Below are 72,089 nucleotides of genomic sequence, written 5' to 3'. Positions count from 1 at the left end.
TATAGTTCAAGGAAGTTTTTTTTAATTTGGTGGAAATGATAAACCTAGCCGCTCTGTCCTGTACATGGTGGTGGGTAATGATACCCATTCAGTTTATGAGTAATTTGGTCTCTTTGTGGAAGCTGCCACAGAGCTACTAAAACTTGACAGCAAGCATGAAAAGAAAGCTCAAAATATAACATTTAAATAGAAAGCAAATTCGCTGCATCAGCAGTGCATTCCCAAGACATGCTTGCTACATATATGGGGAGAGTCACAGATATATCTACAACATTTTTCCTCAACTCTTCACCCTTCAACCAACCAGTGAGCAGCTGTTCTCGGACTGTTGACTTCCTGAACTTGTCTCTGTTGAAATTACTAAAGCAGCTTCCCTGTAGTTGTAGAGTTTAATTTATTTTCACCAATGCAAAAAACATTTCCTGATTAAGTGCTTGTAAAATGTTAATTAAGCAGAATTTTGTTTATTGCTTTTTTATTGTAAAACAGACATTGAAGTTGGATTTTTGTTGGATGGTGGTAAGTAACAAATAAAGTATTGGGATTTTGATAGCCTTTTAAAGAGCACAGAACATCCTAAACTGTTTCACAGCCTGTAAAATACTTTTGAACTGTAATTACTTTTTCTGATGTATTCTGCAAATCGACAAAGTTCTGGCTCCACTTCCCACTAGGAGCTAACAGACCATCTAAACTTCCAACCCTCACCAGAAAAGCCTGTGAACTTTTGCCCCTTGCCCAAACAATTAAAGGGTCTTGGCTCAAAATGCCAGCCTTCCTGCTCCTCTGTTGCTGCTTGGGCTGCTGTGTTCATCCAGCTCTACACCCTGTTATCTCTCGTCTCCATCTGTCACCACTATTCTCTACCTATTTGTGTTTGTTTTTGCTTAACATAACTTTCATTTAATTCTATTTACCACCTCCAGATAAAAAATGTTGTTATGTCAACCCATATGAATCCTAAGTATTTTGTGAAATATTTTAATTACTCCATTTTGTACCAGTCTTGCACAGAAACCCTCCTAATGCTGTGCCCATCACATCAACGACATCAAAGAATGGTGTGGTATACAGAAGTTTCAGTGGCAAGGCTACTGGCTAGAAAAGGAGCAATTTTGTTGGGAAAACTGCAATGAAACTGAGCTGGGACTATGGTATGAGTGAGTCAAATAGTTAGGTTTGTAGTTGGAGTTTCTAACTTTAAAAAAAGGTGGTGGGGGAAGTTTCAGGTGACAGGTGAATTCTAAATCTGAAAAGCAAAGTTAAAATCATAGAGCAGTATAATGACTTGAGTAAAAGATCAGCAGTGTGACAGAAAGGAACAGGGAGTTTAGTGATAATAGTGCAATGGTGAATAAGGTAATATGAAGAAAAAGGGGTAAGACATTCAAATTAAAAGGTATGTCACCTGAATGCAAAAAATCAGATTTGTATCAATATAGATGAATTCATGGAGAAATAGATAGCCATTTGTGAAATGGGCCACCAGTCACTACAGAGAAAAGGGTCTGGATTTTCACCCTTAAGGCAGGTGACATGACTCAGGAAAATTTGTGGCTTTGCAATCCGCCTTAGGATAAAGTTTCTACAGAGATGAGATCTTCATTGCACGAGTATAGGAAGTTAATTATGCAATCTTGGTTGAGAGTTTGGACATCTGTTAAATTGTTGAAACAGCTGAGACCCAAGGAAAGTATTGTTTGATTAGAAGCTCTGGCCCCTGGTCCATTCTGTCAGATGCATAATGTATATTTACATGATATAGAGATGTTCAGGTTCTTGAAGTTACTGCTATTGATGGTTTGAAGGGGCTGAATGATCCACGTTTCAAATCCCTGAATTAAAAGGATTTTTTAAGGAAAGTGTAAAATTATCAATGACTTTTTAAAGTATTTTTTCCTGTATTAAATCATCATTAAAGACTTCATTAGTTCTATAGGGTCTATGGTGGACAAATAAGCATGAAAGGAGGAAAGGAGGAATTGGCATGGAGGAAATGAGGAGACATGGCAGGGTGAATGGGGTATACAATTTGGCATGGGTACATGTGGCCATGGCGGGGGGGGGGGGGGTGCACAGGTGTGGGCTATAGCCTACGATTGGCCTTGAGGGAACACGAGGAAGGTAGGAGTGGGGGGAAATTGCTTAGCATTTAGAACATGAGGAGCACCTCTTAACCCTATCTTTCAAAAATGCCCCTCATGCAGACTATGGTTCAAGGTGGGAAGCAGTGATGTTGTGGTAATATCACAGGTCTAGCAATCCAGAATCCCAGGTTGACATTCTGGTGGCATGAGTTCAAATCCTAACATTGCAGGTGCTAACGTTTGAATTCAATACTAAAAGAATCTTAAATAAATAAGCTCGCCTAATGGCAACTATAATCCACTATTGATTGTCATAAAAACCCATCTAGTAAACTAATGTCTTTTAAGGAAGGAAATATGCTATGCTTATCAGGTGACTCTTGACCCACAGTAATACAGTTAAAGCATAACTGCCCTTGGGTCAATAACTGCTAGCTGTGCCAATGATGTCCACATCCTGTGAATAGTTTTTTTTTAAGAAATGAAAGTCATGAATAATAATACTTTGTGAAGGTGGTCTGGCTGAGAGATTGGCTCTTATTTGAAAACATCTCAACCAATTAGATGTGCTCACCCTGCTGGGTCTACATCCTTTAGACGTGTGTAGATTCAGGAGATGTTTGTTTGTGGTTTATAAATTATTATGCTGAAAGGAGAACTTTATGTCTTAGTAAAGTAGAAAGATGGCACACATGTTCTATGCACGCAGGACCTTTATTTTGCGGGTTTCGTAAACAACTGCAACAGCCAAGAACCTGAAATTTTGTAAAGACTGAGAGTCTCTCCAACATTACAAAGATGATTCTGGTGGACTGAATCTGGAAGCCCTGCGCCCAAACCCCAGACACAGATGTTAAAGAGCAGCTGCTGCAGGCTTATCTGACTTTCACTGATGGAATATCTAATACACGACCTTGGCAATTTAGTCCTGTTTAAGTGAAGGTCTAAAGCTGCCGGATTCCAATGGAGAGGTATGACAAACCTGTTTTAGGACACCTTTGGGGGAGGAAAGTTGATCTGTCAGAGATGGAAGCTACTGTTTAGAAGTAAAGTGTTCTTTGGGATTTTTAAATGTGGTATAAATGTGCGTTAGCATTGCATAATCTCATTGGAATAGTCAAGCTCTTTGGAATAGAACAATTAAAAGGAGCTGTCCACAAAGATGTCATAAGAGTCTTTCAACAGAGCTGATATGCTGACAAGGCAAATCAACTGCCCTTCAAAAAAACTATACTACAAAAAAAAATTGCTTGCTATTTCAATCCATCTGTTGACACATACCTGAATATTACCATTATAGGATTAGTGCTGCATGTCTGGTTACGCAATTATCGCAGTGGGGTGCCTGTCATTTCTCATTTTGTTTATCAGCACAATTACTGATAAGCTCTGAGTTATATGGGATGAAAGCAAATTAATTGTAGTCAATGGATTTTAATCAGTAAGAACAGTTTTCTTAACAGTGACTTCTACAAGACAAACAATAACTTTACCTCATCTTTGAATGGATTCTGATATTTTCCCATGGTGCCATTGTGCATTTTTAGCAGTAAACTGGCATTGGATCTATTAAGTTTTATGGGTTTGTTGGAAGGATTAGATCAGCACAAAGGGTATGAGGGTCAAAGGGCATGGTTGGATAGCATGGAGGATATGGGAGGATTGTATAGTAGAATGAGGTGGCATGAACGAGGCATGGGGAGTAAGTGGGGATGAGAGGAGTGAAGACAGGAATTCTTTTTTTAAAATTTTTATTTCTTTGACAAAAAAGCTGGTGCACTAAGGCAACCCTTTCAGCCAGGCCATCTCAACATCTCGCAGCATCTGTATTTTTCCATCGTGGAAATAATACCAGAACAAAACTCACAAACATCTGCAGCACTTATCCCAGATTGGGTTTGCAGAACCAGAATTTTTTTCAATTCTGCACTTCCAATCTGGGAGCAAAAATCAGGCCTTACTGTTTGCTTTTAGTTGCTCTTTTCTCAGAATGACACACAAAATACAGTTCACTCACACAGACACACCAAGAGCAAAGAACTAGGCAATAAAATGCTACACTAATGTGCACTAGTTACTGCTATACGCATTCCTCATGTGCAACCTGGACTTGTTTCTTTTCTTTTCTTCACTTGTTGTATGTGAACATCACTGGCTGGCCAGCATTTACCGCCCGTCCTGAGTTGTCTTTGAAAAGGTGATGGTGAGGTGCCTTCTTAAACAGCTGCAGTCTACATGCTGTGGGTTGACCCATAAAGCCCTTACAGAGGGAGTTCCAGAATTTCAGGAAATAATGTTTAAGAAATGAACACTCTTGATGATAGCACTGAGATTTGCAAACTTGAGGGTATGGTTTTACGTGATCAGCTCACTGAGGAGGATGATCAACATCAAAGTCGCTTGTCAGAAGAAGAATTGTATTCCCATAGTCACTGTCCTCCTGGTTTGCTCACTATCAAGCATCTCATGTTCCACTTTGAGTTTTCATCCAACAGATCACCTTGTTACAGGAAGGGCGTTATTAAGCTGGAGAGAGTTCAAAAAAGATTTACTAGGATGTTGCCAGGACTGAAGGGTTTGATTATAGGGAGAGGCTGGGTGGACTGGGACTTTTTTCACTGGAGTGTAGAGGTTGAGGATTGACCTTTTAGAAGTTTATAAAATCATGAGAGGTGTAGATAAAGTGAATTGTGGGTGTCTTTTCCCTAGGCTGGGGATTTCAAGACCAGGGGGCACACTTTTAAGTCGAGAGGAGAAAGGTTGAATGTGATGGGCAATTTTGTTTACACTGAGTGGGTCACGCGTGGAATGAGTTTTGAGAGGAAGTGGTGGATTTGGGTACAGTTACAACCTTTAAAAGACATTTGGATAAGTACATGACTAAGAAATGTTTGGAGAGATATGGGCCAAACACAGGCAGGTAAGACTAGTTTACTTTGAGATTATGATCAGCATGAATTGGTTGGACTGAACGGTCTGTTTCTGTGCTGTATGACTCTATGACTCTATAGCATAGGAGCTGGTGCTAAGCAACAAATTGCTTTCATCTTGATAGAGATGATATGAGTTTGTGTTCATGATTTGGCTCTTTGATATGAACTGAGGGTGGAATTTTCCCAATCCCTGAACATGTGTTCAATGGCTTAACAGTCAGAATCAGGTTTTGAATAGTGAAACAAGAAACTCATCATACTGACCAGCAAGAGGCTTATTTGTATCCATTTGCATGTACCTACATGTCATTAATCTCTAATTTCATCTCATTGAAATGCAGCTTCCAATTCATCAACAAACCAGAAAGAAAGTAGATGATGAGATAATAGGAGCTGCAGATGCTGGAGAATCGGGGAAAACAAGTTATGAAGCTGGATGGACACAGCAGGCCAAGCAGCATCTTAGGAGCAGGAAAGCTGATGATTCGGGCCTAGACCCTTCATCAGAAAAAAAACTTGAGGCTATGGTTCTACGTGATCAGCTCACTGAGGAGGATGATCAACATCAAAGTCACTTCGGAAGAAGAATTCTAATCCCATAATCACTGTCCTCCTGGTTTGCTCACTATCAAGCATCTCATGTTCCACTTTGAGTTTTCATCCAATAGATCACCTTGTTACACGAAGGATGTTATTAAGCTGGAGAGAGTTTTGTTTTTCTGTTGAAGGGTCTAGGCCCGAAACGTCAACCTTCCTGCTCCTATGATGTTGCTTGGCTTGCTGTGTTCATCCAGCTCCACGCCTTGTTATCTAGAAAATAGACGATGACAACTTCTGATCCAAAAGTCAAAATGGTGCCTTTCAACTCCAGGTCACTACTTTCTTATCTGAACTTCCATCTTGCACAGTAGTCCTCAACATCTCAGGTTATACTCCAGAGACAGTAGCCACCTACACCACCAGCCATGGGGATTATCATCTGGCATGGTCCAGGCCCACCAAGTCCTCACAGCTCATCTCCATTCCACTTAGAATGCAGTCCTCCACTTCAGCGCTGCACTTTGGAGCACTCCAACAGCTTTTATTGTAATGCTGCAGCCACTTTGTTTGCAGGAATAGGCACTTGCCTCATGCATCAAACAGGAAGCATCCCAGGGTTTCTTGCTTTCTCTCCTAGTGCTCACTCACTTTGTGCCTTCTTGGATGCTCACACCATCTCTGGCTTGCTTTTTGTACTTTACTGCACCATTCAAAACTGAATGTCCCATAGTACTTCTGCATTGCCTTGTTGCTTAGCATGGACAAAAAGCCAAGAAGCATGTCATGGTATTCAGCAGTGTTCAGTTAAGAGTTGGATATGTTGTTAGAATGATTCTACGTCAATGTTACTCCTATACCATGTGTCACCAGCATAAACATCAAACTAATTGCATCAAGTTCAACTAAACGGCAGAGGCAATAATAATTATGACACATAAAGGAGGGTGTTGTTATAACATGAGGCAGCAAGGGGTACTGTGGAAGGGGCTTTGTCAACATTCAGCACCACCCTGGCCTTAAAGGCTGTAAATGCTGTATGCCTAGGGCTCAAGGGATAAATTGGGTAAGTGAGTAGTTAAGCAAATGCGTTGGGTGAGAACACGGAGAAGATCAAAGCCAATGGGGCTGACAGGGACCATTAGGAAGAAAGGCATATGAAGATTCAGAGGTCATCTGAAATGAATAGCTGAGCCTGTGAATTTCTTTATAAAGCCTGACCTGTGTTGCAAATGTGTAATGGAAATGAACATGGCTGCCGCCACACTTGAAGTAGGCGTATGATTCTAGGGGAGAGAGGATCCACTTTTGCATCATGACAGCCTTCCAATAGGCAGTAGCATTAAACAGATACCCATATGATACACAGTAAAAACAACCAAAATACAAAATTCAGGATGTGACCTCACACATTGACGTGTCATGCCAACTAAAAATCATGAACCAAACATCCCTGAGCCAATCATGACAAATAAATGATTTTAAGGCTGGCAATGTCTTGCGAGCTGGAAAGATTCATCCTAGCTGCCAAACATGTGATCATCCTCCAAAGCCCTATGTGTACTAAAGGGGCAGGACATGCTCACATTTTCCCATGGACCAGAAGACATCCACACCATTATCCTATATGTCAAGCTGTCTTACTCGGATATGGTGTTGGGGACAGAGCAGGAGGTGTAGTGGTGAAAGGTCATCATTATTGCTGCCACATCTACCATCTCAGCTACTGTACATGCGGCAAAAGGCTCAACAAAATCAGGGCAACAATATGCAATCTCCATATAGAGGCATCCTACTGGCCACCTTGTTAGGGGCTGACACATCCCAGTGTATGGAGGACTCTGTTCAAATGTTATTTGTGTATGCTCTGACTGCTAAATAATTGCATTCTAATTTTGTTTTGGATATTGTTCACATTGTCTCATTAGAATTGGCATTGGTGTATCCAAGCGTAGAAATTGCTTCACCCGTGTGCCTACTGCACAATGGGCTGCTACACAAATGGATGAAGATTACATGTATTTGAAGCCCAGTACCAGTGTCAAAATCCAGCTGATGTGAAGACAACCACAATGCAAAGTTTGTGGTACCCTCATTTGAGGCATTTCAGAGAAGGTTCACTAATTAATTGCAGCACTGAGGGGCTTGGCTCATAAGGAGAGATCAAGCAGCTCACAGAGTTTTAAAGGCTGAGAGGTGGTCTAATTCAGGTTTATTAAATGTTAGATAACAAGGTGTGGAGCTGGATGAACACAGCAGGCCAAGCAGCATCTTAGGAGCAGGAAAACTGATGTTTCGGGCCTAGAACCTTTGTCAGAAAATTATTAGATGCTAAATTGGATTGACAAAATAGGCAGAGAGCAGATGTTTTCCCTTGTTGGATAATCCAGAACAAGACGTGGTAGTTTTAGGCTCAAGGATGGCAGATTTAAAAGAGAGATTAGGAGGAATTACTTCTCTCAAAAGGTTGTGAATCTGGGGAATTCACTGCTCCAGACAGTGGCACATTTTGGGACATTGGGTAAATTTAAGGAGGCGAGACAGACTTTGGTTTTGTAATGGGTTGAAAGGTTGTGCACACGGGGTAGGAAAGTAGACTTGAGGTCGTGATGAGATCAACCATGACTATGTTGAATGTTAGAATGGGCTCAAGGAGCTGAGTTGCCTCCTCATGCTCCTAGACCCCATATTCTCATGTTCATGCTGCTGCAAATTTATTTGTCCAGCATGAAATGCCATGCAGATGAGTGAGGGACAATGATGCTATATTCTGTCCCAAAGGTGGCAGTCAGAAAACTATGTCAAACTGCCCAGTATATTTGCATTTCAACACCTTCTCCACAGAAGGCAACAAGGTGTCCCCTCAACATTAGGTTTCCTTGCAGATCATGTCTGAGGCTTTGTGCCATACCATCCAAAAAGATGATAATGCTTGAACCTTGGAACCTCCACTCTAAACAACTGAAGGATTCAATGAAGCTGTGTAATACACAATGGGGATCGACGAGACTTACAGCATTGTGCCAAGTAAGAATATAAGGATATTCTTCAAAAGAACAGTTCCTTTAGTATCCGACAGTGCTGCATTGGGTACAGCAAAGCTGGAAGTATTTCTTTGTGAGCTGAACTGCGGGAAGTCACCTCTCACTGATTCTAAATGTTCCAATGCTGCTGAGCCTAGTATTCCCTGTGTTATCCCAACTGCAAGTACAACCTAACACTTGGATATTTCTAGGCGGCTTAATATAACGTGAGGTTAGAAATGGCTTCATCATTGAATCATGACAAAGTTTCATGTTGGTACGGATGAGTAAAAAGGACAGCTATTGTTCAGACAGGCTTAAAACATCATGTAGTGCTGAGAATGTTTAGCCTCTCTGCTTTCATTCTGCAACTGACAGTCACTCACACATTGTGATGATGAAAGCCAACATATATTTACAAATGTGATAACATATTGACAATGAAGTGTTACCCATGCCACCTATGTGCCTGAGAAGTTTTTCTTCTTTTTCTTCCCATTACATCTAGGTGCAGTCCTGATGTCTGCACCTCGGGTGGATGGAGCTTGTTCTATAGTGGAACCTGTTGACTTTCAGTTTTTGGGTGCTCAGCCCTTTGGGTATTTGTGGTTGGAGAGCCACAGAGATGCTGAGTGTGTCCTGGTGAAATGCAGGCTCATCCTCTTCAACCTGACCACCAGAAGGGTGGAGGTTGGAAGGCAGGGTGGAGTTGGAAAGCCCAGTCACTTCTGGAGTGTTCCGAAAAGTGAATCTGAGAGTCCTGTACATATTTTCTCCTCCCAAGGGTAGCTACTGGCTTCATCCTTCTCCTTGTGAAGAAGGAGCACCTGGAGTGAGAGCAATGTTCCTCATCCCCGGTTGCCTTCCATTTGCTGAACACCGGTGATTACAACAATGGAGTACAGAGTTGTGTGCATACCCAGCAGATAATGAGGGTGCTGGACCTGACTCCCTATTGCATCCATCACACTTACATACCAGAAGGAGTATTGGTGGGCTCTTCCAACCTTCGAATAAGTTTGCCCAGAGCATTTGATTAAACCTGCCTCCTATTCCTGTATCTGCCTGAACATTTGAGTGAAATTATGAATGGCTGACAGCATTCTCCTTCTGCCCTGGGTTGAGTAAGTGCTTTGTCTCTGGTAGTCCCACAGATTCTAGTGACGTGAGTGGGGATTTCTTCCTTGACCACTGGCAGAGATGTGGCAATGATGAGCTCACCAGAATTTGCTCTTGACTGTGTTCCAGTGAACATATCGACCGAGATGCAAGTATCTGAGCCAGTGGAGAGAACAGGACACAAACTTGCGTGTGGTTTCTCCGCAGGATCTGCATCTTCATCTTCAGTAGTAGAAGAAGAGAAGGTATATTAACTGGCCGTTCTCTATAGGGCAGAGAAGGGCAGATGCCATTGGTGCCAGCAGGAGATAAAAGAGAATGAGGCTGCAAAATAAGTCTAGAAGCTTGGGTATGTTAAGAATACATTCACAGTTGTAATGGGAGAACAGTACTTCACTTAGTAATGAATCTTACTTTTCCAGCTGTAAAAGTAATGTTCTGGATGTCTCAGCATCACTACATAAGCAGTCTATATCCTCTCTCCTGGGGGATAATGAGACAGGTGTCAGGTATCCACAACATGTCTTGGCTTGCTCCATACCATTGGATGCTGTTTTCTCCTGGGGTGACACAAAGTGAAGGAGGAGGTTGGAGAATTTAGGCTGTCACAGCTGTTAGTATTGGTGCAAGCGAGAGAAAGGTAGTGAACTGCCGTGAGTGAGTGAGTAGGCAAGACAGAGGCCATCCAGGTTTAATATTGTAGGAGACTTTGGGGTAGTAAGAGTGTGTAAAAAATGATTTTGATGTAAGTAGTAAAAGTGGTCCACCATAAGCCTTGGTGTGAGATGGATGCAGTAGCAGAGATAGAATGAGTGCGAGCTAGCAGAGAGAAAATAATGGCATTTACATTCCATGACTGAAGAAGGCAGATAACTTTCTTCCTGAATTGTCAGGCATTCCTCCAGCCTAATGCAATTTAGGACTAAGCTGGCAGAGTCTGGCATCTTGGAATTCTCTGCCAATCCTGGGGAAAGAGGATGGTCTTCTTCTGCACAAATCCTGCCCACCAGGATCTGCATGCCCCAGTCGGTAAGGTGGGCAGCTAACTTCCCTTTCTTAGCTGTGTCCGGGGTAATTCTTCACAAACAGGAACTGTGAAGGGCAGCTCAAGACTGACAGCGCTTGGCCAGGCACACAGCTGCATTTGAAATATGGTAAAGTGAATCCCGGCATGTCAACTGTGCGCAAGAACACAATAATGGGTGTAGGGTGCCAGAGGTGTGGTGCATACATAATGGTGTGAACTTCAGGGAATTGAATGCCAGAACTCCCCAGAACTCCCAGACAGAAATCCTCTATGAAACTCCCCAAAATTAACGCTGAGTTGATTCTTGGCAAAAAAAAATTCAACCCACAATTTCCAACTTCAATCTATGGCTCCCTTGTGTGCACTCATTTGGCATTGGAATGCCAGGTGGCTTTATGAAAATGGTAGAATCTTAGGGGACTTGACAGAACAGATGCTGAGAACTTCCTTCTCCTTGTGAGAAAGTCTAGGACCAAAGGACATAATCTTAGTGTCAGGAGTCAGCATTTAAGACAGGGATGAGGAGGAATTTCTTCTCTAATGTTAGTAATCTGTGGAATTCTTAATTGCAGAGGGCTGTTGAGGTTGTATTATTAAGTATACTCAAGGTTGAAATAGATTTTTATTTTAAGAAAATCAAGGGTTATGGAGAAAAAGCAGAAAAGTGGCATTGAGAATGATCAGATTAGCATTACCTTATTGAATGCAGGTAAAGACCTAGTGGGCTGAATGGCCTACTTTTTCTCTAATGATGTAAACAATAATGTAGCTTGTAATTGGCGATTAGTACAGAGAATGAACTTTCTCCCATTAACATACATGAGACAATGTTAATATGTGTAGATGAGACGAATATTTCTTGCTCTCCACTTGAATATTTGCCATTCAGTTTCTGCACTGACAGTGCAGCTTTAGTTGCGTTTCTTAATGCATCTGTTCTAACATAATTTCTAGAATGTGCACTCACATCTGCAAGATCTAGAGAAAACTAGAGAACTATCTTCATCTTTGATGTGTTAAATGCAGTTTGCTGTATAATTACACATTCTCACTACGCAGTGTTGTTGTGCCTGACAAACCATCCATAGAAAATTTAAACTAAGACTCAAATTAATATAGTATATCATAATAAAGAGCAGGTGGGAAGAGCTATAAAAGCAGGAACAGGCTTTGAGATTGAACTTTTATATTGTAATTATCTCATTATACTTCTGTCTAATTATCCCCTCCAACATGTTTATCATTGCAAGCAACTTGTAAGTTCCTGCTTTTTTTAACGATGAAATTGCTTGATGGCATAACAGATTAATAATATTAATTTGTCAGGCTTGCCTTGAAGAAACATCTCATTTCATACTTCTTGGATATTCAAGATTTTTAAACATGCATCTGAATTAAAGTGAAGTTCTATGTAAGCACTAACTGTGTCTTCCCTTCCTTAGTCTACCTGAGCATCTTTATTGAGTTCTTGTTTACAAGAAGGTGGTTTGACATGCAATAATCTCATTGATAGCTCGTGACTTGATTTAAAGTTCACTTAAAGCTTGTAAAATAATATAAATTCTCCACATGAAGATGGAGGTGACGTACTAGAAACAGCAATCTCATTATCATGTAAAATGAGCTTTAAATATTAGTTCTTATAATTTCGTAAGTGTGGGAGACTTTTTCTGATGACTTGTGACAGTGACTCACTGTTACATAAATAAAAGTGTTGGAGAGGTGACATATTGATGAATTGAGACACTGTGCCGCCAAATGATAGAATAGAAGCTAACGCCTACTATTTTCCATAGAGCGAATCCCAAATCTCAATTTAGTCATCAGGGTGGAGCTGAAATGAGGAGAGGCACTTTGCCACAGGCTCAGAGAGAAAATTTCAAGGTAAACTAATCTATGTCTTAATTTAATAATCTTAACAGAGCGTCATTGGTAGAACAGGAAGAAAGTTACTTCTCTTTTCATTTCAGTTACACAATTAAGGATAGGATACATGCATTCTACATTGTATAGAATTTATCACAAGGGAACAGGGCATGAGGCAAATATTTATGCCTATCTCACTTCACTGTTCATCATTTTTTTGAGGCAAAATAGATTGAAGGGAGATTTGATAGATGTATACGAGATTATGACAGAATTGTCATAAGGTAGAAAATGAGAGATTGTACTTAGTAGCTGATAGTGTAAGATCTACATAAACAATCTTGGTTTAGGGCAAGAGATGCAGAGACAATGTGTGGAAGAGCCTTCTAGACAGCTAATGATAAAGAGCTGGAATTTGCAATCCATGAGAGTGCTGAAAGGGGAAACAATCAGTGATTTCAGAAGGAAATTAGATGGACATCTCAAAAATCAATGATATTTGCAGGACTACAAGTTTGAAACAATGAACTAGAACTGACTGGATTGTTCCAAGATGTACCTGCATGACCTTAAAGGGCCAAAATTGTATTAAACTCAAATTGGATTAAATTTTACTTCTAAGTTGATTGCAATACCAATGCCATGGCCTATATGCCAGCTTCAGTTGCACTGGATGCTCTGAGCCCTAACTAATAATTTACAAAGGGGAACTAACAATTTACAATGGGATCACTTGCTCTCACCCATTCATCTTACATAATAGAGGCCTAAAAGTTACTTGAGTAAAACCCATCCAAGTATCCAGACAGGTAGGTCAATTAATCACCTCTCGTCAATCTAGTTTCATTGTCAATAAAGTAAAAGTAATTTTGCAATTCTTTTCTAGTTATAATCTTATGTTAAAATGGGAAAAATTCAATGGAACTATTGAAGGCTCTAAATCCCTGAATAAGTTGCAATAAAATCAATGCAGAACAAGTTTAAACTTTATTAACTTGAAAGAAAGTGTACTAAAATTTTTAAAGATATAAGCAAGATAAATGACAACATTAGATTCTTACCACAGTTCAAAAGGTTTTTTTATGGAACTTGACATCAGAACATCACTTAACTCTCTGATGAAGGGTCTAGGCCCGAAACGTCAGCTTTTGTGCTCCTGAGATGCTGCTTGGCCTGCTGTGTTCATCCAGCCTCACATTTTATTATCTTGGAATCTCCAGCATCTGCAGTTCCCATTATCTCTGATCACTTAACTGCTGGACTGATTTTCTTTTCAGTACAGGACAGAAGGGATATTGCTTCAATCTCTTTTGGATAATGGATTACACCAATGCACTATCTGCCCTAAACAGATGACTGCAAAGGATCCTGTGACACTTTATGTAGAAGATCAAGAATGTAATAAAAAAAACTCCAAATTTCTGCTTTTGTAAAATTAAAATCGGAGAACTTTTGCCAACTAGCAAGTCATTTCTGTTAGTGGACATCACAATCGCAGATGGTAGGGTGAGATCAAGCTGGTAATATAGTGTGCTGGAGAGTTTTGGGGACCATTGCAGCTATAACACATGGTGCCTTTATGCAGCATCCAGTGCAACTAGAGATTAGCATATATGGCACAACAGTAATAATGCAGTCAATTTAGAGGCAGAATTTAGCACATTCTTCTACAAATGCTGATACCTGATCATCGATATCGCTTCATTTCTCTCAATCTATTCAATCCAGGGCTAATTTCATGTTAGGAGTTGGAAGTAGTATTCACAAAGAAGCTAAGTCTGGAAAACATAAGAATCCACCGTCCAATATTCCCTTCATGAGTTTAAACTTAAATATGCTAAAAATCAAGCTTTGCAATCCCTCAACTTCCCATCCAGAACTTACTGCACTGGAAGCATTCAATAATGGAATGGTCTCACATTTCATGCTGTGAAATCTTATTCAAACAAATTGAATGGTGCCTAAGCAAACTAATTTTTTGTACTTGGAACATACCAGAACTCCAGGAATATGGAACTGCAGCATATTGTTGAAAACTTGACTAAATGAGAGCGTTACACATAAAGGAGAAATTTGTTTAAATTGATGTTATTGGCAGCACTTTCTCACTTCAATTATAGTGTGTTGAGTATTCTCTGATCAGGGTAATATGGGAAGGCTGATTGGCTTTCTGAGATGGAGTTTAGTCACATTCTATAAACACAAACAAAGGGTGAAGCCATGGGAGTTACCTCATGCAGACAAATACGCTATGAGAGTGTGAAGAAGTGTCTTTATGCAGACATTGTAATCTCCATTTTGGCAGATTCATTTTGTGTTTTGATATGTTTTGCTGCCTCACAGGTATAAGGGATTGATCTTTTTGAATAAATTAAAAAGTGCTTTTCTTTAAAAAGAGTACCTTTCTCTAATTTTTACACATAACCCTTTCTTTCGAAGTTAATGTCAGAGTTAAAGAAGGATGCTTTATTGTGGATGTTGAAATTAAGTTGTACCTGATGTATAATTGTGCAAGGACTTGGAGCAGTCTAAAAGTGAAACAGTCACTATGACAAGTTTACATGTAGTTTTCCATCTCCCTGTGAAAACACAGGATTCACTTTGGACAATTCTGCCTTCTGCCTGTTGTTTTCCCACCAGTATCCAATCGACAGAACAAGCCTGCTCTGAAAGTGTAGAATCACATAAATCAATTCCTCCGGCGTTATAGTTCATCTCGGATAGCGCAGGCACATTGCAGCTGTTGAACAGCCTTGGGGAAGTTCTATTTCTATGTATTTGATTTATCATGGAACAATATGGCAGCTTGCTGTGTAAATAGCCCACGACCTATGATGGAAACTGAACTTGTCCCTTTAGTTCAGACAGACCATCAGAAAAATCGATGGAACATGATCAAAAGAGGAAAAAGAAAGATAAGCTTGCATTCTTTTTTGAGCTGGATGTCTTTTGGAAATACTCCAAAGCAATTCATTGGGAATTTATTGTGTAGGAGTGAAGGTAATTGTTAAGCTATATCCTTTTATTTCCAAAAGTGATAATGGAATTTAATGTAGTCAACAATTTAACCAAATTTCAGTTGGCATAGTCTTGATGCATTACATCGGATGATGGTACTATGCAATGTACAGACATGCTCTGTCATTGTAATGTACTCTGTATTGGTAGTACCCTAAGTCCTCAGAAACTTCCTATCTCCAGCTTTCATGTACTCTGGGGTGAGTGCAATAAATATTTAAACATTGAATATTTAAGCAATGTGGATGGCTAATCCTTACTTGACCCCTACCCTTTGCTAAGGAAGCTGCACTGTGAAAATGTTTTAATCTCCATCGTGCCTTCTGTTTCCTCTGAGTGTTTTGGAGTTCTCCCCCTCATTTTGATTTTTTGAGATTCTGTTTTTGGCAATTTATTTAATCAAACTTCTGTTTTAACAACTGATACGATTGGTTTTATGATCAGTCTGTCTGCCAGATGGATAAGGAGATTCTTCATTTTTCAAACTTTTTGATTCTGAAACAAAAGAATGGAGCATAATGATCATAAACGTAACTCCTTCAATACTCAAATAAGAAGTTTAAGGAATTGAAATTGAAATGTTGCCCGAAGACGAGTAAAATAATACCAAGTTAATAGGAAATAGAGCCTCTTGCCTTCAAGTTTCCTCTACAAAGAAGAAGAGGCAATTAAATATTCAATCATATTGAACTAATTACTATCATAAAAAGTGCTAGTGCACACTGAAACAAAACATATTTCATTATCTCTGAATTGATTGAACGAATAATTCAATCACAAGAGCACTATTAACAACAATAAGGTATATTAGCTGTAGCTATAGAGTTGCAAACTCTTCTTAAGCATTATGTCTTAGAATATTAAAATAATTCCAGTGTAAAGTAATTCAGACTATGTGGCAGAGAAAATGATCTTCAGCAAAAGGAAAGGGAAACGAAACAGAAAACTTGAAGGAAGATTCCAAACTGATAAAGTATTAATTCCAGCAAACTGGAGCTTATTCTTAACTGGATATTCTTTTGACTGTGAATGTTTATTCAGATCAAAAGATAAGATGGTGAACAAGAGTAGTAAAAGATTGATTTTCTCATTGCAGTGCATGTGGTTTAAGAATTAAAAGGCTCTCATAAAATGTGGAAAACTCAAGGAAAGAATGAAAAGTCAGTCCTATCTCCATTTCACTCTCCGGTTCCTTCCAAGGTGGAAATTAAACTGAACACATGTGAAGGTAAAATAAAGCCTTTTAATCCAAAGCACTGCTTTCACAGACCAGGCATAATTTATCCTCTATGGGTTCCATCCCACCTATTTAATCTCACAAGGAAAAATTCTGCCTGGCTGATTTCAAGAGGTAATCAAGCAGAACTCCACAGTATTTTTCCATATAATATTTTCATTTGTTAGGCCATACTTACTATGCTCTTATTCATTAGCTCTGAAGCCCAAAGCTGCTGTCTTCTTCACATATTACTTTTGCTGAAAAAGAAAAAATAATTTGGTTAGCCTCACCTGGTCTGAAGTTACTTTTTATTTCCTCATTAATATTTGCAATGAATTTCAGTTGAAACAGTGCTGTCAACTCTGCTGTACTTGGCAGCACCAGGTAGAATGTTAAGCCCCTCAATCCTTGTGGATTTCTGGCACAGAGATGGGGATCAGGAACTGGGTTTGTTTTTGTGTCTGAAGCCCCCTTTTGTGGGGGCTGGTGTGTTTGCTGATTTAAGATTGTGAAGTGAATGGGTCTTTCACTGGCATTGAGGCAGTTCGGAGCTGTGGGGTCTTGAAGCTACAGGGTTAGTTTTTAGAGAGACCACTGGCTGCAGCACAAGGAAAGTAACTCTTCGCTAAGAGGCTGCTCTTCAGCCAGTGTTTAAAGAAGTTAATTCAATGGCAGAAAAAGCAGTCACGATCGTCAGGAAGTTGGGGGTGAATTTGAGACTTTGGCTGTAATCTCACCTATGGAAGCAAGCAGTTGATCTGTTCACCTATCATTTTGGTAACTGAGCCAAAGTGCCAGTTAGTCTCCTATACTTAAGTTTAACAAGGCCCTTAATGAGCCTAGCTCACATCTCATCTCATGGTGCTAGGTGACCTTCCTCGGCTCCAGGCTGCATTTCACCAAAGAGGCAAGCACCAGGAACAGCACTGTCTGATTGAAGCCAGTTGCACTGGTCTTTTCATGACACTCCCGCCTCTACTTAGACCATTGGGGGTTAAGCTGGATCTCTAAAATTCCTCCCTTTGATTCTGCTTTATGTATAAAATTTTAAAAAGATTCTTTTCAAATGATGTTATAATTCTTAGCTATTCACTGGAGTTTAATTTTTACCTTGACTGGGAGTGTATAGGCTATTTGCACCGGATATTTTACTACTTGTAAAGCCTCTCAGGAGCTTTTATTTTGGGTAGCACTTTGTGGCAATGAGCTGAAATGTGAAATGAGTAAACATCTAATTTAAAGATTAGTATGTATGAAGAAGGTCTACACCCATCATTAGCTTAAAGGTATCAGCACCAGACTACAGAATTGGAGATGACTCATTAGGTTCCATTATTCTAGCCACATTTCCAATGTCAGCCAATCCTTAAAATCTCAGTCATGGTACTTGTTGTGTCTTAGTGTATGTGTAGAGTGAAATCGGTGAACATTTTCATTAGAGTACATTCCTTGGCTCCAGACTAATTGGGGCTATTTACCTGGGGCTTCCCTGATCTTCAACTACAAATTAGACAGAAACCATGCAAAGTTGTGCTTCTCCTTGTGCACAGCCACCACCCACCACCCACACTTCACTGTCTAACCCCACTAACCTTCCAACAGAGTTAGAACAGTAGACTGAGCATCATCCTACAAAAGAATGGTGGAACTTCAGAATTCATGTCCACCTTTCATATCCTTTGAATGTCATGGAACTTTTAAGTTCTTGATTAATGCAATTGCTCCTTGAAGAGTCTCACATCACTCACACAGGGGAACTCATGTTCAGACGGTAAATTGAACCACTTACTCTCTCCACGCCAGGGTGGTCGCAGCCATTTCAAATCCATATAGCACATTTGTGATTCAGATAGGGGTGGAAAGCAATATAAATACTGCCTCCGAGTGTGAGTGGCCAGTTCAGCCTGTCAATCTAAGAGACCCCGCAAAAAATGCCTCAATCCAAATGAGTTTAAGATTCCCAAACTGTCATCCACCCCCTGTATTTTATCTTCCATCTTCTCACTTTACCCCCTAAACCACAGCTTGTAGCTTAATTCTGCCAAATATCTTTATGCACTCTCTGGCCATTGAAGCTGGGGTGGTGATAGGTAAATGTTAGCACCTCCCACAGGAACCCCTGCTTTGTCATACTCTATTGTAACTCCCCATTAGCTGTTGTGTTGTCCCCCTGTCATAATTAATGGCCTCGCAGCATCCCAGCATGTTGCCTCCAATCCCCATAATTGGCCTCCTCCAACATCCTCACCACAGCAAGAGCCCCGATTCTGGACTTGCAAGCTGATATAGCCCATTTTTCAGACTGTCATGGTATGAAACCCTTAACCCTGGTCACCCAAAAGGCCAAATGCCTATGTCCAAGCCTCAGAACCGAGGGCCAGACAAGGCCCCTGACTGGCTCTGTTAGGATCCCTTGATTTATAACAGTTCCATTTGACTTAACTGAGGACCATCCCTGCTGGAGTTTGAAACATGGTCTTTTGGTTGAAGCACATGCTATGTGTCTGCAGGCACCTAGTGCAGCTTTGATATTAATGGAGCAAGATTCCATACAGCAGCATATCTGACCGCTTCACAGATCATTGCTGGTAAATATGGCAAGCTGCCTGGCTTTGTGTCTGCACTAAAAAGCAAGGCAAAACAGTCGTAATGTGAGCCTGTAAGTTCTGAAAAAAGCAGCAATATTCGAAAAGGCAAGGCACGCAAAATGGAGTAGTTGTGGATATCTAAGTAGGTGCAAAGTAATAAATACTCTGAAAGTGTACAAAGATTGCTGAGATGTACATTGTTCTAATGCCTGCCCTTTCATGCAAATGGTCTGACGGCAACCTTACAATATAAGGCGTCAGTGAGCTCGAAAGTACAGCACTGAAATACCAAACAGTGCTATAAGTTAGTCAGATACACGCTACTGTGAGGCTTGTGCTTTGCTGATGCTGTTGCCCATGGAGTGTGCCCCGAAGTGTTGGAGAATGCTGGCTGCAATGGATGCCCAGAAAAGATGCCAGCAAGCTGCCGTTGCCAGGTAAGTGCTCTGAGTTTCATATTGGGAGGTGACATCATCTATTCTCTTTCTACTTTCTGGGAAAATAGCAACCTGCATAAAACTGTAATGAGATTAGATAATAATGAGAGGTTAATGCAAGCAAATAGAACCCTTTCTGCTCAAACATGAGATTGTCATTTATACATGAAACATTATGCAGAAAATGGGACTTTATTTTCATGTTATCAAGAATCTCATGTTTCTATTCTCACTGTATGTTTCCAATTGTATCGCCATTGCCCCCATTGTTCAGGATCTGGGAAAATTCCACACAAAGGAACCAGATAAGAAAATCAACAACCATCTCTGAAATAAGAAATTTGCATTTTGTTAAATTCGCATATGGATGCTAATTTCAAATATTGGGAGAGGAAAGGTTATCTACAGAGTATTTCATTTGGGTGGGAAATCAAACAATCTCAATAACATGCAAATTGCCTAAAATCAGCAGTTGCCTCAAGTAGAAAAGCAGAGTGAAAAAGAAATATGAATTGTACCAAGAAGCTGTAAAACTCTTTCCATTCATCTCTCTCAAACTCAAAGTAAGTTACTGGCGAAAAAGCAGTACAGGACATTCCTTGAGAACTCAAGATCTATAAACTTCACCATTGCTGCAGAGTTTAGGCCTCAGGTTTAAAATCTAACGCCTCGAATCTCTGAGGACTTCTTGTTTCAATTCTTCCTGACGCATTTTTCTTTTTAAATTTATAACCTGCCTTGCCTGCATTTGATCTTGCATTTTTATGTTGTCTCGGAGATTAGTGGGTAATAAAATTTTACTTTCCATCATGCAAGAAAATCTTGTGTTTGGTTCTTCCATTTCCATCCAGTTAATTACACCATAATTGAAATGTGATACATATATCCTCATTAAAAATTTTATTTAAAAGGGTGGCACCATTCCTTTTCCTTAAAAGTTGATAAGTTTTGATCCTTCTACTGACTATAAGCATTGTTTAGAATGGGTATAAATGCCTGGTTGTACTTTGTGCCATTAAGAATCATTAAAATCTAATGCAAAAATAAAACTTGTTTGGATTTTCCTCCTCAATTTACACGTTTTCATACTTTTCTTTAGACTAAAGCTCTAAACATGGAAGTTTTGACTCACCTTCTTCTTTTTTAGATAGTGTTTTTTCCTGGAAACTAAAGGTAAAAATTATGTTTTGGGAGGTTCATGTGAGATAGTTCTGTTTACCCACTCCTTGATATTTACCGTCATAAAATTTCACCTTTGAGCTCATAAATTCTGTTATGTGTAAATCAAGGACTGCAATATGCTTAAGCTGCTATGTTTCTGTAAAGAAATTTGAGGGATGAATTCAGAGATAGCAAGTACTGCAGATGCTGAGTCAGAGATAACACAGTGTGGAGCTATAGGAGTACAGCAGCCCAAGCAGCATAGAGGAGCAGGAAAGTTGACATTTCAGGTCAGGACCCTTCTTCAGAAATGGGGAGGGGGAAGAGTGCTGGGAAATAAATAAAGAGGAGGCATGGGGCTGGTGAAGGTAGGTGGGAAGGTGATAGATGAGTGCAGGAAGGGAGTGGTGGGGATTGATTAGTGAGATGTGTTGGGCAGATAGGTGGGAGAAAAGATGGATAGGTTGTGTCAGATCAAGGAGGCAGGGATGAGAGGGAGGGTTGGACGTGGGATGAGGCCGGGGTTGGGGAGATTTTAAAACTGGTGAATTCCATGTTTAGACCATCGGGCTGTAAGCTCCTGAGGCAGAATATGAGGTGCTGCTCCTCCGGTTGTGGGTGGTGTCATTGTGACACTGGAGGAGGCCCAGGATGGTCATATCATCCAGGAAGTGGGAGGGACGAGTTAAAATGGTTGGTGGACGGAAGGTGTTCTGGTTTTTCCCATACAGAGCAAACGTGCTCTACAAAACCATCTCTGAGTTCTCTGCTTGGTTTCTCTGATGTAGAGGAGACACGTCGGGATCAGTGAATACAGTTGAAAAAGTTGGTGGATATGTAGGTGAACCCCTGTCTAATGTGAACGGTTTGTTTTATGCTTTGAATGAGGTGAGGGGAGTGGTGTCAGGGCAGGTGTAGCACCTCCTGCAGTTGCAGGGAAAGGAGCCGGGTGTGGTGGCGTTTGTGGGGCATGTGGACCGGACGAGGGAGTCGTGGAGTGAGCAGTCCCTACGAATGGCCGATGGGGGGTGGGGAGGGAAATATCTCTTTGGTCGTGGGGTTGGATTGTAGGTGGCGGAAGTGGCGGAGAATGAGATGTTGGATGCGGAGGTTGGTGGAGTGATATGCTAGGACCGGGGTTGGGGGGGGGATTCAGTCTTCATTTTTGTTGAGGGGGGGAAGTGAGGGCAGAAGTGTGGGAAATACAAGAGGCATATTTGAGGGCATTTTTGATTACCGGAGGGAGGACATTATGGTCCTTGAAATAGGAGGGCATCTAGGATGCTTGGGAGTGGAATGCCCCATCTTGGGAGCAGACGTGGTGGAGGTGGAGGAATTGAGAGTAGAGGATTGTATTCTTGCAGGAAGGTGAGTGAGAGCAGGTGTAGCCTAGGTAGCCGTGGGAGTCAATGGGTTTGAAGTAGATGTCTACACTGATAATGTTACCCAGAAGGGTAATGAAATGTCTGTGGAACAACGAACCAGTTTAGCAAGTCAACCAATCACAACATTCATAATCCAAGCTTCAAATCTACTCTAAAACTTTAGAGATATAAATTTCAAGGTAGTTACCAGAGATGGAGATGGAGAGATCCAGGAAGGAGAGGGAGCTATCAGAGATGGTCCAGATGAATTAGAGGTTGGGATGAAAGGTGTTAGTAAAGTTGATGAACTGTTCAAGCTCCTCATGGGAGCAAGAGGCTTCGCTGATATAGTCATCAAAGCAGCAGAGGATGAGGTGAGATATAGTACGAATGTAACAGAAAAATCAGGATTGTTGCACATGTCCTACGAAGAGGCAGGCATAGTTTAGGCCCATGTGGGTGCCCATGGCCACCTGCTTAGTCTGCAGGAAGTGGGAGGAGTTAAAGGAGAAATTGTTAAATGTAGGATGAGTTTAGTTAAGCGGATGAGGATGTTGGTGAAGGGGGACTAGTTGGGCCAATGGGAGATGAAGAAGCAGAGGGCTTTTAGGCCATCCTGGTGGGGAATACGAGTGTACAGGGATTGGACGTTGATAGTGAAGATGAGGTTTTGGTGGCCAGGAAATTGGAATTCTTGGAGAAGGTAGAAGGCATGGGTGGTGTGCCAGATGTAGGTGGGGAGTTCCTGGGCCGGGGGGACAAAACAGAGTCTCGGTAAGTGGAGATGAGTTCAGTGGGGCAGGAGTAGGTGGAGGCAATGTGTCAGCTGGGGCAGTCAGGTTTGTTTTGAACTCCTCACTGAGTAACACTTCTAGAAGCTAAATAATAGAACAAGTCAAACAAAAATGCTGGAAGGACTTGGTAGGTCTGGCAGCTTCTGAGAGGGGTGCAACAGGTCAGAGTCTTCTAGAGGCTTGAGCAATGTGGAATGGTGTGAGATTTGTGGCCGAATCAGACAAGAAGTTCAGTGAGTCCTATCTCAAAGTCAGAAACATCTCACTCCAACGTTTTGCTTTGTTAAGTGGCATGGTGAGTTTCTCACTAGGCAGCGGTGAGTTTCCAATTAATGCAGATTATTGCTTGTAAAAAACCTTATTAATGGAGCAATTCATCTCATTAATATTCAGATTCCCACCTTACCAAATACATCAAAAATGCTAGACTCGAAAAATTTTTCCCGGAAGTCAGAGCAGATACCTGGTGACTTCAAGATAACAAAGTGTGGAGCTGGATGAACACAGCAGGCCAAGCAGCATCTTAGGAGCACAAAAGCTGATGTTTTGAGCCTAGACCCTTCAACGGAAAGGCCTAGGCCCAAAACATCAGCTTTTGTGCTCCTAAGATGCTGCTTGGCCTGCCTTCTTCATCCAGCTCCACACTTTGTTATCTCAGATTCTCCAGCATCTGCAGTTCCCATTATATCTGGTGACTTTAACTTGCTGCTTGACCCAAAGGGCCTCCATGTCACACACAAGGCACCAACATCCCAGAGGCACCAGATGTCCGTTCATCACATTTGCTAACATTGAGATCCAACATAAGCAAGTCTGTACGTAAATCATGGCACATTGTTGATCTACTTACAAGATGCATCTCTCTTTCAAGGCTGCACCTCGGGCTGTGATGTAACTGTCATTGTCACACTGCAGTAAAGACATTGTATGCTCAAGAACGCATACCCAGCTGGTGGACTGAAGCAGGCTGCCTACCCAAGTCTTTAAATGGCTGTCATTGTGCTGACTCAATCTGGTCCATCAGAAATATTATGAAAGATGCTGCCCTAGAACAGCCATCAAGCTTAGGACACAGGGGAAAACCAGACAGTGAGCTAAGGCTGCATCGCCTTTCAATATGTTTATGTCAGACCTTACGCTTAGGGTTGTTAAGCTCAGTTTGCTGGTTGGCTGCCTTGGGATGCAGGATAACGCCAAAGTGAGTGTGAGTTCAATTCCTGCACCGGCTGAGATCACTGTGACAGGCTGTCCTTCTCAACCTCCCCTCACATGAGGGTTGCTGACCCTCAGGATAAACCATCACCAGCTCTCTCTCTCTGATGACAGCGAAGCCCCATGGTGTGGTGAGATTCTGGCAACTTCACCTTTTTTACCTGGGAGTAAGGGATTTAATAAATCTATTCGGTCGGGTATGTGAAGAAATCTCATTGGGTGTCATGGCTGGAATTCCTCCAAAAAATTCATTCCTAGCCAAAAAAAAGCAGATTCAGCCCAGAGATGACATTTTGAGTGAAATGTTTCGCTTCTTCAAAATGATGGAGTGTGGCTACTGATTCATTTTTTTTTAAAAATGGCTTGGGAGGGGTTAATGTTTATACTTTGTTAGCTCCATCCATTCTACTCACGTCACAAACAATGTGTGGGGGAGACAAAGAATTCTATTCATTCTTCCACAAGAACAGATTTATCTGATCCAGTTCCTTAAGGCCGAAATAATTATGCCTTTCCAAATGTAGTTGTACATATTCCTGTTATGCAATAAATCTCTAAGTACCTAAGAATTGTGCCTCTTGCTTCTCAATGATACAATTTAGATCTTTAGGGCTATAGGGATTAAAGGGTATGGGGAGAAATTGGGAACAGAGTACTGGGTTGGATGATCAATCCTGAAAACATTGGGTAATGGAGCAGACTTAAAGACTCAATGGCCTATTCTTGCACCTATGTTCTCTGTTTCTATGTGATGTATTTTCTACAATCAATCACTAGTTAGGCCCAAGAAAAAGTAAGCAAAAAGGAGGTTTGGGTGACAGCGGGCTCCCTCAAACAACCTTTACCCAATGCAGCATACAGGTAACGGTGGCAAATACCTCAACCAGGAGTGGTTATCAGGAAAAATACCACAAAGGTACTGTAAGGAACACAGCAAGGGTAATGCAGTTGATGTTATCCACATGGATTTTAGTAAAGAATTTGACAAGGTACCGTGCGGCGATCTGATCAGAAAAGTAGAAGCCCATGAGATAAAGGGAATATGGCACTGCTGTCTCACAGTGCCAGTGACTCCAGGTTCAATTCCACCCTTCGCTGACTGCCTGTGTGGAGTTTGTACATTATCCCCATTTCTGCATTGGTTTCCACTGAGTGGTCTGGTTTCCTCCCACAGTCCAAAGATGTGCAGGCTAGGTGGATTAGCCATGAGAAAGGCAGGGTTACAGGGATAGGTAAGGGGTGTGAGTCTGGGTGGGATGCTCTGCAGAGGGTTGGTGTGGACTCGATGGGTCAAATGGCTTACTTCCATATTGTAGGGATTCTTTGATTCTAACAGGAAGCAAAGTCTAATGGTCAATGGATGCTTTTGTGAATGGTGGGTGGTTTCCAGTGGTATTATTCCACAGGGCTCAGTATTGGTCCTAGCCTCTTTGTTCTATACATTGATGATTTAGACTTAAATGTAGGACACCCGGCTGAGAAGTTTATAGATAGCACTTAAGCCAGCCATACTGTTGATATTGATAGCTGATAACTTCAGAATAACACAAATGGTTTGATTGTATGGGTGGAAAAGTGGCCAATGGAATTCACTCTGGAGAAGTGTGAGGCCATATACTCGAAGAGGCCAAATAAATTTTGGGAATACACAATAAACAAAAGAATATTGAGACGGTTAAAGTACATCTTGGAGTGTATGTTCTCAGGCACTTGATGATGACAGGACAGATAGATAAGATGATAAAGGAGGGATACGAAATGCTCAGAGATAACAAGGTGTAGATCACAAGCAGGCCAAGCAGCATCATAGGAGCAGGAAGGCTGACATTTCGGACCTAGACCCTTCATCAGAAAAACAGGTCTAGGCCCGAAACGTCAGCCTTCCTGCTCCTCTGATGCTGCTTGGCCTGCTGTGTTCATCCAGCTATACACCTTGTTATCTCGGATTCTCCAGCATCTTCAGTTCCTATTATCTCTCATATGAAATGCTCACCTTTGTTGGCAGTGCATAGAATACAAAAGCAGGGTGTAATATTGGATCTGTATAAAGCACTGGTTAAATGACAGCTGGAATTTAATATACAGTTCAAGTCACCATTTGCAAGAGAGGATTGAGATAGCAGAAATTTAAAAGCAAGTTGCCACAGCTTGAAAATTGCAGTTACGAGCAAAGATTGGATGGAATAGGACTGTTTTCCATGTAAGAGAGGTGGCTGAGGGGTGACTTAATTGAGGTGTACAAAATAATGAGGACTTGGATAAGGTAGAAAGAAAATTTCTATTTCTCCTCACATAGAGGAGTGTGGAATTAAAATGATTGGTAGAATGCTTAAAGGGAACGGAAGAAAAACATTTCACCCAGAGGATGCTAGATGTCTGGCATTTGCTGCCTGGTTTGGCGTTGAGGCAGAAGCACTCCACTTATTTAAAAGGTACCTGGATCTGCACTTGAAGTTCTGTAACCTACAAAACTATGGACCTGGCACTGTAAAGTAGGATTAGAAAGGGTGACCAGTTTTATTTTCTCAGGTCATACAGACATATGACCTAAAAGGCCACTTTCCGTGCCATAACTTCTTTGTTTCTATGGTTCCCATACCCATTTCGCCTGGCTCCTCAAAAATTGAGAAGTTCATGTCTTTGCGCTCCATCTCAGCTTGGTTGCAAGCTAATTCTAGGCAAAACGTACACAGTACATGAGGCACCAACTTCAGTTATAACATGGCATCATTAATCTCAGGGGATCCAGATTGAAATATCTAGACAAGACTTCCGTTCTCTTTGGGCATCCATCAATTCTGAAGGCTCCAGAAAACTGGGGACAACAACAGCACTGGCTACAATGTGCTAATGCTCCATTTCCTAAGGGCCAGAATGAGAACTCAACCACTGGCCTCGACTTCTATATTAAGTTCAAAGCACGATCTACATTAGTCATGCCATAAAAAAATCAACAGATCTCCAATCACAGACAAACTGCAATTAACTTCCTGTGGTTCCATCTCAGTTACTTCTTTAAAATTCAAGTGAAATTTAAAACAGATATTGGTTCTTTCTCATTGTTATTGCAAACTTTGCTGAAATAAAAACAAGAACAAAACAGTGCAGTATTGTCAGCTATAGTACCTGGCTGTCAGTTTGAGATGAGGTGCAGCCTCACAAGTTGTTATAAACGTAAAACTGCAGGTCTGTACAAACATCTTATTAGTGTGCCTAGCCCTAGCCTGATAATAGATTGCTTGCTGATAATTATTCCCACAACTGCATCTGGTTTGTTCTTCATTGGCAGAAGTCAATACTTCCTTCAGTATATATTTGCATGTTTACATTTTGCTTCAAACAGTGAATAGAAGATAGTTTCCTCTATCATTTCTTGTTCACACGGTTTACATTATGAGCCATTTTAGTGTGGTAAATCCCCATAAAGCTATTTGTTCTATTTTGACACCATTATATTTTTTTAAAGCACCAGAGTATACTACTTACATCCCTCATCCATCTAGTTTGACCAGGAAGTGAAATTCTTTAGTCAATGAAATTAGTATGGAGAGATTATTGCCATTTTTTAACTTTTATTTCTTCAGTACATTATTGTGCTGGCTTTGGTTTCCTTTATACTTTTCTTTCTTCTTTCTCTGAATCAATTTTTAAAAACAGAAGATCTACTTATATTTGCGCTTGTTATTTCTTTCACATTAGAACATGCAAGAAATGTTTATGCTCTAGTAAAACATTCCCAATGTTGTCTACAAAACCAGCAGAAGCCTACTGTAACTAATGCAGACTCATCAAACTCACAAATAAACACCTCACTTATCAGTCTTCGAATTATGGGTAGGATCAAAGATATCCAACATGCAAGAAAAGCAAGAAAAACAGAAAGAATAATCCAGTTTTATTCATTCAAGAATAAGGAGTACATGATATTTTTTGAAGTAATACAATAACATTTCAAAAGAGACCTTGAAAAATTCAGGTGTTTGGAGTAAGTGAATAGAAGATAGTTTCCTCTATCATTTCTTGTTCACACCGTTGAAACAAAAACAAAGTTGCTGGAAAGCTCAGCAGGTCTGGCAGCATCTTTGGAGGAGAAAACAGTTAATGTTTCAGGTCTGGTGACCCTTCCTCAGAACTGCTCTATTATACCACCCGCAGTTCTTTTGGTTTTTTCATGGTTTGAAAGTTGTCAAAGTAACAGGAGGTCAGAGTTTGGAGTTAAATGGTAATTACATGTATTGAAGAAGTTTGGACAACGGTGTACCCTCAGTGCTCAGTTTCGAATCTATTTTCAATCTTGAGAGATGTACATGATTGGATTTGAAATTGGGGTGCATATTTTTAACAGTTTGCTGTGACTTCATAACTAAGGAATTAGGAAATAGAGACATAGGCCATGAAAGGTTTATCTGAGGCATGACCAGGATATTGGAGTAGCAGATTCAGTTTGATATAAAGAAGTTTTTGGGACATGGGCATTGCTGGCTTGCATTTATTGTCTGTCCCTACTTGCTCTTAAGAAGGTGGTGATGAGCACCCATCTTGAACTGTTGCAAGCCACATGCTATTGATTGGCCCACAATGCCCTGACTGAGGTAATTCCAGGGTTTTGATTCAACAACTAGATCAGGGGAGCTCGCAGATGGTGGTGTTCCCACGTACGTGCTGCCGTTGTCCTTCTAGATGGAAGTAGTTATGGCTTGGAAGGTGCTATGTGAAGATCTTTGATGAATTTCTGTAATGCATCTTACACATGATAGTACACACTGCTGCTATTGAATGTCATTGGTGGAAGGAGTAGATACGGTACCAATCAAGTGCGATGTTTTGTCCTGGCTGGTGTCATGCTTCTTGAGTGCTGTTGGAGCTGAGCAAATCCAGGCAAGTGGAGAGCACTCCATCAATCACACCCCTTACCTGTGCTTTGTAGACGGTCAATGCCTGGTGGTCTGTCCTGTTTTATTTCTTTGTTGAGACTTTGTAGCAATTGATACAACTGAGAGGCTTGTTTTGCCATTTCAGACAGCAGTTGAGAGTCAACCATGCTACTGTGGGTCTGAAGTCACATGAAGACCAGACCAGGTGAGGATGACAGATTTCCTTCCCTGAAGGACATTAGTGAGCCAAATGGGTTTTTCAAACAATCAGCAATGACTTCATGTTCAACAGCAGGTTCTCAATTCCAGATTTGTTTAATTGAATTCAAATTCCACCATCTGTCAAGGTGCGATTCAAACCCATGCCTCTAGAACATTAGCTGAATTTTGGAATAATAGTCTAATGAGAATACCACGAGCCATCGCCTCCCCCTGAACTGAGAAGTAATGCGTTTCAGGAGACAAAGCAGTAAATGGGAGTATCCTTTAAATGGAATCCTTTTCAAAGATGTAAATGAACAGACAAGTCTAAGGACTCAAAAAATATATATCTTTGGTTAAGAAGATCTAATAACATTTTAATTTTATAACTACGAATGTAGAGTTCAACATCAGAGGTAATAAAAAGCTTATGCAAGGGGTTGACTGGATTACAGCAATAAATAATATTTGCTGCAGCAATAGCACCCCATTAAAGTATAGATTCACGTGTTAAGAAGCACCGCCTGCTGATGGATGAGGCCTGCACCAACCCAGGGTCTTTGATTCCAGGCGAGCCTTGCTGCTGCCTACTTAAGTGCCAAGTAATTCAGCAGCCTTCCCACAAAGATTTGACACATGCCTCTCAGCTAGCAGGCAAGGCCCCTGTTGTCACTATTAAATGCCACTGACAGGGACTAATCCCAGTGAGGAAGAGACAGTTAGGAAGAAATTTGATGTAAATTCTTAAAACTTTGAAGGTTTTTGAGAGAATAAATAGAGATTGTTACTTCTAGCTCAGCAATCAAAGACAAGTGATCATCAGTTTAATCCTGCCATTAAGGGAGTGAGGAGTAGGCTAAGATGGATTCTGTTACTCAATGCCTTGTTAGGACATGGAATACTTTTCCATAATGAACAGTTAAATAAAAAAATCATGGCATGTCTGAAGGAAAAGTTGGATTAAAATATGAAGTACTAGAGAGCACAGGACTGTGGAGAGGCAACGAGCCAATAGGAATTGATCCAGTAAAGAGCTAGCCCAGGCATGATAATTTAATTATCTCTTTAAATTCAATCATAAATAATGATTCTATATATTAGTTTACCTTTGGTGGACCTTTAGGAGTTGCTGGCATACATTATTCATTGACCCTCACAGCCCAACCTGTTTTGTGAGTTCCTGCCTGCAGACTAAAGCCAGGGTGGGAACTAGCTTTGTAAATGTAGCCCTTCCCATTACATGCTATTGAAAAGCTTGCCTTTCTTGAATCTTGAATCTTGCTGCTTTAGTATTGGAATCAGAAAACATCCTCAGGTACAACAAGGAGACATTTTCCCCACAAAGTGTTTTCACTTTTAAAATTGGAAGGAATAATTTGATGAATTGTCCATTCATCATGTTGTGTTTTCAATGAATCAAGTCATCAGGCTGAATTTCATATATTTTCGGCTGGATTTGTGTTGTGTTGAGTTTATTGGCGGGTTTGCTTGCCGAGCTCACCTCGATAATCACCTACTCTACTTCTGTGACATCTCTCATGTCTGATTTCCAATTGCCTTACCATGTACTCTTCCCGGAAAAACTCACTGCTCAGCAGATAGCTGGCAAATCACCAGCATCCTTTGTGCCCACGCTAATTTAAAATGTTGAAGTGCAATTGGATAAATGTCAGCGCCGTGAAGCTTGTTGGAGGATAGAGTCTGAGCACTCCATTGCCCCACCCTTTGATGCTCTTAGACTGATGGTATGATGAGAGGGTGATGGGGAACCTTCATCTTATTCAGTGTCTCCCACCCCCAATCCCCATCACAAGGAGACTATACAGTACCAGGAGATACTCACCAGGAGAAAGAATCCAACATCTCTACAGTGTCCTGAGTAGAAACTGCTGAGACTCCCCTGTCTGGTTCCTACACTTCCAACCTGCCTCCCCCATTCCAACCCTTGGTCATTGAAACTGAAGTGAGTCAATATCTTTGGCAAGAAGACCTTGGCATGTCTGACCTTTCTAAACAAAAGCACTCCTGGGGTCATTCTGCCAAACTCCAGAGCCACGGGCCTCTACATCAGAGCAGGCGCTCTCCAGCCCAGCTACAGAATGAGGGAGCACGCTGAGATGTAGTGGGAGAGAGAGAGAAAAGACTTACTGATGGCACTATAGTGGCATGAGTAAAGAAGGCTATCTTGTTCATTGGACTTTGGACATGAATATTGTTGACTCAACATTCATACATCTGCTTTTGAGATTCCCTATCTAGGTGCACAACACTTTTGTACATAACCTGGCAACGGCTCATGTTCAGGTTTTGTGCATTGAGGCTTACAACAACAGCCTATTACATTAGCTACAAGGATGGGAGATAATGAGTAAACATGGTATGGTTTGCTGCTGAGTCCTTTGTCCCTCAATGACCATGGCCTATTTCCTATACTATCATGGCTAAACCGCTTGCAAAAGATATACTCAGGTCCCTGATTGGTGATTGTACATCTCCCAACTGCATCAGCCCTACCCCCCGATGTGCAACAATGGAGCCAATGCACTGACTGTGACCTCTCCCTGGATTACAGCATCATGAACACCCTGAGCAAGAACATCCCAACCGGACACCTGCCTATGGTCACTCCCTGGACTGTTATAGATGGCAGCCTTTAACTTTCTTCTGGATTCCCCTGATTGATGTCTCTAAGGGCTTCATTGAGGACTACCTCCCTTAAAGCTCCAGACATAACTGCCCTCTTGTTGCACCTTCAGTGTATTTTCCATATTATCTGCTGGCACATGGTGAAGGAGCGACACTGATGCAGCTCACTGCTGTACAACAAGGTGTATGCCCCCTAAACTGAGGATTGTTTAGCAGCAATGCAAGCTGCCTAGTTGTGTCACTGCAGTAATTGGTATGGCAAGCAAGACAAGGAAGGGATGCTGCGTGCCAGCAGGTTGGCATGAATTAAACAATAACTAAAAGAGCAAGCAAACAGCCCAAAGCCACTACCTAGTCCGGTCTGCTGTTAAGCACCTGCCCATGTGGCCACAGCAGCATTTAACTGTATGTTTGTAGTGCAGCTGCCAGTGAACAGTAGAGGTTCCAGGATAGTTGTATAGGACAGGCAGATAGCAGATGCCTTTGTCCATGGAGATGGGGTGAATTTTGTGCTCTGAACTGCAGTATGATTGCAGCATACATAGAAGTGATTTGGATTGAATGGCAAATTGAACCTATTAAGTGTGCGCTCTAGTTTGGTTGTTCATGTTGAGCCTATTTGCCATGTTTGATAAGATGGGAGTGTTAACAGTAATGCAACGAGATGTGGTGTTAACAAAGCAGTTTACAAACAATAATGAGTGTTAATTGGTGTTTCACCATTGCCGAGGAAAAAATCTGCTACTCTTCCCGCTTGTCAGATGGAGAGAGATGATCTGGATATTGAGATTGGCTTTGCTAAACTTGCCACCCAATTCTGCCATACATTTTGCCATAGCTCACATCACTCAGCCCCATATTCACCCATAATCTTTAATTATTGGTTAGATTCACCCTGTGTAAGTATCAATAAGCAGGCAATTATGAAGGTCTAAGGCACCAGCCCTTTGACATAGGTAGACCATTGGAAATTACTCACAACAATTTTTCAGATTAGTTTAATCATTTTTCATAAATGCTAGAAGTATTAGATGTTTTAGTGGGCATAAAGTTATATAATCCTCAGGGCCTAATGTATCCCAGGCTGCTACTGGCAGGCAAGGGAGAAGATTGGTGGGGCCCTGGTAGAGATATTTAATACCTTGCTGGCTGCAGGTGAAGTGCTAGATGGCTGGAGGATAATTAATGTGGCTCCTTTGTTTAAGAAGGATAGCAGCGACAGGCCAGGTAATTACAGGCCAGTTAGCCTGATGTCAGTGGTAGGGAAATTATTAGAAAAAATTTGAATTAACACTTGGAAAGGCAGTGATTAATCAGGGATAGTCAGTGTGGATTTGTTGGAGGGAGATCCTGTCTGATTAATTTAATTGAGTTTTTTGAAAAGATGCCTAAATATGTCGATGAGGGCAATGCTCTCGATATGGTTTACATGGACTTCAGTAAGGCTTTTGACAAGGTCCCACAATGAAGGCTGACCCAAAAGATCCAAAAGCCCATGGGATCCAATGCAAGTTGGCAAATTGGATCCAAAATTGACTTGCAAACAGGAGGCAAAGTGTGATGATGATGGGTAGTTTTTGTGATTGGAAGTGGCGTACCACAGCTTGTTGTTTGTTGCGCACATTAACAGTTTGAATGTGAATGTAAAAGGCATAATTAGTAAGTTTTCAGATGACATGAAAGTCATCGGTGGTGTTGATAGTGAGGAGGATAGTCTCAGACTACAGTCTGATATTGTTCAGCTGTTAAATTGGGCAGAACCATGGCAGATCGAAGTGTGAGATGATGGGTTTTAGAAGGTCCACTAAGGGAAGGATATGCACAATGAATGATAGGTCCCTAGGGAGTGCTGAGGAACAATGAGACCTTGGTGTACAAGTCCATAGATCCCTGAAGGTGTCAGGTCAGGTAACCAGGGTGGTGAAGAAGGCATACAGGACTCTTTCCTTCATTAGCCAGGACATAAAATATAGGAGCAATGAGGATACATTACAACTTTACGAAAGATTGGTTAGACCACAGATTGAGCACTGTGTGCAGCTCTAATCGCCACACTATTGGAAGGATGTGATTGCACTGGAGAGAAGGTACAAGATTTTCACCAGCATGTTACCTGGGATGAAAAGCCTCAGTTCTGTGGTGACACTGGATCATCTAGGTTTGCTTGCCCTGGAGCAGAGGAGTTTGAGGGTGGATCTGATTGGCTCATCACTTTGTGTATCTCATATATAGGGTAGATCATGAGAATCTCTTCTCTACGGTAGAGGTGTCTGAGATCAGAGGGCATAGTTTTCAGGTGAGGAGTAAACGGTTTAGAGGGGATCTGAGGAAATATTTTTTCAGCCAGAGCGTGGTAAAATTATTGACTGAGCTGCCTGAGAGGGTGGTAGTAAGTCCTGTTGCATTATTTAAGATGTACCTGGCTAGCCGCTTAAAATGCCAGGGAGTTGTAGGCTGTGGACCTAGTGTAAGTGAATGGGATTGCTAAAGTTTGGTGTTTGTTGCCTAGCATAGATGTGTTGGGCTGAATGGCCTGTTTCTATTCTGTTTGACCTATTGAGTCTATGAAGCTATGACTGAGAATAATTTTCGATCAGTAGGAAGTTACACAGTAAGGTAGCCATGCTTTTGGTAAACACAGAGACATTGCAATACATTTCTTTCAGCTTTCCATACTTTGCTAGATAAGTAGGAACTCTACGCCATCAAAACACTGATTAAGAGCAAATGTTGCTAGTCACAACACAGGGGTAATGACCTGCAGCCATTACTTGCAGTTAATTGTGGAATTTCTACCATCATAAACATAGTAAAGAAAATTCTCACTTTTTTTTAATCGAATAAACAGTAAAGAAGAAAGAAGCAAGAGAGAACAATTCTAGCCAAGGCACAGATGGAGAGAATGAGGGTAAATGTGAAGCGGAAATTGGTCTTTCCTGAAGAAAGCAGCATGACAATTCTAAAACCAGATTGTATGTTGTGGTTTAGATTAAGTAAGCGGATGATGGTGATAGTCACTGCTTGTGAGATGATAAGGTAAGTGATCTAAATAAAACAAACAGATATAAGCACACATCTCCAATGGAAATGTGAGAGGCAGCAAGAGATTTACGAGTTTAGGAAGGTGAAGCAAAAGCTCTAATGAGTCTCCTTTCTACTAATTCAAATTAATACAAAGCTTTACAAATAATGGCAGAATAAAGAAATGTTACCATCGCCCAGCAGCTAAATTCATGAAATGTTTCAGAGTCATCTTTGCAGAAATCATCAGAATAACTTTATGAACCTTATTCATTGACATAGGTTTTAAAAATGTAGAAACCTTGGGCACTATTTTTTTTGCACAGTATGACCAGTGACTGTTCCATGCGCAGTGCATGCAGTGATCTATGAAGTGAACAGCACACATGGGGGCTTCCCCATCCAATGTTGCAGGCTTTGAATCAACACTATCCTAACGTCACATAATTGAACAGGTTGATGTGACACCAAAATCCCTCATTTCAGCAGCGTTAGACCTGGTAATGAATTTGTGGATCACTCTACAAAGCTGAGCCCTGCAGTAACATCATTTAAAGGGTCAGGTGCCCAAATTGTAGGTAAGGTGATTTTGACTTTGTGTCCTCCTAGCAATGTCCTCACCTGAGTCTTCTGGAGCAGACTGTGACCCCCAGTGAGCTAGCAAATGAGCCATTCCATGCCACTGGCCTGTCTGCGGCCAAACATACTCCGGTGATCCTCTGTATGCTGATCCCAATTCCGAAAAAGCATCAAGTTATGTGCTGTGTCATTACCTGAACTGATGATTGAAGTTTCAGGCCTTACTAAAATTCTCAATATTCCCAGAGGGATGGATGCCATAGTCAACTCAATGTTGTACGATGCCACCTTGTCCGTGGAGATCATGCAACATCCTTAAGCTCACCAGTTCTATGCTACATTGCCCTGAAAGAGAGAGGGCTGAATGTCATTGATTGCTGTGAATATTGCAAATCTGAAACAAATACAGAAAGTGCTGGAGAAACTCAGTATGTCTAGTAATGTCTGTAGAGAGAGAAACTAAGTTAACATTTTAAGTCCAGTATGACTGGTTTTCAGATTTATGACGATGTTGTGTGAAGCTCTAGTCACTGACATTGACAAGATGGATGGGACTTCTTCTGGCACTGCTGCCAAGCCCTTAGGTCCACACTACTGGATTTGATCACCTGGGCCTCCTGCCACATTTCTTTCTGAGGATGACCCTGGAGGACCTCACTGTCCATCAGGGAACTATGGCATATCTCCACATGCACCCCCACCCCACCAATAAGGCCTCCAGTGTCACAATACACACCAAAGAGTTCTGTTGTGACAAGTTGCTCACTTTGCCAACATTTAAATGATGGCATGGTTGTTCAGTGGTTAGCATTGGTGCTTCACAATGCCCAGCACCCTAGTTCAATTGCAGTCTTGGGTGATTGTCATGAGGGCTTCCACCAGATGCTCCAGTTTCCTCCAACAGCATAAAGATGAGGAGGTTAGATGGGTTGGCTAAGCTAAATTGCCACGTACTCTCCAAGGATATGTAGGCTAAATGATAAATGCAGGGTTACAATGATAAGTTCGGGTTTGGGTTGGGTGAGATGTTTTTTGGAGTATAAATGCAGACTTGATTGGCTAAAAGTCTTCTTTCCTGTGATTCTAAATTGCAGAAATATCCTTTAGTGCCATTTCTGTTGAAGATGAACAGTCTGCCTTTAAGAAGAGCTGCAGCACATGGTTTTTAAAGGGCATTACTGGATTCCTTTGTTAAATATAGAACCAATTAACACGATTAATATGTATGGAACATGCTCAGACAGATATTACTGTTGCCCAGATGAGGTGGGTACAGCAGTTTTGCGTGCTGTCCACCTCATTCTGAAAAGGCACAAGCACATCGTAAATCTTGGTCCTTGTTATTAAACATCAATGTAACCCAATTTCTAGTCAAGTTCTATTGTGAACTGGCTACAAATATTTCAGCAGTGCTTTAAGGGTTAATAATATTTCCTTAGTTTATTTGTTGGATAATTAGTAATTTTTTTGAGAGACTACTTGGAATGGAGGAATGGTTACTTTCTAAATGAATATGAGGAAATAAAAATAGAATGAAGTCCTCATTAAGTAGAGGAAATGAACGCAACAGTGAATGTTCAAGATACATTCTTACCTATGTAGGTGAAAGGCAAGTGTTTAACAGGTGTGGTTCAAGCTCTTCCACCGAGTGTACGTGCTTTTCAAAGCATATCTGAGTAATGTTTGTTCCTTTGTGCATTCCCAAGAACAGGTACATTGCTGATGTCAAAAGCTCCATGGCAACACATTATCAATTTGGCAGTAAGACAAGGATGGGTTCATGTTACAGAGTAGATCAACAATGAGTCACTTCAACAAAAAATTTGTGCGCCTTTCAGGTTAAGGTGCGGGTGCATAATTGGTAGCACGTCTTTGAGATTATTTGTAAAATGTTCAGAATTACTAAATTTTAGGACATACCTGTTGAATGACAGTTATTAATCATAAATGATATCTCTAAAAGGTACTACAATATTACACTTTTCACATTAACTGATGAGGCCTGTGAAAATAATACGAAGTGTAATAAAAGCCTATAACGTGCAAGTGCTTCAGTATACCAAACAAAATAAGCTTGCACACCATTTTGTTTGCATATAAACAGAAAATGCATTGTGATATAGTTTATACATAGTAGAATAAATTAAATTACAGAAGTTGCTGGAAAAGCTCAACACGCCTGGCAGCTTCTATAAGAAAAAAATCAGAATTAACATTTCGGGTCCAGTGACCCTTCCTCAGAACTTGGACGCGGAATGTTAACTCTGATATTTTTTCTTCACAGATGCTGCCAGAACTGCTGAGCTTTGCCAGCAGCTTGTTTTTGTTTGTGATTTACAGCATCCACAGTTATTTCGGTTTCTAAATTAAAGTACAGGTTACGTTTTTGGTGAGGTTTGTCTCTGTTACTTGCAACCATTCAACCATCCAGAATCTTTGTTGATAGAAATGGCATCTTCATCGAATAGACACTGATGAAAACATGAAATGTGTTGGCTGGCCTGGTCAATTCCCATCACTTCGAAACAAAGGAGACACATATCTGGAGGCTGTACAGGCAATATTAAAGATTATGGCCCAGATTTTGAGGTCAGCAGCAAAGCAATGTACTCACCACTGAACGCAAGGAAAGCTGACCATAACATCGTTATGACTTGTCGAGTGGAGATTTCCTTTTCTGAACAGTCATTTAAATCAGGCACAATGCTCTGGTGTGCAGAAAGAATAATGTCAAAAAGCTGACACGTAGCCGATCACATCGAAGTATTTCAACACGTCACAAAATTTATAAAACATTTAATGTCCTTCAATTTAAATTTCAGACAGTGCAAGAAATTATCATGATGAAATCAGCATAAAGAGGAAAATAATGATGAGCAACAGTTAAATATACATAAACAAGCGCAATATTGTCATTAAGGAGGAATTTAATGAATGTTTTTTGTGCTGCTGGGGATGTTTAGCAGTTGGTGCCAAGTTTGTCTAGGACTGGCTTTTCAAGGTCAGAGAAACTCTGTGAGCCATTAAAAATGGCAGCAAATAGGATTTATTCCAAGCTTTTTGGTACTATTCCTGACACCTCCAATTTTCATCAAGGCAGGATAACATTCAAACATATGGACTAGAAACAAGAATAGGCCATTTGGCCCTTTGAACCTGTTCCACCACTGAATCAGTTCACAGTTGATCTGGTTTTGACCTCGACTCTAGACTTCTGCATGTCCCTGATAATCATCAGGCAACTTGATACTCGAGAATCTATCCACGTCTGCCCTAAAATTATTTAAACATTTTCCATCCTCTGCCTTTTGAGGAAAGGAATTCCAAAGATTTCCAACTCTTTTGGAGAGAAATAAAATGTCTCCTCATTTCTAAGGTTTAGGATGCTGAATGTGAGCCACATTCCATGCTCCCAAAATGTTTCCCTTTTGTAGGGATAGGGGATTAGTCCACCAAAGGTTTCATTGAGTAGAGACAGATTTTCAAGGAGCTGTGGTTCATGGCTGCTCAGAGGGTGGTTAGAGCCATAGTCTCGATGAAGGAACATTTGGAAATGGAAGTTCAAAATGTTTTACCCATGCTAATCTATTATTTCTACCACAGATTCATGTACCTTCATATTACGCATGCCAAGCTGATGTGCCTGTACCCAATGTCCATGGCCTTTCAAAGCCTCTATGCCAATCCACAGCTTGGCAGTAAAAATGGACTGGGCCCAAAGCAAGTGAGACACTCCCTCATCATGCACTACAATACTATCCAGTCGTAGTGTAGGGTGTAAAATGTAAAATTTAGCATAAAATTTAAACTTTTTTTTCAAATTTAATGATCATGGGCTTTGACCTTTTGGGAATGGCGGAATATACTTCTGTGCCTTACTTTTCAACAGCATTGGATTCTTCCCTCTGCACACAGATAAAATCACATTATATATGTCAGCCATATTTGTTCTGTGAGAAGAGTTGGTAACTGGTCTGAAAAGATCACATTGGATGTAAGATGTTAACTGTTTCGCTCTCCACCAGTATTGCCAGCGCTTCTCAGCACTTCCTGTTTTTATAGTTGTTAACACACCTATTGAGTGGCATGGGTTAGCTTAGTTGGCTGGGCAGCTAGTTTGCAATGTAGAGTGATGCCATTTGCATTGATTCAATTCCCTTTGCCACCTGGGGTTACCAAGAAGGAATCTCCTTCTCAACTTCTTCCCCTTACCTGAGGTGTGGTGACCGTCAGGTTAAAGCATCACCAGTCACCTCAGTCTAATGAGAGAGCAGACCTATGGTCGAGTAGGATTATGATCACTAACCTTTTTTTCAACTCCATTAATGACCAGGGGACTTATTCCCTGCAGGAGATTTGTGTTCTTTGTTGCTTACCTCTATCTGTATTGATTCTATCTTCATCTTTCATGTTTAGTCTGCGACAGCCATTGAATTAATTCTAGACTTACTTATTTATGGATGCATTCTCTTGAAATGGGACAAAGAAAACTTCCTGACTGATAAGCCAAAAACCATTTTGAGCCTGGGGTCAGAAAGATGGATCTTCTAACTTTCTAATTTCAAATAGCATTTGCTAATGATTCAGTGGCCTCACATTTTCTTAGATTGTTAAAAGCATTGTGACCTTTGAAATGGGATCAGAAACATTAGAAAAGAATTTCAACAATATTGTGCCCAAATTGAACAACGGTGTTGAATGAGTTCATGCCATGATCTCTTGTACCTGATCTACCCACAGATGTGTGGCAACTGCAGAATCAAAACTGTAGACATTCACTGTGCAAGCATTACCAAATCATTTAGAAAAGAGAGACAAAATAGAAAGGAAATGAGGACAGATGCTTGACAATACTTGGTACATGCTAAGGTTTCGCTTCGTTGTCTTCCACTGGGGAATTTCATTAGGAGGTACACAGTTGATGCTCGGATTAGTTTAAAAAAAAACTTGCAAGAGATTTTCCTGACATGAGTCCCCTAAAGTGCATAGATATTAACACTTGTCAGTGTTTGGCCCAGTCCTTAATTATTAATAGTAGATGAAGTAATGATGAAAGTGAGGGCAGTAAATAGAATCAATACAGATAAAATGTCAAGAATCACAAAAATCCTGCAAGGAGTAAGTTCCCTACCAAGAACTATCCTATTGGAAAGAGTTTTGAGGAAAGAAGAGGAGGAACGTGGAACAAATGTGACACAATCATTGTGAGGGGCATTAATTTTCATGTATAGTGAATAAACCAACTGGATCAAAATAGTTTGAAGATAACTTCATGCAATTTTAAAAAACAGTTCTCCAGAAAAATATGTCCAGGAACTCTCCATACAGGATGTTATTTTAAGTGTTGTTTTTAGTGAGATTGTATTAATTTGCAATCCTATAGTAAGGGACCCTTTGGGAAAAAATGAACATAACATGATTAATTTGGCAATGAACTGAACTTAACCAGTTTCTGGAGATAAACTGGTAGGGAGGAGACCTTTTCAGATGGCAGGTCGAGAAGGGTGCCCGAAATTTTGCAATAGAAGGGAAGACACAGTCTCACTGCCTAATAACTGGAGTCACTCAGCCAATTTAACCAGTTAATTTGCCAAGTTCCTTCCTAACAAAGGAACCCTCTTTCTCTGCCTTCAGTGGTCACTCCTAGAGTTCTGTAGTGTGTGCGCCTCTGATCATCAGGGTCTGTCTGCTTAACCTCAGCGCTATGAAAAGAATTACCTGACCTTTGCGTGCACCTCAATATAGAAAATCTGCTCCTTCTGCTTGCAGCCTAGGCAAGGGGCTTCTCTAGCACCACTCTGCCTGAATAAATTGTCTTCTACCAGCAAGGTACACATTGGTGATTCCATGTTCCTTGTGGCATGATGGCTCAGCGGTTAGCAATGCTGCCTCACAGCACGAGGGATTTGATCACCAGAGTTTGATTCCACCCTCAGGTGACTGTCTATGTGGAGTTTGCACATTCTCTCTGTGTCTGTGTGGGTTTCCTTTGGGTGCTCGGGTTTCCTCCCACAGTCCAAAGATGTGCAGGCTAGGTTGACTAGCCATGTTAAGGTCCCCCCTAGTGTTCAAGGATACCTAGATTAGGTGAGTTATGGGGGGATGGATCTGGGTGGGATGCTCTGAAGGTCAGTGTGGATATGTTGGGCCAAAGGACCTGATTCCACACTGTAGGGATTTTATGAATTAAATGTTCAAAGGTCCTGTCTGTTCTATTATCTTTTTACCCAGAGAACTAACTCACACCTACATTCTGTTTAGTTGCTAACTCTCTTGGTCACTCTTCATAGCAATTGTAGTGTCTTTCTCTTTTATTGCCTCTATAAGTAAAGAGCAGCTGATTCTTCTCTATCAACACATGAAAAATACCATTTGATTTTTAATGCTTTGTATTTATTTTCTATTATAATGATATCGCACTGGCTTATATCCAGTGGCTTGATATGACCATCATTCACCCTTTCCAGAACATTCTGTTTACCCTTAAGTTAAAGGAGACATTTTGAAACACAAACATCTTGTAAAGTCCCACATTTGTAAGCTAAGGAACTGCCAACAGGACTTTCAGAAAATTGCAAAGTACATGGCTTTATGAAAGGGAAATCATGTTTGACAATTTTACTAGACCTTTTGAGGGCAAAACAAATAAATTTGATCAAAGGGAACCCATAGTTGGAGTATATTTGGGATTTTCAAAAGGCTTTTGATAAGCAACCTCAAGAAGAGCTGTTGCACAAGATAAAGGCTTGTGGAGTTGGGACTAATATCTGAGCATTTATAAAAGATTGACTAATGTTCAGAAAGAAGACTAGGAACAAATGAGGTTAAAATCAATTCAGGGATAGTGAGAACTGCCGATGCTGGAGAATCTGAGATAATAAGGTGTAGAACTGGATGAACACAGCAGGCCAAGCAGCAACGGAGGAGCAGGAAAGGTGACGTTTTGATTTTGGACCCTTCCAGACCCAAAACATCGGCTTTCCTGCTCCTCTGATGCTGCTTGGCCTGCTGTGTTCATCTAGCTCTACACCTTGTTATCTAGGAAGAACTGGGTCATTTTTGGGTTAGCAGTCTGCTCCCAGTGGAGTTCCTGCATCAATCTATGCTGGGACTCAGCTACTTGCAATCTATGGTAAAGCCTCAAATGAAGGGAGCTAGCATACTGTACCCCACATCTGCTGATGGCACCACCTTAGGTGAGAATGTAAGCTATCAAAGGGATGCAAGACAAATGTGAAGGAATTTAGAAAGCTTAAGTGATTGAGGAAGTAGCTGGCAGATTAATTATAAAATGAAGGAATATATTTTTAAAAATATTGAATAGGAGGAATAGATAGATAGGAAGGATTTAAAAAACTGATTTGTTTAAATGGTGGTACATTATTAAATGTTCATATCTGGAAGGATCTTAATGTTCTCATGCAAAAGAAAACAGTACAAGTTAGCATATAGGAACAGGAAGTAATTACGAAGGCAAGGAATATGTTGGCCATTACTGAAAGGTAGTTGGAGATCAAAAGTGAGGAAGTCTTTCTGTAATTGTAAAGGACTTTGGTGAGATCTTACTTGGTCCATCCTGGGCCTCCTCCTGTGTCACAATGACACCACCTGCAAACTGGAGGAGCAACACTTTATCTTCTTGCTTCGGGAGACTACAGCCTAATGGCCTAAACTTGGAATTCGCCTGTTTTAAAATCCCCCCACCCCCGGCCTCATCCCATGTCCTTCTCTTCCTCTTTTCCCAGCCTCCTTGATGTGACACAACCTGTCCATCTTTTCTTCCACTTATCCGCCCCACCCACCTCAATGACCAATCCCCACCACTGCCTACCTGCACTCATCTATCACTATCCCACCTACCTTCCCCAGCCCCACACCTCCTCTCTCTATTTATTTCCCAGCTCCTATCCCGTTGCCCATTTCTGAAGAAGTATCCCAATCCAAAACGTCAACTTTCCTGCCCCTCTGATGCTGCCTGGCCTGCTGTGCTTCTCCAGCTCCACATTGCGTGGTCTCTGACTCCAGCACCTGCAATTCTTGCTTTCTCTGGTATGTAAGTAATATTTGCAAATAGGTCAGATATAACATGCAATGAAATGAACTTCAGGCAATAATCAAAACCACACTTCAAGAGGCCCCAGCTCTACTAAAATGATCACTTTCCTCAGCAAAGGTCAAAAATACAGTGTAAAGGACATAATGAAAATGTCACTTAAAAAGCACATATATTCAGTAAGCAGGGATTTGGACAGAAAGATTAGTTTTTGTTGTCCTGGACGATGATACTTTGTACTTCTCTTTGATGCTAGTAATCTGTATAGCAAAGTCCATTTAACCAAATGAGTCATTGTTACCCATTGAAAGGAATTCTGAAGGTTTATATCAAGAGATTGAGATAGCTCGACTGTATATTCCAGTTTCAGTCTTGACCGCAGAGGTAATATATTCTGCAGGATCTTGTTTTGTGAAGAGGAGGAGGAGCTACCAAACATTGCTGTTGTATCAAATACAAACGCTATGCCACGGACATTCCATTGCCAGCTGCAAGCAAACATCATACTTAAATAATTAAGGATAACATCTTTTCTCATATCAGTCCATTCCATGAACAATGTGAGAGATTGCTTTCCTTTTCAGTTGGCAGTTGTTCTTCATTCTTCTGTGTGCAACTGATTTAAACAGCTGCCAGTCCAGCTAGTTCACCCTAATAATTCCCAAGGTTAATGGCCTATGCTCAAGCAGGCGATATTTCTCACATTAACTAAGTACCACGTTGCTATGTTGCTTCTCTTGCCTGTTGCTGGATTCTCCCACTTTCCATGGGCAGACATATTCCCCAATGCTAGAATATCCTGGCATCCTTGGCAGCTGTGCCATATTTTAAAGGCCATCATACACCCGGCCAAGCATTGGCACTCGCATCTGCCTTGGAAATTGTACCCTGCACATGGTTGTCAAGGGGTAATTGGGGACGCTCTTTGTGGACAGGCACCTAGAGGTGTTAGGGAATGGGATGGCACAGAGGAAGAATGCCCTCATCCCCAGAAGAAATCATAACATCCACAAGGCCCTGCCCACCTGACCCAAGGTTGCCAGCATAATGTCCAGATCACTGCACAGCAGTGTTGAAAGAAGGTCAATGACCTTCTCCGTTCTTCCAGGGAAGTGCCACCTTCTTCCTTCTGCTACGACACAATTATTCCATCTCGAACACAAAACTCACCTTGCGCCAAGGCTCATGCTCTAACACTCTCAGTATCGCATGCAAAATCATCTCTCATTTGCTGTCTATGCACCTCCCGTTACCAACTCTGCGCTGCCCGTTCACTCCCTCATGACACCTCACCAGTACTAATCGCTGTGCCACTGATGGTCACCTTACCCAATTCCTCCCTTTGTCTCATTTCAGGAGAAAATGGACCAAGGTAGAGATGAAAGAGGCAGAACAAGTTATGTTGTGCCTGACATTCAGCTCCTCACCCTCTATGTGGAGAGGATCTGGGCCCTTGTTGATGAGGATGGCAACCAGACTTGTGGAGATGCTGAAATTTACATCTCCCATCAACGAAGTAAGAGAGTTATTATTGTTGTGTCAGTTTCCCGCTAACCACATTATTTATCACAGTTGTAACCCCTTGATTGCAACGCATTCTCTCAAGCGTCTCCTGCAGATGTCAATGGGATTTACAGGATCTCTGTGGTCAAGGGGGGGCAATGGCCTGGTGGTATTATATCTAGACTAATAATCCAGAGACCCAGGTAATGTTCTGGGGACATTGGTTCAAATCCCATCATAGGAGATTGTGAAATTTGATTTCAATGAAGAACCTGGAATTGACTGTCTGAAGAAAACGAGGAAACCATTGTCAATTGTTGGAAAATCTCATCTGATCCACTAATGGCCGTCAGCGATGGAAATATGCTGTCCTTACCTGATTGGGCCTGCATGTGACTCCAGACTGACCGCAATTCCCTTAATTGCCCTTTGGGATGGGCAATAAATGCCTGCCTAGAGTGCACTAAGCAGTCTGGCACAAAGGCTGCAGGACTGTAGCAATGCAGTTGGGACTGTGTTGCCTCAGGCATGCAAGCAAGTGACTGTCTTGATGGACAAGTTGCTGACTGCCATGAAGAGCAAAGTCTAACAGTGTCAGAGAGACATTGTTACTCAGCATCAATGGCAAGACAGCATGCGTTTAGGGAAGAGTGAGCTCACCCAGTTGATTTTTGCTTACAAGGGTACAGGGTAGTGCAGGGAGGCACACTATCAGTGGCTGAACCACACACAGATGCCCCCCACCTCCTGCCCGTGCTCGCCAACCTCCAGGACTCTCCTCTCAGGCAAACCTTATGTACTCAGTACTTCCACCATCATCTTGCCTACCACCCTCAGCCCTGTGGAAGTCCAAACCAAGGAGTGTGCATCTGCCTCTTGACAGTGCACACTGAGCATATATATGTGCTGTCTCGAAGTCACAAACTCCCCCAGAGTCACCCAACCACATCTCCAAGACCAACAGGCTCCACTGTGCTTTCCAACCAGACCGGTACTGAGACATAATGAGAAGGAAAGAAAAAAGACAACTTTCTGGGCCACAGAAGCAGCACAGAGACACATCAGTGCAAATAAGTTGTCACTTATGTTTACTGTCCTCCTACTGTCAGCTCTGTGTGTGAATGTCTGTTTTGGTGCAATGACAACATTGAGGTGACAGAGCTCACTCATCCTTACCAATACACAATGTTCAATAATGCAAGGTATGAAGTAAATAACTCCTGCACCACATGCAGGTTACAGGCAAATTCCAGGCAATTGCTACTTTGGCATCTAGGATTAATGCATAAGATTCACACAGCATGTCATGTTTACAGACATAGTTAAACTTCAGTGTATGGGTGTCAAGGTTGTTATGCTCCCCTTTTAAAAGACTACTCAATTCTCATAATTGAAGCCCCTCTGTCACAGAAGGAAACACGTACACTGCCACCTCCGGGTGTGGTTGTAACCACGTTCATCTCCATTGCACATTAGTTTTGCACAGCACGATAGAGAACTGCAAATGTCATTCCTCCAGCAGTGAGTCTTAAAATCAGCCTCTTCATATTAATGAACCCTCAGTTGTAAACCTTTCCATCTTGATAGCCTACCCAGTCATTCCTGCAGGGTTTGCACAGAAACAAATCCTAAAACAATCTATCTTAAGCTGCTTCTGCCCACAATTTGGGTCTGCCCCACCCCTCCTAGTCCCAGGCATTTCGAGTAAATTGACCAGATCTCATAGTCCATTGTCCGCGATTAAAGCCAGGGTGTTGCTGACTGTTGATGGCCACCCTCCTATATTGCCTCTTTCCCTTCCTTGCTTTATCACCTCCTTCAATTAAATATTGAGTAACCCTCTTCACCATTGTAATGCCCTCTGTACTCCTACATGCTGCCTTCAATTCCATAATTGAGTTCTCCAGCTTCCCTCCAACAGCGGTGGCACCTGATAGTCTCCTTTGACGTTCAGTGGACGGATGTCTGGGACAGACCATGCACCTCCCCCACGAACCGAAATAGCCAGACAGCCCCAACCACCGAGTGACCAGAATTCTGACAGATATCTAGACAGGTCCTATCTGTTTCCATGACTCTCTGTACTGTCTGTGCTGGACGTATAGGGTTGACTATGATCCACTCCTGTACTGTGGAGATACAGGCTCTCAATCCTGACCCAACCAGCGAAATGACTGTGCCCAAAACCTCGGACTGATATGACCAGGAACGCTGCCTGAAGAGTGTCTCCCAGGATTTGAAGACTAATCTTCTTAGACCTTGAAACATAAGAATTTTACTGAAGGACATGCAGAGGCTTTGATATGTATATGGCTGCCACATAATGCAGATGAAACACTGATGTAGCATTGTTCTGTACAGTAACATGTCTACCATTAAGTGATGACAGATAGTGAGCAAGGTAAGCTGCCAAACTTTGCGTCTGTGCTAGAAGGTGAATCACAACAAATGTACTGTGAATCTTCAAGTTTTGGCTAACAGACCAATGTGTTAAAAGGAAGACAACGCAAAGCTGGAATGCTGTGAACATCCAGGTAGAAGTGAATGCTAAGCGAGCAAGCAGTCATCCCCGAGATACAGCCTCATCCAGTCCATAAGGTTAACTGCCTAACCAAGCATGCTCAGTGTCCTATTGACGGCAGTCCAGAGCAGACAGTACATGGAACAGAGATATGCCATGATGACGCACGGAGCTGCTACATGTCAGATATCAATGTCCATGGATGTAGTTGCATAAGATTACTGTCCTGGGGATGTGTCCTGATTGGAAAACGCAACTTTTTGATCTCAATGTTGAGAAGGACCTCACTGCACATCCCATCCGACTGTCCAAATGTTTTTGTCATGGACAAGTCATGCAGAGAAAGGAAAGTTCTTGCCACAGTTTATAATAAGCGCATATGGTAGAGCAGTGCATTCTCGAGAGCTGCAGGTGACCCTTTCTGCATTGTTTACTTTTGTCAAATTCATCAAATTTCCCTTGTCAAGGAGCAACAATCCAAAAGATCATGTAAGTGATGCCTGCATTCAATGCTGACTTACTTCTTTGTACTCAAATAATGCCTATTTCAATGTCTTAAACAGGATGCACCTCCTGCCCCTAATTCTGTGCAGTGTAGCCTAAACATCAGTGAAAAAATCAGATTCTTGCTACCTTCAAGGCGGTTTTTCACAAGTTCTGGATTCTGAATATGATCTTAGGACCAGATATATCCTCAAACAAAGTTTTGTCCAACGTGTCACACTTTCTTTGGCATTGCAACTGGAAAATAGCATGCCTTTAGACCCAATAATCACTCTCCTTTTTGATAGATCTCAATATTACTAGTTATCATATTACTCAATCCTTATCTCTCCTGATCTGTAACTGACTTTGAATCATTCTTTGGTGACTTATTCCAAAATTATATTGTCCTCTGAGCAATAAAATTCTTCCTGTCTTCCTCTCTAAGTCTATATTGTTTAATCTTTAATCTACAATGAAACTTGAACTACATAGTTGATACATCTGACTGATAGTCTTACCTTTTCCAAACAAGTCCAATTTTCTTTACCTTTCCTCATAACTTAAATTTGAAGAATTGTCAGCAGGATCATCACTATTAACTAAAATAGTAAAAGGAATAACCTGATAGAAATTGAATTGTCCCATTTATCTGCTCACTTTTGTTGACAGGAACTGGAAAAAAATCTTAGAATATAGAGTGGATCTGTTTTTTAACATTGTTTTGATAAATATTCTTATTAATCATTTTGCCATTCTCCATTCTCCATTACATTCATTAGATAACAACTCTCTACTTTCATAATTGAGTTTGTTTGTTACTCCTGTAAAAGCATCTTAATATAATCCATCCAGGTTTAGATAACTTTTAAAAACAATGGAGTCTGGACAATCATTACCTGTTGCGTTGTCTAAGTCAATTTAGCTCCAGCTAGTTGTGTCTGATGTTAAAGACCCACAAAAAATGACGTTTTTTCAATAGGTGTTGAAGAAAATGTAAAAGTATGTACATTAAATTAGCCTTTTACCTTTGGGACTCCATGGTCAGGCGTTGAGTATGTGATGTCTGACTACCTGTGAATGACATAAGGTCGAAATGGGATAACATATACCCTGAAAATGTAAATACGTAAATTTATGAGGAAAATAGTTGGATATATAAAATTAAGGTTCCATCAGTTCACCACGCAGATTTGCCTTACTCGATTTTTACGTGGGACTCAAAACATTGTTGCTGGAAATTAATGTCCGAGTAAGTGTGGCCCACTTAACACACCTTGCCTAAAGTCAAGATCCATGACAGTCGGAATGTTTGATTCAAACTCACAAATATTTTAATAAATGAATAGCTTTTTGGGATGGCAGGATCATAATGATATACTTTTTCACAGAGCAGTGGATCTAAATAACACCAATCAGTGGAGAGGGCATGGAATATTCTGGAAGATGCATCCTGACTGTAATTTTGAGGGATTAAGTCTTAATTTTGTTTTAATTATTATTTTGTTTTATATAAGTGGGACTTATATTTATTAGAACAGCATACCATTAGAATTTTGTTTTATTTGGGCATAGTTAGTAATTAAGGGGGAATTGTTTTGGTTTGTTAGTAGATTTGTTAATTTGTTCACTGTTAGAGCTAAATATATTGTTACTTGTTGAGTATAGAGTGAGTATCATTAGTTCATTTCATTTAACCTCCTTTTTATAACAAATTGTGGGGGTGTGGTTGAGAGGCAAGTTTGACAATTTTTCACACTTCTTTAACAATGCAAGCTTCCCTGGGTGTTTCAGTTTAGTTACCAGTGGAGAGTTGACCTAATCTCCTTAACAACTTTAGTTGCGTGGATATTATTATTGTTGTTTTTCTTTACAAATTACAGATTAATCATTTGCAATTGTATACAATTGAACTCATGTGCTATGAAGAATTAGCCTCGTCCTTCGAATTACTAGATGGATAACAGAACTGCCATAATTGTAATGAGGTTAGCCAGGTTGTCCTCAGAGTATGAGTTCACTGATTAGTGCTATTAATTTGGTCAAATTCAGGAGTCCTGGCTGACACATATAAACAGAAGTGTCAGATGTTCTGTTCATTCTGAAGCTGGATCAGTGTCAAGGACTTCTAATGTGTAAATAAAGAGTGAGCTGATGATGGAATACCAGTCTCTGTGGAGTTATTTCAATAACTACTAGGCTACAATACCCTGCTGGACACCAGTACAGGTGCTGCTTTCATTTCAAAATAGCATGCTCATCTCACTTGTATACCACTTGGTCAGAGGTATAGATAGAGAAGACAACCAGAGACTTTTTCCTAGGGTGGAGGTGGAGGTTATTATGAGAGGGCATAGTTTTAAAGTGAGTGGAGATAGATATAGGGGAGACATCAGAGGTAGGTTTTTTTACTCAGAGAGTGTGAGGGGCGTGGAATGCATTGCTGGAGAGTGTAGTGCAGTCGGCCTCATTAGGGGCATTTAAGCAACTATTAGATAGGCATATGGATGATAGTTTAAGGCAGGGTTGTAGGTTAGGTTTAGGGTAAAAGTTCAGCACAACATCATGGGCCAAAGGACCTGTGCTGTGCTGTACTGTTCTGTGTTTTATATTCTATTGACATCTTGGTGAGACCATTCAGGTAGGTGTGGGAGTATGTTCCAGAAGTATAAGAGAGCAGGCAGATTATGATGTTGATGTATATATCTGATTTATGTATCAAATCAGTTCACTCATTTTGAAGCTGAACACACTAGCTAAACAAAAACTGAAAATGCTGGAAAAGGTCAGTACATCTGGCAGCAACTGTGTAGAAAAGCTAAAGGTAATATTTTGGGTCGAGTGACCCTTCGTCAGAACTGATGGTAGCTAGCAAAATATTGGTTTATGTGCAGAAGATAGAGTGTGGGGAAGGGGTAAGGAATAAACAATAAATGGAGATAGAGCCCAAAGAGAGGGAAGAACAGTTCAACAGATGAAGATGTGGATAGCATTCTGGCTAGAAGGATAAATAACTATTAATGGGCGTTCTTCTTGGCTAACAATGGGTTGTGTGTAATAGCAGATAACAATATGATAATAAGGCCTGGTGTGTAGGGGTTGGAGTAAGGACATGGGAGACCTCAAGCCTTAACATTGTTGAACTTTCAGTCTAGAAGGTTGTAGAATTCCCAAGCTGAAAATGAAGTGCTGTTTTTCCAGCCTGCACTGAGCTTCACTGGTGCACTGCAGCAAGCCTGAGGCACAGATATTGGTCAGGAAATAAAGGAGTGTGTTGAAGCTTGAGCTAAACCTTGTACAGCTGAACACGTGTTCAGCAGCAGGAAGGATCTGTAGCCAGTAATCTTTACAGGGATGCTCTGAAGAAAAGTATGTTGGACTTGAAATGTTAACTGCTTCTCTCTCCACAGACACTGCCAGACCCATTGAGTTTCTCCAGCATTTACTGTGCTTGTTTCAAATTTCCAGCATCCGGAGCATTTTGCCTTTACTCTTCAAAGAGAACCTTTCAGCTTCTTAATGGATTGATTTCTATCAGTTGTTGCTGAGTTAATGGAAGTGCTGGGAGGTTTGTGCAGTTTTCTAAAATTTGTTGAAGTCTACAGGGAGGAGTTTGGTAAATTCTGAAGTAGTATGGCCTAGCCACAAGGATTCTGCACAAAACATATGTTCCCAGACAAGAATACAACAGTTTGCATCACCTTGGGATCACAGCGTGAAAATTAGAAAATGGCTAAAGGCAACATAGAGCAGACAAGGGACTGGAAGAGGGAAATGGAGGAGGGAAAATCATCTTTCAGCAAGAGTCCATATCTGTCCAGACTGTAGATGAAAGGATTCATTAATTTAAAAATGAGTATAGTGTATCAAGCCTGTTTGTTTCAGCCCTCCGTGAAAATTGCCATCTGCTGCAGCCTCAGACCAACAAAGAAGTCAATGAAGGTAACCAGGGCCATGATTTTTTTATGCATCTGTCTCCTTCCAGAGTGGAGCAGATGAGATTTACAATATCTTCCAGTCACCCATTTACTATTATGTGAGGGAGGTCATTAACACTATCCACAAAGAGAACTGGACATATTTCATTCTCTCTTGCCTGACAGAAATGAAAGAAAAATTGCTGGATTCCCCATAGACCAAGATGTCATTGACTGCATACCACAATTTTGCAGATATTTCATGTCAACCTGCAGACATACCATAACCGAAAGAGCTTGCACATTCAGTTGGTTTGCAACAATACACAGCAAATCAGAAAAGTCAATACTCTGTATCCTGGCATCAGTCCTATGCCTTCATTGTGTGCCAGTCTACTGAGACATTTGTATTTGAACCTCCACGACAAACCAGAGAACAGATGTTCATTGATAATGGCTATCCTCTGACATTGTGGCTCAGACTATAGTGCAAAACTCACATTTGGTGTGCAATATGCATATAACAAAATAATAACCAATGTTTCCACACAAGCTATGATGCAGAAAGCTGTTGGGGTACTTGAACTCTTCTACTGCCTGGATCACTCTGGATAAGCCCTTGCAATTGCAATGGAATGTTATTGAATAAAGTACCCGCGAACACAATCGCAATCCCTCATTTATCAACAATCCCATGTCATACATTCCCTCTGTTACTAAGATCATAGAAGGCAGCTTGGTGGACAGCTGTGATCCCACCAGATCCTCTGAACATGTATTGACAGATTTTAAGGTAGAATTTTGAGAATTCTTACATGATAGAAAGTTTAGCCTGAATGACTTCAGTCTGAGCTTCCATTGCATTACAGTACTTAGAAATTCCGTAGTAAAAGCTGAAATATCAGATCTGGACAGAGTAGGGTGAATGAGTTCACAAATATTCTCATGGAGCTGCTCACCAATTCCTCTGGCAAGGATCAGCCATAAGCCCTGTAGAAATACATGTGAAAAGTTCATGCTGAATTCCTCCTTGTTCCTTGAAATTGAACACTTCCAATTTCTATCAGACTCAATAGTGGACAACATATTTCAGCATGCAACCACATCAGTCATCTTCTGTAGGTTGTTATTCAAACATGGTCCTTGTCTGGATCCTCTGCAGCGGAATCTGTGTGTGGTGCTACTCTCCAGAAAGAAAACTGCCTACATTCCTGGTATTGGCTCCCCCAAAGATTAGGAATCAGCAATGATTTTTGAAATGGCTGCCCTCTGGTCAATGGCTTCTGACAGGCTGGTACCTCAGTATTGAGGCCTGTGATTCACTGAGTGGCTCTTCAGTCAGCTCTTAATTACTTGACAGGAGCTTAATCTGACAAGCGTCCTCATTGGGACAGACAGTCAGTCACCTCTCTGTGATCAGTGTTTTGAACTTCAAACCTTGGCCACTGACTTTGATCACTTTGAATTTTTGCAGCTGTTGATTCACATTGAATGCAAAGACTATCTTATTCCATTCAGTTTACAATATGTTTGAAAGTTGCCTGCCCCAGGCATGACATCTATCCTAATGCACCACATGACCTGCAGTTTGGCATCTGTGAACTTAGGAGCATGGTTTCCCTACTATGGTGCCATTACATCCCTCTGCTTGAAGGTTAGACTGTTTTCGCCAGCTATTTCCAGCATCGGGTCCGATCACAATGAAGGTATAGGCTGAATTTAAGCATGTTGGTTAAAAATGTGTCAGCTTTGCCAATTTGACCCTCCTCCTGAGATATACAGTCAGTTAAATTAGCACGCAGCACATAATTTCCCCACTGCCAAATTCACAACAAGTAGATATTGGTTAAATATACATTATTTACAGGGATTCTTCAAATTTGTCCCTTATACCTTTCTAGCGGGATGAAATTGCTCAAATTATTTCACATGTAAAACCATGCAAAATTGTATCAGAAACATTAGTCAGTTAGAAATCCTTATAATACTTAAGAACCAAAGGTTCTGGTTAATTGTTCTTACCCACGTCCTGGTAGAGGCCAAATGGATATTATCCATTCTTCCAATGTGTAATGAACTGAGTTAGTAGACATAGTAATACAAGTGTCAAAGTCTTACAGTCCTCAGTGTTTATTACTTAGTAAATTGAAAGGAGAAGAAAATCAATATGGCACTTCTGAACAAGACAAAGCAAACGACACCATGTGATTAACTAAAGAGAAATTCAGGCATCGTCCTGAACCCCTCTGTAAATATTTTTAATCAACCTTTCCAGTTCTGTTTTAGTACACTTCTAGAATAGGCAGGATTCAAACCCAGGCCTTCTGGCCCAGAAGTGGAAATGCTACCATGACACCACAAGAGACCCCTGTGCTCAATTATATGTTGTATGATATTCTAAGGAACTGAATGATACTTCAGAGCTCCACAACAGTAATATTCACGACGACTTACAAACTCTGTGATACTCGACCATTAGACTATTGAAATAAATGATGATTTATTGGAAATTATAACCAATTATCTCATGCTTTGTTATGCCAGGTTTTAAGGAAGACAATATCGCCTGGACTTGCTGCTATATTTGTATTGCTAATGAGATGAGCAGTAATAGGACTTTATTGAGATACATAATGAGAAAAACAGAATACTGTGGAGGCTGGAAATCTAAAATAAAAACAGATAATCTGTGGAGAGAGAAATAACATTCAATGTGACGACTTTCATAGAATTGAGAAAAGTTTGTAATATAATGGGATTTGAGCAAAGCATGGATGGAAACAAAAGACAAAAGAAAGCTGATTTACAGTGGAAGACAGGGGATATTAAATGGCAACAGAGTATAAATATTAGGGGAAGGTTCTGGGAGCTATGGACAGACAATGACTGGACTCCATGCTAATGCAAATTGATGAACATTTATTAACTATCTACACTATGCACGGCACTCTAAGGAAAGGCCTACTCTCCTTTCCTGCTCCAATGAACAAAGCTCAATCAGCCACCATGAAGAACTACACACTGGAATATTTATAACAAATACAGTATTAAAAATGGCTCATCCACAAATTAATTGCATGAATAAAGCAAAGAACGAAAACTATCCTGAAGAAGAAATGATGAGGTTCCTGCTATTCCTGTAGGAGTTTCTCTTCATGCAGGTAGTTGTACTAATCTCACAGTCTCTACAGCTTGAGGCTTTTACTGTGCAGAAAATAATTAAAATAATTAGCTGTTTGTCTCTCAGAGGCAGCCAGCCCTGCTGAGTGTTTCCAGCATTTTCTATCTTTAAAGCACTACACACGAGTGAGATCATAGGCAGAGGCTTTACCAACATCTTTAACTCAGTCTAGTTATTTAGAGTAAGCTGCACTGAGAAGCTGAGGCTGATTGAATTTGAATGACCAGGAATCATGCTTGGTTCTACTTCCAATTGGAATTTCGCCCAGAATGTAATCTTGATTTTCAACTCCATGTTCGAGTCTTCATCAAAAGACAGGCAATGTCAGGAACTGGAACCAACCCAAAGTATCATGTAACAGAGCAAAGTTGAGCCATCCATTTGAAATATTATTTATGAAGCCTACATAAACTATCAAAATCATATTTAACATATGTTTTAACCTCGCAGTTAACAATGGGTACACATGACGCAAGTCATGTTGGTGTGAAATCAGTGTCATAAGATCAGGTTTATACTCAGTTAAGTAAACACTAACCAGTTTTATTAAATGCATGTTACACTAGACAAGGTGGAGGAAAGCATATCTTAAACGCTATACACGCAGCTCTGGTTCCATCTTGTTCTGGCATCATCATGACATAGTTCATTATGCATATGCTCAGCAGCTATTATTACATTAAAGATAAAGTTAACCTTTTAATCCACATCTCCCCCTCCTCATTCTTTCACAGTATCCCTTTTAACCATTAGCATTGAACAATTTATTGCCACTTCCTTCCCACAAATTCACCTTCAGCCAGGGCATCAATTTCTAACCATGTTTTTGGCCCATCTTAAGGCCAGGTGGGATGGATAAATTCTGTTGTTCTCCTTGGGAGGGAAAAACTTTGGATAACTGAGGTTCTAACTTCTGAGATTAATCTGAAAGTAAAGGAAGGGCTATTACTTGTACACTCTGACTGTGAAACTGGTCAGAAGTGGGTGACAACATCTCTGGATCTTTGATTGGAATTATTTATTCCTTAGATATTCGGAGGACTACCACACATGTCTCCACTGGAAGCTACACCTTTACGTAAATCAAAGTTTCCAGCAATGCCAGAAAAATATACAATTTCATTGTCATGAACAATAGGAAACTTTAAAAGTAAATCTTCCAGGTCTCTATCATTGGGAATGGTATCCCTAGGAATCCCCTCTGTTATACATAGGATTCATGAGTAGAGCAGACCAGGTAAGCTCAGCAGATTTCCTCCCTCAAGGACATCGGTGAAGCAGATGAGTTTTTGCAACAACTGACAATGGTTACGTGTTTGTGATTAGACTAGCTTTTAATTACAGATCTTATTGAATTCAATTTTCACCATCTGTAATAGAACATAGAACATAGAACACTATAGCGCAGAACAGGCCCTTTGGCCCTCTATGTTGCGCCGACCTTTGAACTAATCTAAGCCCATCCCCCTACACAATCCTATCATCGTCCAAATGCTTATCCAAGGACTGTTTAAATGCCCCTAATGTGGCTGAGTTAACTACATTGATAGGCAGGTATTTAAACTGGTTCTCTCAAAACATTAGTCTGGGGGTCTGGGCTATTAGTCCAATGACATTCTAACTTCTCCCCTTGATGTCAGCAGACAAATATTTTTCATTCATTTTTAGGACCATGAGATTGTTGACTAGGTCAGCAATGACTACCCATTTTTGATTGCCCTGGAGAAAATGGTGGTGATCTGCCTGCTTAACTGCTCCAGTCAGTATGGTGTCAGGAAATCTGTGCAATGGTGTTTGGAAGGCAGTTCCTAACGTCACCAGAATGAGGATTCCATGTTATAAATCATTTTTGGCAATATGTAATAACATACTGCAGGATAGGATTGTGTAACTAATTACTCTAGAACTTTATTTCACACAGCATTGCTGATAATATTTTAAGAGATTTTGGGGGCAAACTTCCTGACAGTGCTTCCAGTGACTGTTACACCAGAGAAACATTTGCACATAATTATGGTAGTATTTACAGAAGAGTTTACTGGGTAAGCTTATTTCTAAATCCGTTGGAGTTTTGAAAGGAGTAAACCTTATGTAAAATGAATACATTCAGTGGAAGTCCATCAAAATTGGAGTGCAGCCTTTAAAAGAGAGTACTTGATTAATATTTTAGCAGCTTACTGGGGCATAACCAAGTAAAGGTAAGCAATATCCGCTTCATTAATTTGATTCTCAGAAAACTTAATTGCATGTCTCATTAATTCTGACTCATAATTTTGAAGAACAGCAAGAACCAACGGAACAAATACCTGAACTCTGAAACACTTTTTGGTACATGGGATTCATAGGAAAATAGGTGCTTAGTATAAAAGGTTAAGTCATTCAACACCAGGTTGGAGGAAGAAAAGGCCAATGTAAGGTTCTCCCTTCCCATACAAAACCTCAGCTCTTCCTTCATTCACCGTAATTATGCTGGGGCAGAGAGGGAGCAGTCAGTAACAGTCCTAGAAGGGAGTCAGGATAAATTGGGTAGAGGCATCAATAACCACATCATATCAACTTTCTTTCTATCTCCACTTCTATCCTGCCTGGATCATGGTGGAGAATCTACCCCCATATCTACTGTGAGAATCTAATAACTTCTTCAGTAGTATACATCTGCACCTGATTGTGGATTAAACTGCCTGTAAGCATTGAAAATCAAATAGCCAGACATTACACTCCAAAAATCATTCACTGTAATAAAACAAGTTGCTCAATTCCAATATGATCCTAGTTAGAATCCCTAAACAGATCTGACTGTTCCCGCCAATTGTGAAGAACATTCTTTCATTTCTATTATAGTAATTAATTTGTAGTCGATCTTAAAGGCCCCTTTAATGGGAAATGGTGAAGTATTAATAAAATGTAATGGGAAAATGCGTGTTACAGATTGTAAAGTAATTATTTCAGTGACTCTTATAATTGACCGTATTGAATCCTTTATTATACATAATATACCACTTCCTGTTGTGTAGTCTCGGTACTTTTGTATATTCATCAACCATCAGCTATGGAAACATTCAAAGGTGTGGCAGGAAGGAGGATGCATAAACTGCAACAATGACACCAATAGTTCATATCATTATTATAACTTTCACAGGCAGTCACTGCTGCATGTTTTGTATATTCGCTGCATGCAACAGTAGGAGCATAATAGCATAACTCCCTAGCTGACTCTCCTCAGTTGACTGAAATTTTTCGAGGTGATCAGTTATTGTAGACTCCAACAATTTCTCTATCACAGATATTAGATCAACTGGTCTGCAATTCATTGCTTTCTCTCCATCACCCAAATTAAAGAGTGGAGTGACTGGAGCAAATTTTCAATCCAGGGAATGCTGAAAGCTTATGATTATGGCATTAACAATGTGCTGTTTTCCCTCTTTTAACACCTGTGGATAGAAGTCATCAGGTCTTAGGGATTTGTCACTCTTCAGTTCCATTTATTTCTCCATAATTTATTATTTATTTGAGTTCATTTTATTTAGATGCTGTCCCTGATCCTCTGTTAATTTCTTTGGGACTTCCAGTAAGATATCCTCTTTTTCAGCTGTGAATACTGAAGGAAAATAATTATTCAGCATGTCTGCCATTTCCCTGTGGTCATTAACAATATCCCCATTTTCAGTCTTCATTGGGCCAATGGTATACTTAACCAGCTGCTTTCCCTTTATGTAACTATAAAATCTTTTCCTATTTTGTTTTTCGTGCCTTGCAATTTTCCTGCCATAATTATTTAGCCACTCTTGTAAGCCACTTTGTAGCCTTTTGTCCCATTCTGTGGAATTTGTACTGTTCTTTATGTTTCATATGTCCTTTAATTTTATGCTGTCCCTTACCTCATAAGATGCCTTTGGCTGTCTTTTTTTGTAGGTGTCTGGAACATGCTGGCAGGGGAGGTGGTAGAAGCAGATATGCTAACAAAGTTTACGAGGCATTTAGACACATGAACAGGGAATAGAAGTATACAGACTGTATGTGGGTAGATTGGGTTTAGTTTAGAATGGCATCATGGTTGGTACAAACATGGTAGGCCGAAGGGCCTGTCGTTGTTCTGCACTGTTCTGTGGTTTATCTCATTTGCGTGCTCAAGCTCAGTGAGTGTTGAATCCTACCAACTGCAAGTCTTGCTTCAGCTCCTGCAAAATGTACCACACCCGATCATTCACCTGCCATTTACTTCTCTCAGTCAAGACTCACATGCATCAGCAATATTCTTCACTTCACTTACATACATTTACCTCTGATGTAAGCCTTACACCCACATCCCGTACCTTATACACATTATCAGCAATTAAACCATAACAGACACACCAGCCAAACATATTACATGACACGAACACATTTCCTCCCACTTGCAGAAGAACTATGAGCACAAGTTTTTTATTTGCTCATGGGATGTTATCATTATTGGAAAGACTAGTTTTTTTGTCCCCTCTTATGTCTTGGTTGTACAGAGCTGCTAACGTGAACTGCTATAATATTTATGACATGAGTACATCCACAGTGCGATTAGTGTGGGAGTTCTAGAAATTTGCCTCAGTGACAATGAAGGAATGGCAATATATTTATATTTTAGATTGCTTCTTGCACTTTTCCTTAGGTAATCAAAACCTTATGATTTTACAATTACTGTTCCTAAGATTTATTCTGCCATTGTGACAGTTCCCACAACCCTACCCCCTGGTTAAGCAGAAGTTCTCCTAAACAGATGAGAAATTCCTTATCTTCCCTGACCTTAACATAATCACTAGCCCAATCAATGGTCAAGCAATTCAATCTCCCTTTAATAATAATTGATAGTTCACATGTATCTGAGTAATTTTCCTGCAAACCCCCACTCCAGTGTCTTCTACCCCTTATTTGGTGGCATATAAATGACAACAAGCAAATAAATCATCTATTGTTGTTCAGCCTCAAGCAAATAAATTCTTTTTGGCTCATCAGGTAATTTTTTCTAGCATTGTAATATTTGCCTTAAATGAAACTGTTGCTGCTTTTTACCCCTTCCTTATCTTTCTCGAATACATTGTACCCAGGAATATTAAGAATCTGTCCCACTTTCTTTGAACAAAGTCTCTGTTATCACCATGACATCATTGTCTCTTGTGGCTTTTAACATCCACAGCTCATCAGCCTTATTAGTGCAGTTAAACACATATGCTCTAAACATAATATGGGCCAACTTGGATTTTTTATGATCAGCCATATTGCTGTCTTAAGGACAGGAGGTCAAAGCACCAAAACGTTTGACCCAATGTCAAAGGCTTACACCCTGTCTTGATCTGTCTTTCTAAGACAAAGCCAATTTATTGCCACTGAAGTCTATCTGCAGTTCAAAAGAGGCAAATCATTTCTAAAAGTCTTCACACAACCCCGACCCCTCCCTACCACCACAATGGAACAATAATGCTGCTCTTCTGGGATCAATTACTTTAGTCTACTGAAATTCTGCGTCTGCAGGAAGGCCTCAAAGGGATTCCTCCAAAGGTCTCTAAGGACGTGCGTTCTGTTCCAGCCTAGCTTGCAATGGAAATCCCTCCCCATAACATGAAGGCTAAACTCATATTTCTACCCACCATACTTCCATCCATCACCAACCAAGGAACCATCGGCCTACAATATTCAACATTCTATCCACTAAAATACATATTAATCAAACATTCTAAAAATATGGCTATAATTTCCAGTTAAATTACTTTGGAAAGTTTGATAATCCTGTTTATCATGTTAATAACATTTTAATGTTCCTGACCATTTGCTTGTGTCAACAAAGTTCTGTTGCTTCTTCTGTAACAATTGTACCATATATAAACTTCATAGATAATTCTAAAAGAAACTGATAGCTAGTTTTAAAATTTTCCTTGTGAATCATAGAATGTTTATGAGCAGCACTTATATGACGGAGGGTGACTGTAGCTGGTGATCCACTCATTCAACTCCACACAGAAACAGACTGGAACCGTGGGTTCATAAATGTACATCTGTAATGTACACATTTACAAACAAGGTCTAAAGAAATGAAAAACATCCAGTTGTAAATGGTGATGGACAATTGGAGATGGAGATGGAGGCTCCACAAATATCCCCATCCTCAATAATAGGGAGACCATTACATCAGTACAAAACATAACACTGAAGCAATTCCATCTATTTCTAGTCAGAAGTGCTAAGTTGAAAGTTTTTGAGAAGATCTGCAGCTCGGTTTGTGGATGAGATTGTAGAAATCCGAATGGGTTTGGTAGCAAACGTTTCGGCACCCTGCAAGGTAACATCATCAGTGCGCCTCCAGTGAAGCGTCAGTGTTCTGTCCCACCTGTTATTTATATGCCTTGGTTTGCTGGGGTGGGTGGCATTACTTCGATTCTGTTTTTCTGTAGTTTGTACACAGGGTCTTATTTAATATGTTTGTTGATGGAGTTCTGCTTGGAAATACCAGGCTTCCAGGAATTCTCTAGCACGTCTCTGTTCGGCTTGTGCAATTATCAATGTGCTGTCCCAGTCAAGTTCGAGTCCCTCATTGTCAGTGTGCAATGAGACAAGTGAGAATTGGTCGTGTCACTTGGTGGCTAGTTGGTGTTCCTGTATCCATATTGTCAGTTTTCTTCAGGTTTGGCCTATGTAGTGTTTCTCACAGTCTTTGCATGTTATTTTGTATATTGCACCAGTTTTGCCAGCTTTGGACATGGGATCCTTTACGTATGTCAGTAGCTGTGGCAGGGTGGTTGTCGGTTTGTGGACCACTCTGATAACTAGGAGTCCGAGTAGTCTTGTGGTCATCTCAGAAATGTCATTCATGTACCAGAGGGTGATTAGTGAGTCTGATCATGTTGCGTCCTCCTGTTGTGGTCTGTTTCGGAGGTAGCAGCGGATTGTGTTGTTCAGGTATTTTTCCTGTGACAGCTACCAACAAACGTAAAGGATCCCATTCCCACACCAGCAAAACTGGGGTAATACTTAAAATACTGTGCAAGGACTGTGAGAAACACTACATAGGCCAAATCAGAAGAAAATTGACTGTACAGAAACATGCACACTAATGAGCCGCCAAGAGACACGGCCAATATTTGTTTGTCTCACTGCTCACGGGAAAAGTGGGACAGAAGACCGACTGGGACAACATATCGATAATTGCACAACCAAACAGTGGCATGCCAGGAATTCCAAACCCAACAACTTAGCAAGCATGTTTCCCACCTCAGAAGTGCGAAGTGGATAATCCATCTTGCTTCTGAGGTTTCCAGCATCACAGACGCCAGATGTCATCCAATTCAATTCACTCCGTGTGATGTTAAGAAATAGCTGAAAGCTGTGGATAATGAAAGCTTATAGGACATCATAAAGGTCTGGCAATAGTGTTGAAGATTTGTGCTTCAGAATTAAACTGGCTGAGAACAACCACAACATTAGCATCTAAACCAACAAGGTGCAAAATTGCCTAGATATATCCTATGCACAAAAAAGAAAGGCAAATCCAACCCAGCCAATTACCAGCCTACCAATCATAAACAAAGTGGTGAAAAGGGTCATTGACAATACTATCAAGCACCGCTTGCAAAGAAATAACTTCCTCACTGACACTCGGTTTGAATTCCGCCATGCCCATTCAGCTTCTGACTTCACTACAGCCCTTGGCCCAGACATGGACACAAGAGCTAACCCCAGAGATGTGCAGAGAGCAACTGCCCTTGGCACATTAGCAGAAATCAATCCAGTAAAATTGGCATCAATGGAAATTGGGGGAAAATTCCCTGATGGCTAGAGTCATGTCTAGCATAAAGGTTGTAGTTGTTGGAGGTTAATCATTTCAGTCACCAAGACAACATTGCAGAAATTCCTAATTGTGGTGTCCTAGGCTCAACCATCTTCAGATTCTTCATCAATGACCCCCCATCCACCATGCGTTCAGAAGTGAAGATTTTTGATGGTGATTCCATTACATTCAGCATGATTCATGACTCCTCTGATGCTGAGGCAGTTCATGTCCAAATGTCACAAAACCTGGAGAACATACAGGTTGACCTCATAAGTGGCAAGCTACATTCACATCACTTAAGTGCCAAGCAGTTATCATCTCCAGCAGCAGAAATTTAAACATCACTCATTGATGTTCAATATATTACCATCACCAAATTAACCCCACTATCAACATCTTGGTGTTATCACTGATCAGCAAAAGAACTGGACCTGCTATATAACTACCATGCATACAAGAGAAACTCAGAGAGTAATCATTTCACAGAAAATAAATTAACTGCTATCTCTACAATGCTTATCCAGCATCTGCAAATGACAAGTCTGGAGTATAATGTTTTACTCTTCAGTTGTCTGGTTGTGTGCAGCTCCAATAACACTCAAGAAGTCTGATATCATTGAGAACGGATCTGTCTACTGGACTTGACTGACACTATATTCGCCATCTCCACTATTCACTCCTGTCACCACACATGCACAGAGGCAGCAGCATGTAGCATCTGCAAGATGCACTACAAAAACTCACCAAGGTTTATATGATGGCACCTTCAAAGCCCACAAGTACGACCACATAGATGTATAGGTGCAGCAGATGCATGGGAACACTACCATCTGCAAGTTTCCCTCCAGGTAATCATGCCATCCTGAAGTGAAACTCTATTGCCAGTTCCTTTGTTATGGCCAGGTCAAAATCCTGGAACTCCCTTCCTAACTGCTCTGTGGACATCCCTGTGCTCCAAGGCATGTTTCAAGAAGACAGCTCACCACCAACTTCTCCAAACCAATTACAGATAGTCCATAAATGCTGGCCTAGCCAGCAATGCCCATTTACCTACAAGTGAATGAAAGAAAAATTATATTACGTGTACCTTCTGTGCTGTTCTTTATGGGGAGGTATAAGTGAAATTAATTCAATGAAGCAGCCTATTGTTGAGCATGGCTACTTTTAATCAGTATAATGTGCAACAGAAGGGTGGCAATGAGGATATCAATGGGATAAAACTTGTTTTTACATTTCATTTGAGAAATAAAGTCCTGAAGAACATGGCAATACATGTTTGGCACTCCAAAACTTGATTCTGTTGGAGTTTAGGTGATTTGAAAGATTGCACTGTTTGTGCACATTGTAAGCAGGCACATGTTGAATCAGCACAGTATTGTTTAAAATGTGCAAACAACTTTGGTGTAAATAGATGGGAATTCAATCCTAACAAAAGAACTAACGTGATTACAAACAAAAGTTACGCATTTGACTGAAAGTGAATAAGATTGGAGATAAGGATTAATTGGATGTTTTTCTCAATACTGGGCCAGATGCTTTTGAGATAGCTTCTAACCAAATTTGCCTGCATATCCCCAATATTATGGAATATTCTGAATTTGATGAGATTGTAGATTCAGAATATGGGGCATCTAAAAATGAAAATTGTAGCAAAGGAATCTGTTGCCAAGTGAGATTATTAGAGATCACAAATTAATGAAAACCTTTCGCAGCAATGGGTAGAGAATGGCGTAATTCAAATCAACCTTAGAGATGCTCTTATTGGCGATCTAAAGAAAAATGGAATCCAGAGCAAAGGCAATTTACTGACAGGGTAAACGCTCTGTGATGAGGCTATAACCATGGTAATTTTAGAATGAAAAAGTTACAAATTACGAGGAAGTTATTTATATGAGTCTACAGTGGAGAACCACCAAATTTCAGTGAGATCCCAGTTACAACAACAAAGTTCATTGCCACAGATTTAAATATCCAGATGTTGTCATTGCTCCAGAAGTCACAAACCGTTTAAATGCCACCATTTCCAATTAAAGTACAGACCATGGAAGCAATCATACCCAGGCAGCATGTAGAATTAGAGGAACCAATAATGCTTCACATTGTGGTAAAGTTTCAGATTACAGCTATGGGATAGGTCAAGATCATCATGGTGTTTAAACCAATTAAGGAATTTGGAAATTCAGAAATGAACATCTGATAGGAAATAAAGTAGATTTATTGAACAAGAAGATAAAAAGTTGCGCTCAGTCAGACAGCAAGATTATGAAATAATCAGAACTTGCTGGAAAAACTCTGCAGGTCTGGCAGCATCCGTGGACAGAAAGCAGAGTTAATGTTTCGGGTCCAGTGACCCTTCCACAGAACTGTTCTGAAAGGTTAACTCTGTTTTCTCTCCATAGAGCCTGCCAGACCTGCTGAGATTTCCAGCAATTTCTGTTTTTGTTCACAGCATCTTCCAGTTTTCATGAAAGGGCACAACCAGTTTGGAAGAAGTTCAGAGAAGATTCATTCAATTAATTTCAAGGGTAAAGTAGTTATCTTAGGGGGAAAGTTAGATTGGGCCAATACTCATTGGAGTTCAGAAGAATGAGAGGCAATCTTGCCAAAATACAAGATCCTAAGGGATCTTGACAGGATGGATTGCAAAGGGAATAATCCCTTGCAGGGGAAATCTAGAACTAGGGGACTTGGTTTAAAAAATTGAGGGTTTCATAGTTCAGACTGAGATAAGAAAATATATTTCTCTTTGAGTATTCACTGTGAAATTCTCTTTCCAGAGCCCAGTGGAAGCTTGACCTTAAACATCTCCAAGGTTGAGTTACATAGATCCTTGACTTATAAGGGTTACGGAAGACAGACAGAAAAATGGAGTTGGGGACAAAATGAGATCGTCCATGATCTTACTGAATGGTGGAGGAGGCTCAAGGTGCCAAATGAACAATTTTTGTTCCTAATTCTTGTTTTCTTGAAAACGCCAACCGACACATGGAAGATGAAAATAATAATTGTAAAAGTAAAATTCCAGCACACAAAATAGAAATGAAAGTCAGAAATTCACAACATAGTTTGATCATTGATAGATGCAATTATGTCACGGAAGGAGAGCATGAGAAATCTTTAGTCACATTTATTTATGGAAAACTGATTCAAAACTGATTATTCCAATAACAGTATTCTAATGTAAGGCCAAGTGAGCATTAATGCGCAGAATGATGATACATTTTAATACAAATTACTTGGAGTAGTGAGAAGAAACAAATTATGCCTCAAGAAAAGGAATGGCCTACACAGATGTGGTTCAAATGGGCTGAGTTATTTGTAATACGGATCAGCCAGAATCCATCTGACACTGAAAAAGTGCTCAGAAAGCACAAAGTGTTTCTTTGAGCAAGGAGATCCAAATGTTAAAAATAGCCATCAGTATAGCATTTATTATTGCAAGCCAGCAGATTAAAAAATATGGGTCTTCTTTTGAGATATCCTGTAAAATCCATGTCATTCCTAGCCATTGAGTTAGCTGGAATAACGTCACAAAGAGAATTGTTAGTGTTTGCCGCAGAAATTGGTGAAGAAACTCACGAGGAGGTGGTACTGCTCAATAATGTCATGAATGGCTGGCATAAAGAGTGTGATGATTAGTAATTGCAGGAGTATTTTGCACATAGAAATGTACTGAAACGGGTCAAACCTGAATGCATTGGCAAAAACCTACTTCTGTCACTCTGAGCTAGACAGAAATACTGAAAAGTTGGTGAAAGATTGTGAGTGTGTCTCTGAATAAGAAATAATCTAACCAATATTCCTTTCATTCAATTGTCAAACACGGGAAAGCCTTGGGATTGAGTTCATATTGATTTGTTTGCTGTGAAAAGTTTAGGGTACCTTGTTTCGGTCAATAGCTTTGGTATTTGGGAAAATGTTGAGTCAATTCACAGCAACATAAGTACCAAGGTTTTTAGAAGGTGGTTTGCAATTTATGAATTGGCAGAGGCGTTGGTGCCAGATAATGACCCACAATTTATCTCAGGAGAGTTTGGAATATTTCTATAAATGAAAAGGGTCAAATATATATTGAGCACCATCATATTCCACTATATATATATAGGTATAGATATTATGAAGAGATCTTTGTAGAATTATTTGCTCAGGGGATAGATAAGCAGTAAATTCTGCATCTCTTCCACAGACTAAACATTCTTTCTTCTCCTATAGAATAATCCCACAGGTTACCACAGATAGAACACCACAGAAGTTAGTGATAAGCTATGCTCTTAGGACAAGGTTTAGTTTGCTTAAGTCTGGCATATTAGCAAAGTAACAGCAAAGTAAGACAATGTGAAGATTATGATGATACATGAAGCATGAAACTTAAAAAGACAAAGTGCATTGTCATGGCTAGTGAAGGTTGGAAACCAAAAGTGGTGACTCAGACCTGACATGAACTTTTGTAATAATGGAGGAAGTCTCCATCTTAGTTAATACTCACCAGACCTCAAATTCTGGACATCCTACCTGCCAAAAAAGAGTCTTCAACATTTTGCCCGACGCAAACTCTCCATTATTAGGAAGATGTTGGAATCTATTATTAAGAAAATATGGGCATGCACTTAGAGAAGCATATATGATGAGCATAAGTTAAAATGGTTTCTAAAGGAAAATCCTGTTTGACAAAACTACTGAACATTTCTGAGAACATAGCTGGTAAGGTAGTAAAAAAGAGAATAAATAGATATATTATATCTGGATTTCCAAAAGCCATTCATTGAGGTGTCACACAATTCTTTAGTAAGAAAGCTAAGGCCTCATGGAGTTCTGGACAATATTTTAGCCAGAATAGAGAATTAATTTACAGACAGGAAGCAGAGAGTGGGCGTAATTGAGGCATTTTCATGTTGGAAAGCAATGAATAATTGAGTACTACAAGGGTCACTGTTATGTCTTCAACTATTTACAATTGACATTATAGAGCTAGATGAAGCTAAAGAAAGTAATGGATCTAAATTTATTTATAATTAATGGCCAAGTAGAAAGTAAAGCTATGGGGAGGACACTGGGTCTGTAGAAGAGACAGATGGGTTAAATGAGTGTGTAACAAGGTGGCAGATGGATTAAAATGTAGCAAAGTATAAAGTTGAAATAACTCCGCAGAGGCGGAGGTATCCTGTCACCAATTAATCTTTTATTTATACGCGCATAGGACTTGACACTGATCCGGTTTCCTCAGAGCCAGCTGTCAGAGTGAACAGAATCTCTGACACCCCTGTTGTTATCTGTCAGCCAGGGCTCCCTGCTTGCTCCAAATTAATTCCACCAATCAGGGAACTCATATTCTATTAGGTCCGCCTGGTTGACCTCATTACAATCACTACAGAGGTTATTGACTTTTGATGAAAGGTATGAAAGTATTGATATTCAGAGACATTAGGATGTGCTTATTCAAGGTAAGCAGAAGTTTAGCTGACAGGTACAGAAAGTAATTAGGACAGCAAATGGCATGTTAGCCTTGATTGCAAGGAGTGGAGTACTTGAATAATGAGGTAGATATTACGTGCCCCTGCCAGATGTGTTTTCAGTCAGGGAATGTGGGGTTATTTAAAATAGGTCTGTTATGCAGTCTGTTGCTTTTTAAACTTAATATTGATGAAACACAATGGTGCACTACCTTTGCAGGGTGCCTGTTTCCCATTTGGGAAATTTTGCCCCGCGGATCAAACGCCAGTCCTTCCTACTTGCAGGGACTTTAAAGCCCACCCCTTCACTATCTCCCTGAGGTGACAAAATCCTCCTTGCTGACTTACCTGGGTAAGGGATCCCATGTGGCCTCCTTTGTGGGCATTTCACCAGTCCAGGCAGGACCCAGCCTAGCAGAACAGTGACACTGCCAGGAACGTTGGTGCTGCCAGCTAATCTGGATTAATTTAATCCAGCCACAACTCATATGGCTGCACAGCAGGCTAGTTCTGCATCTGTTGGCTTACTGTTAACTTTTCTTCTGGAAGGGCAAGCTGTCACTGCTTCCCGCCACCCCTCCCCGACACCCCCCAACACCCTTGCAAGAAATTTCTGTCCCCTAGTTCCAGTTGCACCGAGTTTTGGTGAGATCCATATCTGGAGCCAGTGGGTATAATCTCAAAGTTAGCTGTTATCCATTTAAGATAGAAATGAGGTGGCATTTCTTCTCTCACATGGCAGTATGTGGAAATCTTTAGTGCAGAGCCTGTGAAACTGCATCAATAAGTATATTTAAGAATGAGATAGACAGATTTCTGATCAGTAAAGTAATCAAGGGTTATGGTGAAAAGGTAGATTGGTGAAGTTGAGGTTTGTGAGATCAGCCATGATTTCATTGAATGGCGGAGCAGCCTTGGTACGCTAAATGGCCTACTTCTGCTTCTCCGCCTTCTGGAATATTGTGATTTTTCAGCTGAACTGATTGAAGACTCAAATCAGAACAATGGTAGTTTTGATGAGTTGCGGTTAAGTACCATAATGAAACATCCAGAATAATTATTTGTTGTTCAGAACTGGAGTGTTGCAGAACAAGAAATTTTGTCAATACTTTTGACCTTGCATGTCAAAACAATTCACAAGAAATACCAATATACAGAATAAAAAGCATTTAAATTGTATGAAAAGATAGTGCTCATTGGTGGCAAGTGAATTCTGTACATTTAAATACGTAACTTCTAGTACATGCAGTATGGCACATTTGTATGTCCTGGAAGCTACATATCTTAATATCCTTGTACTTTGCAGACATATAAAAGAGGTCCAATATGTGTACATTCTAACTCAACAAAATCGTTGACTTTCTCTTATACATTAATCAGGCACTGCTTTGACTAATCAGAATCAACCTGCCTTGTTTAAAATTTTAACAATGGTTTGCAGCGGTCAGTCATTGTACACCATGGCAACACACCACCATTAATTTTGGGTCAACTTGCCAACCAAACAACATCTCCTGTCAAGCAGTATAAACGTTTTATTTTACGTTGGAATTTCTTACAAATTGCCCTGTTGGTTACAAAACTGAAATGCTTCCACATAAGGCATATTTTGTCAGCAATAAAGTAGGGTATGTTTTATGGATAAATAAGGTATATATTAAAAATATATCTTTACTTAAGTTCCCATCCTTAAGTGCCCTGAAGAACATGAAGCTTGTCATTTTTAACGATGAATGTTTTGCTTTAGGAAACAGGCAGGTAAAGTAAGTCACTGTAGCCCTGCTGGACCACAGGGTTGGTGTTTCATTGGAGAGAGTGCTGGTGCTGGTTTAACATGCACATCACCACACTAGTGAGGGGAAAGGTTGAGTGGTAGAGTCCTTCACAGTAACTTCAGCTAGTGCAGAAATTGAATCCATGCTGTCAGCATCACTTTGTATCACAAACTGGCCATGCAGCCAACTGAGTTAACCAAGCGCAATTGAAGTGTAAGGCCAGCCATAATTGTATTGAATAGTGGTGCAGCCTTGGCTACTGTCTGATTTTCTTCTGTCTCTCGTGTTCTAATCTCGGTTCGAGTGCAATTGCTTTCATAATGCTTCTGATGGATAAGACTGAGTGCAGTATTCCCTCAGAATTGAACTGTCAGATTTGATTTTTGCTCTCAAGCCCTGTAGTGAGACATTTCTGTGGAATAGTTAAATTTGAGCGACCCTCTGACTCCCATATTGTTTCAGGGCATAGGATTTCAAGGGCTGCTTCCCATGAGTAGACAAAAGTGAGATATTTGATAAGTGTGGTCAGCATGTGCGAACCCTCTCTTGCAAACAAATACAAAAAAGGATCAATGTTGTAACAGGGAAAAAGAGAGAACATGTCTTTCATCTCAAGTGTCTAGGTCTTACGTCTATGAGCAGGAAGCATCTTGAGCCTGTTGCTTTTTGTTTGCCACATTTGTTAAGCCGCAGAGGAAATGCATTCTCATGTTGGCAATGGTGCTGTTGTGAAACTATTTACAATTGCAAGTGACCTTTGCACGGGCTTCATGCAAACCATTACAACCGTGTACATTCTATTTTTGTGATTTCACATCAAAATTTCTCTGAGGTATTCTCAAGAAAATTGATAAACATTGTAAAATGAAATTAGCAAGCACCCTTAGTAACTTTCTTAAGACTCTAGTTTTACTTTCTTCGAGCAAGCTAAATGCAAAGATGAGGTGGTATCTACTTTAGCAACTACTGTCCAGGCTCTGGGCTTTAGTGAAGGGAGCCTTAGCATGAAAATAAAATCCAACAGGACCTCCAAAGCTTATTCTTTAAGTGGAACTATTCTGTAGCCATTCTCCAACAGAACAGCTTGAAGTGAAATGGTCAGACCTGCTGGCATTGGATAGTTTGTTTTCATTTAATTATTGCCCAGAGGGCTGTTAAGTGTCTGAAGTGTGTAGTTCTTTGGGTCTGGAGTCACATTCAGGCCAGACCAAGACTCTAAAGGGCATTAGTTCATCAGATGGCTTTTTACGACAATCAGTGGTTATGTGGTCATCCATGAAAAGTTGTTATAGCCCAGAGACTGTTTTTTCATTAGGGGCAGATGACAGTTGGTGGTTTAACAAAAGGAGCATCGTGCCTCATCATTAAGCTAGCCTTTTGTTCCAGATTTTTATTGAATTCAAATTTCACAACCTGTTAGAGTGGGATTCAAACGTCCGTTTCCAGAACGTGAATCTGGAGTATCTGAACGACTAGTCCAGTGACATTATTATTACGCTACAGCTTCTGCCTTCCCCTCCTAATTGTACATGCTGACATGATAGTACAAAGTCAGTTCTCTCTGCAGTGTCTGATGAACAAGAGTACTGCTGTCTCTGCTTCTCCTCACTGCATATTCAAATAAATATTTATGTTGAAATTTTTCTTCTTGGTGGCAGCCAAGTTCACACTAGACAAGTTTCCAGTTATGGTTCTACTGCAGATA

General features: G+C 40.6%; 1 long non-coding RNA gene across 1 annotated transcript; it reads right to left on the bottom strand.

Moving 5' to 3' along the window:
• Positions 1–13,609: 13,609 nt before the first annotated feature.
• LOC125461241 (uncharacterized) lies at positions 13,610–37,385 on the bottom strand. The gene is made up of 4 exons (XR_007249439.1): positions 37,301–37,385; positions 35,901–36,051; positions 17,026–17,086; positions 13,610–16,105 (listed from the first exon to the last, which is right to left on the bottom strand). It is a non-coding gene; the product is annotated as an uncharacterized LOC125461241 (long non-coding RNA).
• Positions 37,386–72,089: the final 34,704 nt, after the last annotated feature.

The sequence above is a fragment of the Stegostoma tigrinum genome, chromosome 19, assembly GCF_030684315.1.
Source record: "Stegostoma tigrinum isolate sSteTig4 chromosome 19, sSteTig4.hap1, whole genome shotgun sequence".
In the NCBI taxonomy this organism is placed as follows: Eukaryota; Metazoa; Chordata; class Chondrichthyes; order Orectolobiformes; family Stegostomatidae; genus Stegostoma; species Stegostoma tigrinum.
The sequence above is the reverse complement of the archived record's forward strand: the minus strand, read 5'-3'. Positions and strand labels throughout refer to the sequence as shown.